The 72,089-nt window shown below is 43.7% G+C and overlaps 1 protein-coding gene across 2 annotated transcripts; it reads left to right on the plus strand.

Moving 5' to 3' along the window:
• Positions 1-2,574: 2,574 nt before the first annotated feature.
• On the plus strand, positions 2,575-49,032 carry znf366 (zinc finger protein 366). Of its 2 annotated transcripts, none has more exons than XM_067982739.1 (5): positions 2,575-2,741; positions 12,625-13,885; positions 28,749-28,940; positions 38,779-38,953; positions 46,691-49,032. In XM_067982739.1, exons 2-5 carry the CDS (start codon positions 12,647-12,649, stop codon positions 47,158-47,160), a joined length of 2,076 nt encoding a protein of 691 aa, XP_067838840.1. In that variant the 5' UTR covers positions 2,575-2,741; positions 12,625-12,646; the 3' UTR covers positions 47,161-49,032. The 2 variants fall into 2 exon arrangements, with proteins under 2 accessions (XP_067838840.1, XP_067838841.1); XM_067982740.1 differs by lacking the exon at positions 2,575-2,741 and adding an exon at positions 11,303-11,370.
• The last annotated feature ends 23,057 nt before the right edge of the window (positions 49,033-72,089 follow it).

The following is a 72,089-nucleotide window of genomic DNA, read 5'->3' on the forward strand; positions in this document are numbered from 1 at the left end:
TCAGGATCTGGATCGAGAGCCAGAAGAGGCCCAGGTAAGTGTAAATTTTTAATATTTTACATGTTTCCTTGTGGCCAGGTGGAACAGGAGTGCTTATCCGGACCCTACATGAAAACCTTGGGTCTCCCTTGGCCCGGATTCCCCCCTCCCAACCATGATTCCCGTTCCCGAGCTCTTGGATTGATTTACCTTGTGCCAAGGACTATTTCCCCAGGTCCTCAACGGCACCTACTGAGCTGCCCAACTTTAACGGCAGGGTAGGCGTTTCCAGGGACAGATGGCATTTATCCCTAGTCATCGGCGTTCCCCATGCACGGAAAATTCATGACGCAAAGTGGGTGGAGATCTGGCATGACAGAAATTTGCCCAATATTTCATTTGGGGTTGTTTGATTTACACGCATAAATCAGGTAAACCCAATAGGAGAATCTAGGCTTAAATGTGTTGAATAAAGTTCGTTACAGAGCAGATTGTATGTAGTCTGTTGAAGGAACTTCCTTCTAATCTTGTGTTAATGTTCTTACCTGTACTAACTCCACTGCACAAGACAAATGACTGTTAATAATATAGAATGAATGAATAGTATGATCAGAGCAAACACTGGGGCTATTGGTAAAAAGATAGAGGTGACAATCATTGTTAGCATCCTGGATGTAAAAAGTGGATCACATTAGACATTGATGTTCCAAATGCCGTGGTATGGGGTAGTGTGTGAGATCATTATAAGTTCCTGACCTTGCTGCACTATCTGGAGAGGACAGGGCAAAGGGCAAACAACCTCAGACACATCTCAGTTGTCATAGAGCAACAATGGCAGAGGTCATCGTCCACCTTGTTGGCTAAGGTATGTTGCCTAGTGTAGAGAGTCCAAGAAAATAACATTTAAAAAACAATGATATCAAGAACAATCAAAAGAACAAAAGGCTATTGAGAGTGAAAAGATCAAGGGGGGTCGTCAATAAATTATCTGATGCACATTGGGAGCTAAATACCCACATGACAGAGAGTTACCTGACAGTAGAACAACACCCAAAAACTGTCATGATCTGCCATTGGGGATGCAGTTTCAGTGCCTAATTCTAAACTGGAAATTAGTTGGAAAAGTCATTGAAAGTCTTTGGGAGAAACATACAGATCAGCCATGATCTAATTGAATGGCGGAACAGGCTCAAGGAGCTGAATGGCCTACTCCTGTTCCTATGTTCTTCCTATGTTTCTATATACCTATTTCAGTTAACAGTTCGATGCTGGGACTGCTGATTGGGCTGCTCAAGACCCAGAAATGGCAGTCGGAGCTTCGCATCGCAAGCTCCAATTGGGGCAGGCGAATTTAGGAGTCCAGGTCTGAAATGAGCACAATAGCCTCATTTCAGGCCCCAACCAATTCAGTCGGGGCTGAAGCTCCATGCAGATTGGGTACGGGTTTCTGCACAGCTAAATTAGTTATTGGTTTTAGGTCCATAAAATGAGCGCAATGGTATTAAATTTAAGCCCCTTCATTTCTTACTTGGGTCAAAAACCTCAGTTCCTTCTCCTTGAGGTGCTAAACTGTGATAATTGCTGCTTTGCTGTGATTGGTTCAAAACTATCACTAAACTTGAATAGTGGGCAGTATGGGACACTAAAGGAAAAGTGAGCTTTCTCACTTGTTTGCAAATTCTTTGCATTTGTCAGTAAATAGGTCTGTTGGTGGCCCAAACTTCTAAAGTGCAGAATTTCACTCAATTGTGATTTAATGGGACACATATCTAATGAATTCAAATTTAAAAAATCTGTGAATCTGCTGAACTATAATTACTAATTATGCACGATGACAAGCAGATTTTAGAAATAAACTGTCAAGTGACTTAAGGCAGTGTAACTTACAAGTGCTGCACATGTAAGTCAGTTATGTTGCGGATGTCCCAAGTGGTTTAGTTTTCAATAAGCCATTAATCTACCTGAGTTATCTTCATTCTGAGTTGCGGGTATAATATTTATTTCACAAGTTCCTGCCTAGTTAGCTGCTCTAAAATCAGCCAATAGCCCCTTTCACTCTGTTGCGACTCACGGCGAGAAGAGCAGCTTACTGTAAGCATAAATCGTTGATCACTGACAATCAGTAACACACAATAATATGCAGCATAAACGGGTCATGTCACTTTTACAACTTATATTCATGCTGTATGTGCAGCAATATTCCTAGTATATATGATTGAATTCAAATTATATGGTTCATCTTTAATGAGGGATTTATGCTGTTGATATAAAACTGAGTTTACAATGAATGCTTACTACTAATAACATGAGTATGAAAGGCAATACAAAATGTTTTCTGCTCACTGATAGATGGTAGATTGTGCTTGAATACTTATCTTTCTACAGAAATAACATACCCCTGTATGCAAGCAGTGCCCCAATCTAGGCTGGGAATGAAGGTTCAAACCTCTATCTAATTTCCTTTTTTGTTGTTTCCATATGAATCTTTTTTTTTTCTCAGAGAAAGATGACTATCTGGAGTTTCCTTATTTTTTTGCAGGAAGTCAAAGGGCTGTTGGCTTCCTCTCCCCTCCCTTCCTTCCTTTTTTCCGAAGGTACTCATCTGAAAAAAAAAGAGAACGAAGTAATTCTGTTCCTGTTCTCCTTCTTGGGTAGCTTCAAACACTGACTCGATTAGTTCCTTCTTTTAATCAAATCTATGTGTGGAGGCTGTGAGGAGCAGGTAGAGTCGTGAGCTCTATAGACACTAAGGAAACACACCCGTAAGTTTCACTGAGAAATGTGGATTTTGAACTGCTGACATGTAAATTGACTGAAAGGAAATCTCCTTGTGATTTTTAGTCTAAGACGAGGTATTACTTGAATGAATGTAATTAATTACAAATGTCTAAACTCGCATAGGATTCATACAATGTTGCAATTAGTTCACTGGTTTATTTATACTTTCTTCACTTGTAATCCAATGGTTTGTAAGATTACTATATTTTTAGAAGGGAGAAAAACAGAAAGTTGTTATGAATGCAAGTGCTGGGTGACCAATAATAGATATTCTGTTCTTTTATGAAACATGCATGTTTATCATTCTTTTGAAAAAGGCTGAGATCAAAGTGTACAAACGATCAACCTTTCAGCAAGAGCTTCCCTTCCCATTCAATCTCAGAGCTTTAAGTTAGTTCTTCAAAACTGTATTTTGCTCATATTCAGTAGTAAAACTGTGCCGATGGTTGTGTTCGGCTAGCTGAGTAATTTGTGTACTGCTCAAAATGTAGCAGAATTACATTTGCCCAAGAAACAAACATGTGATCAGATTTTATTGATATGTTACTTATTTTGAAAGTAAATCAGCAGAATAATATTTCTTAACATTTATTTATAGGCATTTGCACTGTTAAACTTATAATAGACTAACATTCAACTTGATAAATATTGTTAAAAGATTTGGGATTATCAGATTCTCCTCTCTTTGACATAGTGCTACAGCTAGTGTCAATACACGCAACATTACAGAGACCCATACAATACTGATATATTATGTGGTACATAACATTCATGAAATCAGATTGAAATTTACACATTGTACTGTGTGAATACATCACACTGAGTAAAAATGATATTAAATAAAATCAATGTTTAAGATCAAGAGAAAGAATGGATATTTCAACAGTTTTAATAATTCTTTTCAAAAGGCTGCTTTTTTTACTTTTAAAAGTTTAGCAATTCTGGAATCATTTTTCTAATCAAAGTTCAAAAATGGTCAGAAAATAATCACCTGTCAGGTGAAGTCAAACATGAATTTGCGGTGTAATACAGGCAATGTATGTCTTCAGCTTCAGGTACCAAACTGCATCAGACAATTTTTTACAAAAGAAAAAGTATGAGGTGTTTTAAACTAAATCACACACACACTTGTTATAATAAGGATATTCTCCAAGGTGCACGCAACAGAAAGAATTATTATGTGGGATAGCCATGCTTCAAATGCAGAAGGACAAACTGAAACTGAAAGTGTTAAAAACGGGAAGTGTTAATCCATCTATCAGCACATAAAGGTGAATTCCCAGGGAGAAATGAAAAAAAAACGGCAACAACAAAAACACAGTCCAGCCCCTTTGTTAGTGAAGAGTATCATGTTCGAACCAGCAGAGAAGCCTACTCGTTTTCACTTCTCTATTTCAGCAATCCATTTCAAAATTGTTCACAGATTTCCACTGAAATACCCACTGTCAACAATTCCAACTTTTTGAGGAGTTAGTCCATAAATTTCCACAGGAGATCCTGCACAGTACCAAAACAAGTAATAAATTTAATTAGGTAACAGTCAGTCACTCAGCTTTAATCAAGAATCTGAATAGGTGAGGTGCACGAGAACAATGTTTTCTAAGTGAATAAGCACACATACATAATTTTTTTTAAAAACAGCTCTAACTGCACAATGTACTTCGTTCTATGTGAAGCTCTTGGGACGATTCTCCGAGACATGATCAGGCCCTTTATAAATGCAAGTTCTTTATTTTCTTTCTTAGGCCCAGCTCTGATAATTTACTTGTGACAACAATGTTTGTGTGACAGGGAAAGAAAGGTTAGTATTTCCACGTATCAGCTATAATTAAAACCTTATGTTTTAAACACACTTCCACTGAATAGCACTTAAATAAAATAATGGCAAAATTACGTATTGCTAAGAAAGGGAGTTGTCTAGTGGGATAGCACACTGCCCTTTCACCTCAGGGACTTGAGTTCAAAGGTAGGGTAAAAGTTTTATCGCTCTGCTGAATGGAATGGTTGAAATTGCAATACGTTAGTAATGAATGTGTTAATATAGTCCTATTAAATTCTTTCGTCTGCTTATTTTAAATTAGTTTTAAAGTTCACAGTAGGCATGGACTATGCACAAAATTCAGCAAGGATTGGCAATCTTCTTTAAATAGATCAAAATAACGCCAGTTTAGGAAATGGAAACTTCACCCTGATGAAGTAAAGAATGTTTTTATGGGATAAAAGCAGAAAATGCTGAAATACATAGCATGTTGGTCAGCACCCGTAAAGAGAAAGGACAGGTTAACGTTTTGGGTGGAGAGTCTTCTACCCAAACTCTTCATCTATCTTGTTTATTTTCTCACAGACCTTCTGTACATTTCTAGTACTTTGTTTTTATTTCAGACTCCATTTAAATTTCAGTGATAGCACTCTTCCTTCTGGCTCAGAAGGTCATGGGTTCAACTACAAATCCAGAGACTTGAGCATATAATCTAGTGCTGCATTTAGAGGTGCTGCCTTTTGGATGAGACATTAAATTGAGGTCCCACCAGAACTCTGAGGTGAATGTAAAAGATCCCAATGGCACTATTTGAAGAAGTACTGGTGTCCTGGCTAACTTTCATCCTTCAACCAATATCACTAAAAAGCATTTTAATTGGTCTCAGTGATAGTTGTGGGATCTTGCTGTGGGCAAATTGGCTGCCACATTTTCCTACATTACAACAGTGACTATACATCAAAAGTACTTTGTTGGCTGTGAAATGCTTTGGGATGTCTTGAGATTGTGAAAGGTGCTATATAAATGCAAACAATTTCTTTCCAGCATTTTCAGTTTTTTTTTCTTTTGACACTCTTTGAGACTGAGACTTTGCTATAAATCTTTCTGTGTTCTACCTGACCTGGAAGAGTTGACATTGAGATTACTTTGTAATATGTGATAAAATATTTTATTCCTTTGCACTGATATCCCTCAGTTGAATGGGAATAAAAAAAATGCAAATATATGTTATAAGGAAAAAGTTATGCAAAACCATTGATACAATAATGCTGGCTGAGTAAAAGCAAGTTGATGTTTTTAATTTTCTACGTATTCTCTCAGAGTAAATAATAATAATATGGGAGATCAATGGTTTTAAGCTGACAGTGCAAAGAGAGTTGTATGAAGTTTCAGTGTCTTCTGGTTTATCTCAAAAAAATAACTCAGTAAGACAATATAAAAAGCTTGTGAGGGCATTTGTTAAGAAAATTAAACAGAATTTGAAACTATTAATAGCAGAATGGAGGTATTTTATGGATAGTTATTTTTAATTTAGCACAACAAGAATTGATAAATTTTACTGAGAAAGGGAGTGTTTTAAAAGTTGCACATTGTTTGTTGCTTACTGCAACATGCCAAAAGCTTTGCTCATCAAATAAAACTATGCTCTGGTGCCATTATTCATTTAAAAAAAAGTAAAGAACCCATAATAAAATAAAGTAAAAACTTGATGGGAAAAGAATCCTATAATGAAACTGGCAATTTTCCAAATTAAATGCTAGAAGGAATGGCCACAGATTTACCTCCGCTGTAGTGACGCGGGAAGGGATTTTCACATTAAAATGGCTGCGTTAATAGGGGGTAATAAAGCATACAAAATAACAACCTTGCTTGTGAGCACCACCACTAATTGCAAAATTAGGCCCATGCCCTTAGAGCTTTAGGAGACTGAACTAAGAGGGTCATCATTAGGCAGAGTTTTATCTGCAGGTCCACTCCATAATATCGTTTATCCCTTTAAGCTCTGAATTCCATGTACAGTTTTTGGCACACATAGTAAACCATTCCTTAGAATTTTTAAAAATGCTGACCTCTCCATTTTTGCCTTAGTATCATTGAACTAATTGTAGTGGATCCCAGAGCTCAGCCGATTTTGCCTTGAACCGACCACAAGGAGGCACACACGAGCAGGGAAAATTGCTCCAATTTTCCCTTCTCTCTTAAAGGAAACCATCAAACTATAGTTGTGCCACTCAGACTGACATGGTTGAATTTAGAACTATGAGGAAGCAAACCTTTAATTTAATGCCCTTGTAATAAGAAATCCTGCTGAATATTTCTCAAAATCCTGCTTTGTATTTCTCAAAAGTCTTACTGTCCATTTCAAAGCTCTGCTCTGTATTTCTCAAAGTGTCCTGCCCACCCCCACCCCCACCCCCTGCTTTTTACAAAGCTCTGCTTTCTCATTTTCAAAGGAAAAAGAAGGAAAAAGGGAAAAGTCTAAAGTAAGAGAAATAGAAGTTAGGGAGGGGAGAGAGAGATGCAAGTAAGGGAAGAGAGACAGAGAGATAACAGGGAGGGAGGAGAGAGGTGAAATTGAGAGAGATTGAGAAACAGGAGTGGTGGAAGAAGAGGTCAACATGGAATTGAAGGGAGAGAGATGAGAGTGAGGAAGGAGAGAGAGACAGCAGTGAGGGAGGAGAAAGATGAAAGTCAGAGAGAGATTGAGAAACAGAAGTGGTGGAGAGAGAGAGAAACAGGAATAAAGGGGGAGAGAGAGAAAAACAAGTGAAGGAGGAGAGCAAGAGAGAAACAGAAGTGAAAGAGGAGAGACTTTAAAGCAGTAAAGGAGTGAGAAAAAACAGAAGTGAAGGAGAGAAGCACATTGTTTTGCAGACTTAGCACTGCCAGTATCCTTAGCTAGAGGGCATGAGAGTTTTTGGTGTGGTACAAATGAATTAGATAACTTTGTTTAAATTAATCATCAAGAATGACAATTGGCTTGAGAGAGCCTTGAACAAAGGCATATAGGTGAAACATTGTGTGGGTAGGGTATGCGTGTGGGCAGGCCTTTGGTATCCCTACCATCATTTTGTTGATGGTTGCACCATCGCGAGTGAGGAACATTAGACATCGCTGCTTTACCTGCAGTGACTGGGTTATACAACCCAGTACTCAGCATTTCTCTCATTTTGTTCAAAACTTGGAGTTGCATTGCAATGATGTTCCAAGTTTCTTACAAAACTGAAATACTCAGGGCTGTTGCGCATGCTTCTTCTAGCTACACACACTTAAAATTTATTTCCCAGAACACGTCTGGCAGCCTGGGATGAGGGACAGACACTCACATGGTTAAGTAATTGGACAGCTTTCACAAAGGGTTGTCATGACATTGTGGCATCATGACATGCACTGGTTCAGGGGCACAGTGACAGCTTCCAGCTGTTACACAGGAGCCAGCACAGCACTGTCAGTTCTTAGCACTGAATGTTTTGCAGTAGATCAAAGCAACACACAATCGCATTACATTTCTTCTTATGAAACTGAAAACCTGCCATATTTTCTTATTCATTTTTCTACAAATATGTTACTAATGTTATTTCAGTGGTTAAAGGTAACGGGTAAAAATGAGGGAACTAGAAAATATGCAATTGCCACTGAAAGCTATTACATTTGAGTTTTGCAGCACATGTGTGCAATTTGTAGTGGCTTTTGGACACTGGTAACCCCCATCCAATTTTGGGGTTTTCTCTACCTTGTGAATTCTTTCATCCAGAATCAGATTAAATTCTGTCACAGTCAGGGACGGAAAGAACCTTCATACTGTAATTAACCTTATTAATAGCACTAAGTATGGAAAGTCCCTTTCCCAACAGCTTTCATATTCCCCTTTTTACTCTATTCTGTTCCTCCTATCTGCTTGCTGTCATGTATCCTCCTTCAGATGCAAGCAAGAGATCATCTGCATCTAGATTTCAGGGGTAACTTTTTGACTCTGTGTTTTCATCAGGGAGCCTTGCCTGCTGGTAGCACATAGTGAAAATTCGGGCATGGGCTGTGCGTAATTTCCTGACCGTTTAAATTAAAGATCAGAAAAGCATGTATTGCACTTGCTTGAGTTTCCAATATGTGCTACCAGGGTGAGGCTCCCCAACAGCAGCACAACGTCAGAAGATGACCCCTTTGCTGTCAATGACCTTGTGTGATTTGGTAACGGGAGAAGCAAGCAGGAACAAGACGGATTATGTCAGCTTTTCCTCCTCTTCCTCCATCCCTCCACTAAGCAGCCTGGCTGAAAACAGACAAAACTCACCCAAATAAAACAAGCAGATTCAACTGACCAGCTGCCTTGGGAGGCAGCCTTATGACCCTGTGGTTAGGAGGTCCACGTCTGAGGCTTACACTGCTGGGCAACTGGGGAAGTAAAATCATTTCTAGATACAGAATTACATAGAATCAAATAGAAACAGGCTATTTGGCCGAACCAGTCTGTGTTGGTGTTTATCCTTCACTTGAGCAGTATTCATAATCCCATATTCCTACTCTGTTCCCATCCATTTATTCCCCTTTCCTTCAACCACCTATCTAACCTATTCTTAAATGTTGACATGGTCTCTGTTTTAATCATTAACTTTGGTAGTGCATTCCACAGCCCTCTGTCCTAAATATCTAAAATTTAATCTTTTCTCTACGTCCTCTCATTCTAGACTGCTCAACCACTGGAAACAGTCGATTTCTATCTACTCTTTCCCATCACTTCATAATTTTAAACACCTCTATAAATTCCTGCTTCATCTTCTCTGTTCTTACAAAAACAGCCCCACTTTTTCAAGTCTTTCTTCATATTTGTATTTGCTCATATCAGATAGATTTTTAGTGAATCTGGGCTATAGCCTCAACATCTTTCCTATAGCGTGGAGCCCAAAGTTGCACACAATACTCCAACTGGGGTCTTATTAAGGTTTTATATAGATTCACGATTACATCTTGACTTTTATGTTCTATACTTCTTGCCATAAAACCCAGCATCCCATTAGGTTTTTTTATGGCTGCATCTACTTGAGGTGCTATAACACCTGATGGACACTGTGCAGTTATGTAGATTCTATTTCTATCACTTTATGTAATACTTAAAGCATGCCAATTCTCCATATAAATCTATCAAACAAGTCCCTATACAATTGGAGACAAGCACTATGAAATCACTACCATCTGATCTACACAGTACCTTATCATTTCAATTAAGAGCACATTGTTGATTGGCAAATCTGTTTTGTACAACCAAACATGGACATACTGTCATGTGCATAGCTCAGAGTTTCTTCATTCGATGAGTTTATATTTTCTAACTATATTATACAAAATAAAAATGTTTAGAGTGTATTTCAAGACACTTTCCTCAGATAATATTGATAAACTACTGTTTGTGGAGGGTGAAATTCAACTTCAGCGGGGTCGCAAAATGAGTGGTTGTTATACACCCCGCCAGATTTTCCTCTGTGGGAAGGATAATCAGGCAGGATGTATAATAGGCTGCAGATCTGCTTACCACCCGTTTTGCACGCCCGCCAAAGTTGAATTTTATCCGCAAAAGGTCTTCCTGGAAACATCTCTGACAATGGAGTGATACAGCCCTATTCCCAGATACCTAGGATACCTGCAGTTTGGAAATATAGTGGAGCTTTATTCAACTGGGCACAATCTACATCAGAACAAATGGATGTTGAACTTATCTGCAATTATGGGCAGCAGAGTTTTGGATGAGCTCAAGTTTATGGAGGGTGGAAGATGGGAAGCCACCCAGGAGACCATTGCAATAGTCCAGTCTGGAGGTAACAAAGGAACCTTATATTGGACTCACAGATGAAGAGTTGATAGACAGGATGATTTGTTCATGTTGAGATGTCAGCTTTAATCACATACACACTTCCTCCCATCAATCTGCTCCCCCTATAAGAGTTGTTAATGTGAAGTTAGGCTTTCATGTATTCACACAAGTTAAAGAAGAACAATCAGCCCTTAAATAAAATATGGCATTTTAAGTTACATTTATATATCTTCACATTTTCCCTTGGATATTTTTCAGGAGCTAATTAAATGGAATAATTAACCCCAAGGTACACAGCCACAGATCACATTTCAATGTTGCTGTGGAAACTCAAATCTCCACTTTTAAACCTCTAATGATGCTATTGTGTTTGACATATTGCAATCAATACAATAGTTACAAACACTACATAGGAGTATTCAGCTCTGTGCTTTAAAGAAAGAATGTCACAAAATATTAACTATTCTTCAGTAAAAATATATTGGGCCAGAACTTGCTCCGACTGGCGTAGCAAGGCTGTCCGCACATCCTGCAGACAAAGACTACGAAAATACTTATCTCATGGTCTCCGACGTCCATTTGCTCCATTGTAAATTTTTTCTCAGTTCAGCGCTGTGATATCAGCACACCTTCCTTCGTACCGATAGGTGCTGTGGGAATGGAAGCCACGCCCACAGAATCTGTCAAGAAGAGAAGTCATATCCACAAGTAGGCAAGTAAAACTCATTCATTTAAAGTGAACTTGTCTATATTCGTGTAAATAAAAATTTAACATACCTTATTATAAAAAGCCAAGCAAATGATTTACTTTAATGAAACTTACAAAAGTTAAAAGTTTTTTAAAAATTACATTTTTAATTTTAATTTTTTTTAATGATAAAAAAATATTAAAATAAGGGTAATTTGACAGTCCACATTTTTAAAATTTAATTTTTTGTTGTTTCGCAGACATTAACAGTCATCGCGCTTTTAAAAAGTAGAGTAGGGCTGGTATTTTCCAGCGAAACTTTTGGTGGCATAAGTATCTTCATTCCAGCTGGGCAGATGGGTAAGTTTATGAATGTTTCCTGATTTTATTGATTGTAGCGTAGGTGGCCCTTTAATTTGTACCTGTCAAACCGCTGGCGAACTAATGGGAGCAAGTTTGCGATTTCGGGGTTTTACTGCGCTTGTGCGCATTCGCAAACTTGCACATTCGATTCGCCGGTGGTTGGGGAGGACGCCACTATGGAGCGGTGTTCTCAGGTGAGTAATTTCTGGCCCATTATAAACATAAACTTCACTTAGTATTAATATTACCAGCTGCAGGTACAATTAAGTGCTCATATATATTCAAACATTAAATTTGGAATTGCACCACCTTGAAATTCAGATGGTTCAAGTCTCATTTTGAAAGTAAGGACAGCCTCACTAGAGGATTCCAGGCATATGTCTCTTCCATTGGCTCAACGCTCAAGTGTAGAATGGATAGAAATCAACTATCTGATGCAATGTGAGGCCTTACAGTGACAGGTCACCTGATTCGGAGTTACTGAATATCATTTGTTTTTTAAGTTAGGGTCACAGTTTATCTCTCACTGCTGATTATACTGATCGGGGTAAAGATGATGATATTTCTTTGTCTATTGCTAATCCTCAAAGCACCACTTGTAAGTTTTGTACAGTTGGAATTATTGTATCCAATTTTTGTGTCCGTTATACCCAGTGTGCACCAATTCAAGGAGCATCATGGTCTGGAAAAATGACCAAGAACAACATGATGCACATTTCCACTGCGGAAATGGGCTTTATAATAATATTCAAGTGACATGAAAGTGATGTCACAATGCCTTCACCATCTTTTTCCAGCTTCTTTATTCTTACAGTGCCAGGGTCAAATCATGCCCACATATAATGAGAATCCAGGGTTATTAGAGCATCAGCTGCAGTAAGAAATTCACATAAAAGGGCACAATAGGAAGGTAAAATGAAGAAGGTTAAGGCCAGTGCTTCCCCAGTTTTCTTTTTTCTGTTTTTTTTTACTGTTGCTACTTAGGCTTTCATGAGCCTTTCTGGTAATTTCTCTGCTGCTGTTTGTTTCTTCCAGCTCTATTAATGTCACGAATGGGTTTCCCATTGGGAATGCCCAGAAATGTGAGGTTTTTGGAAGAGGAAGATGAAGACTAAACAGGATAAGAACATCCATGGAAATCGGTCATGATGTAAAACAGGCTGTCAATTTTCTATCGCCTGTTTTGCGCTATCGCCGAAGAGCAATTTCACAACCAAGATTTTATTTTGATGTTGTCTCCTCTATTTTAAGGAAAGAAGCTGAGTCAACATTAATGGAGAACAGAGATTTGAAAGAAATACGGACTTCTCCACACTTCAGGATGCAGCCTCTCCCACTGACCATTAAACCAAACAAATTTACAATCTTTGGAGACTATGAATCAAGGATTGCATATTCTAGGAATGACATATCTACTGCAAATATAGAAAGATTCCCTGCAAACTCTGAAGGAGGATCTCGTAAGAGGAAAAGTACTCCCACAAAAGTAATTCATTCTACTCAGTTAGAAGACTTGTCAAAAGATATGGATGAACCAGAAGACATCAAAGTTGAATTGCCATCACCAAAACCCATAGCTCAAATGATAGACTTGAGTAATGTAGGGTTTCAGTTATTCAGAACTTTTGATCACTTAGGTACCATGGGCTTGAAGCACGAGTCTATCAAACATAACTTGATGTGGCCTACCAGTCCTCTGATGATGCATCCTTCTCGACCATATTTCACCAACGTCCCTCCAGACTTTATGTTCCCTTTTATTATGACACCATCAAATCTGCATTTTAGATATCCTCTTCATCAAAATGGTCCTCTAGGAAATCTTAATGGAGGTTTCTCTACTGCAGAAGAAAAGAGGAACAAGGTTGAGCGAGTCGATGTTAACATTCAAATTGATGACAGTTATTATGTTGATGTAGGTGGCAATCAGAAACGCTGGCAGTGCCGAATGTGTGAGAAGTCATACACTTCCAAGTACAACCTAGTGACACATATTTTGGGACACAGTGGTATCAAGCCTCATGCTTGTTCTCAATGTGGAAAACTCTTCAAGCAACTGAGCCATTTACACACTCATATGCTCACACATCAGGGTACCAGGCCTCACAAATGTCATGTTTGCCACAAAGCTTTCACCCAAACCAGCCACCTCAAGCGACATATGATGCAACACAGTGATGTGAAGCCGTACAATTGTGGCATTTGCGGTAGGGGTTTCGCTTATCCAAGTGAGCTAAAAGCCCATGAAACCAAGCATGAGAATGGCCGAGACAACATTTGTGTTGAATGTGGACTTGACTTCCCTACCCTAGCCCAGTTAAAGAGGCATCTGACATCTCACCGAGGTCCTACACTGTATCGCTGTGATGAATGTGACAAGACTTTTCAATACCCAAGTCAGTTGCAAAATCACATGATGAAGCACAAAGATATCCGTCCATATATCTGCACTGAATGTGGGATGGAATTCATTCAGCCCCACCACCTCAAGCAGCACTCCCTGACTCACAAGGTAAGGATTTTGTGTGACATACACCCTGCTGATTTTCTTTTCCGTTGAAGTCAATGGAGAAGAAAATCGAATGGGATGTAAAACGAGCTGCCGATTCACCAGCGCTGGTTTTGCACTAGCATCCAAGACCAATTTCATCCCCAAGGCAACATTAATCTTAATTATTTCCATTGGATATAGTGACTCGTACATAATATACAGAGTGAATATTGTACAAGGCTTTGTTCAGCTTTGGCATATAATAGGAGTTTTGACTATTTTTCCACAGAAAGGATTTGGAGGAAAAAATTACTTTTAAATATTTGCTTTTAAAGCAAAGTATATTCACTCAGGTTAAAAAAGGCATTGAGATGATGGGTGACTAATGAGCTAAGCTTTGATGTTATTTCCTCTTCGACTTTAAATAATAAGCAATTCTTTAGCTTGTCCTGACAATCGATAAACACCTCATACCCATTGTGTTGGGAAATATCTGTTCCTTTTTGGCTATGAACAGAGGGGATAAAAAATAGAGACAGAGACACGGGTAATCAATCAAGTCTAGTAAAGGCTGCAAAGTCAATCCAGCTCTAAACATAAAGCTTCGAAGGCCAGCTTTGGTGAAACTCAGAAGTTTATCATGCAGGAAGACAGTTCGAAGTTATTTTATTTATGTCAAGTACTGATGTGGGGAAGCATAGCATACTCATTATTTTGTATTATTATACAAAGACAAAACTGATTAAACTAAGTGAATCTATTCATAATTGTTGCTCTGTATGTTCACTCATTGTGAAATAATAATTTTTATTTGACCTGATCTCATATGTTGCTCTGACCACTTATAGATGTCACTAGCACCACTGTACCCAAGAGAATATCTAAGGCAAGGCCCTAAACTTATAACATTATACACTAAGAATGACCCTGATACTTACTGAATACAATTGGATTTGGACTATATGAAGTGGGGCAATATTCCATTTGAATAGTCTAATTTAAACTGCATTATTCTGCCACCAAGCCACTGAATACAAATTCCCACATAAAAGGTAACTACTGTGTAGAAATGTTTTAATAGCTAAAAGTCACATTATTCAATTGCAATATTATGTTATAAACACAATATACATTAGGAAACACATAATACACACAGACACATGCACAGACCTACACACATATCATTCATGGCCCAACCACCTCAGTTCAATTTATTCATGCCATGATCCAAGCGTGCTAACCTCCACACCTGATTCTCCATTCCACTCTCATTGAGTGAAACTCCATGCTGGGAGCCTCACCTTGCAATATTTACCGTAATTATGTAACCATATCCAACAAGCCACCAAACCCGGTTTTCAAACTCTCCAGTATTTAGACTCCTGTTTAGGGCTGATAATTGGACTTTGTCTGCACTGATTAAAGAAAATGGTCCTGAAAATCCACAGCCATTCAGGGTACTCCTGCTGCAACTTCAGCCGGAACTGCTGGAAACTAGGCCTAGACCAGATTACATTGGTCCTGGCTTCCACCACCCCCCCCACCCTCACACCAGGATTTCCTCTTTAGTCCGTTTGGGGCGGAGCCTCTGCCCTCCCCAAACACAGCCATTATCATAAGGAGTTAGAGGCAGGGTTGGGGGTTTGAGACTCCCCATGTCAGGGCCTTCCAGTGGGATCTGGGGTATGGTCAGCAGAGGTAGTCTGATCAGATGTGCCTTGGTGACAGTGGAAGTGGGGCCCACCTAGGGGCCAGGCCAGGATCGAGGCCTGGACTTGGAAAAGGATGCAAATGTTTTATAAAATTATTTTGTAATGGGGCCCTTTTGCCTAGGGGGCTGTTGGGGTCACCATTAAGTTATTTCCAGGAGGGACTCAACACCCTCTTCTGAACAGGCAACCTCCACCAGATTCTCCAGTATGGCAGGTACTCTAGATGTGTCCCATTTGCTTGGGCACCCTCTCATGGGAATTAAAGTAGGGAATCACCCAATGATCCCTGGAAGTTCACTAGGGTTAGTGGCAGAGGTTCCTGAGGGGCATGATCCCGGAATAGTTGCCCAGATCATTGGCTGGTGGATTTTAGGGGCCATCATGTTTACTAATGGTAATATTTTCAAATTTCAATAAAATTGAGCCATCACACCAGTTCATGAATTAGATTTTTATGAAATTTATACTTAATTTAAAAGTGTTAGAAGAATTACTGCAACAGCAACAGGAAGGTAATTGCTAGTAGTTGATAACAGTTTTTGTCTATTGGCCCTGAATAAATATGCAAGATAAATGTCTTTTTCAACTTTTGTTGCTGTGATTTGTTGCCCCATTCAATTCCCCCCACCTCCCCTGATTAGACCATATCTATGCAATTCTTCTCAGTTAGGGATCTGTGTATCCAGGGTTCAGGTATTTGTTTCTATGGGCACTCTCATTATCACTCCTTGATTGACCCACCATGAAGTGTACTTGAGCAGGAACAAAAGAGACCGTTCCAATCAGCTTTCTCTTCCTTCACCATGACTGGTAAAAGTTGATTCATCCAGGAGAAGCTCAAATGCCAAGTTCAGCTGACGTTCAGATTCAGATTGTACCTGCTGTGCTGGCCCATACAAGATTTTTTGAGCCTTTTTTCTTGTTCTGAAAATGTTTTACAATAACCATATGAGAATGGTGTGTTACACATTGTGAGGCATTATCAGTATTTTCTATGATGTGGAGATGCCGGTGATGGACTGGGGTGGACAAATGTAAGGAGTCTTACAACACCAGGTTATAGTCCAACAGCTTTATTTGAAATCACAAGCTTTCGGAGGCTTCCTCCTTCGTCAGGTGACGAAGGAGGAAGCCTCCGAAAGCTTGTGATTTCAAATAAAGCTGTTGGACTATAACCTGGTCCAGTATTTTCTAAAAAGTGACATACTGCATAGCAATGAGTGGGCTATAGACATCTTCAGCTAATTACTTGCGTTGGTCTTTCTTCTAATTTTCACAGTGACATTTTTCTGGGCTGGCTGGCCTTCCCTTCTGGCATTTTGTTATCTCTGTCAGTGGAGTGGCTTGTTTTATGCTTTTCTAGCATACTTTTTTAGTGATCTTTGTGAAGAGTATCACAGGAGAATAGTACTGGTCACAAAGAGCTAATTCCCAGAGACTGACTGTGATAAAGAGGAAAATGAAGGTACTGGGCCTGAAAATCCTCAGCAATGTTTGGGGCATATGGAGGTTCTGCCTGTCCCAGGCCCCATCGGGAATTGTCTCCTAGTGAAAATCCTCAGGCCCAATGGCTAGTCCCCAGTAAAAATCAGGTGCAGGAGGCCCAAAGGAGGCACAAACTCTGGCATGTCCCAGAAATGCCGGATCCTGCCATGAAGCCACTGGGAATCAATTCCCGACTGGCCCTGAGGCAGGCTGAACATTCATATGCCCCAATCATGGACCGTGACATTGAAGGGAGTGGAGCTGAGGGGAGGGATTTTCCATATCAGGAATTTCCTCAACCTCAGCCTCCTTACTACACAGCAACCTAGAAGCCAGGATGAACTCAGTATACAGGTCTGCGAAAGGGCGGAACTGGGGCCCACTGGGGTCTCCAGGCCAGAATCCTACTCTGAAAGACCACAAAAAATCTTAATTTGCCTATTCAGAATGGCTGTCTTATTAAGCACTCGAGGGGAGGGCCGGTCAATGATCCCCTAGTTGGCCATTTCCCACCTTCCTTTCCTGCAACACCTGCCCAAGATACACCCACATTAGCCAAAGTCTTGCAAATAAGTTGACCCTGCCTTGACCCCAGATACTATGGCGCCCACTCCACCGCATTTACACCAGCAGAGTGCGACCGAGGATCTTCAAGACCAATGACTCATGTCATACCTTTGTTTTCTCAATAGTAAAACTGGATAAGAAGAAAGAATTCAGGAGGTGTCAATCAGAATTTGAACATCTTTTCTGGATGAAAGCATCATTAGCATTAAGGCATTGTACGAAAGCATAAAATGAGAAAAAGAATTTGGCCATCAGACTGCACTTCATCCAAACTCCATCCTTGTACAATCTGTCCTACCCCAAACTCAATCCCACCCATTTACTCTTCTGAGCAAAAGATCTGCATAAATACTCCCTGATCCCCAAAAGTTTGCAAGCAAAAGCTCCATGATAGTCACCAATCCATATAATCGCCATTATTCTACTCTGGCCTTCTCCCTGCACAGGCAAACCCTACCCCTTCCCAGCAGTAAAGGACCATTAGGTCCTGAGGGGTATTGATCAGCTCAGTCCGCACCCACCTCTATAACCACCAGTCCCATTATCTACCAAATATTTATCCAGCTCCTTTTTAAAGGATTTGATCATCAGCCTCAACATTTGCTGTGAGTCTATAATGTTTTGTCCCATTAAATAAGGCAAACAAATCTTGATTCTGAAATCCAGACTTAGATTTGGAGAGAGACAGATCAATGACTATAAATCATACAATGTTATCTTTAATATTAAGATTCTCACTGTTCTTTTAACTTGAAAAGCAATTATGTAAAAAGAATGTTCTTTCCTTATGCGCCCTCCCCTGACTGATAACCTGCAACATTCACCATTTCCTCCCCATTTGAGAAGGCAGAACAGTGCAGCTCAAAGAGATCGCCAAAGATTGTTTTTTGCTCAGCCCACTACTAAACATTCTTGAACACAACAGGAAGGGGCCCCACCCCTTGTAGTTAACCCCTCGAGACTTGTGCAGCTTTCCCTCCAGAGGATTAAAGTTACCAGCAATATACAAAAGAAAAGTTGAGGAAGTTGACTGAAAGAGGACAGGATATAAACAAGCCTGCAAGCTTGGTAGATAGAAAGAACATTGCACCCCTGGTAAGTACGCAGCAGGAAGAGGAAAGCAGCTGGCGCTGAGATGTCTTAAAATTGTTTTGCTTTTTACTGTTTATTATAAATTCTTTAGAGGCCTCAGTTCCCATCATGATGTGTGCGTTTCTTTCATTTCTGGTGTAATTCTGCTCATAAAAATGGAACTAGTTAAATTAATTTTGTAGGATACTTACTCCTATTCTAAATATGGAACATCACACTATAACATTAAAAATACTGCTTCGAGAAATTGGGGGTGATTTTAAACCCCAAGAGTGGGCGGGTTGGGGCCGGGTGGAAGTTGAAAATAGTTGTTTTCTTGGGTCACAACTGCAACATTTTCGGACTTTGCATTCCCAGTGGGAAGCCTGTACTATTCCACGTCGACGTTAAACCCGGAAATAAAGCTGGGTTGCGGTCGCGACCCAAAAAAACAACTATTTTCAACTCCCACCCACCCCCAGCCCACCCGTTCTTAGGGATTAATATCACCCCCATTGTTTTCCTCTTCTCTCTTACTTTCCAAAGTGAATTGGATATATCCTTGAAAAGGAAAAATTTGCAGGGCCATGGGGAAAGAGCTGGAGAGTGGGACTAATTAAATAGCGCTTTCAAAGAGCCAGCACAGGCACAATGGGCTGAATGGGCTCCTTCTGTGCTGTATTAGTCAATGACTCTATGGGCTCTATTTTAGCACCCGCTATCGGGTGCGCTCCTAGCGGGGGGGCTCCGAAAATCGAGGAATCCCGGCGCGGGTCGGGAGCCCGGCTCCAACCCACCCACTTCCGGGTTCCCCACAGACGCGCTGACGTGCGCGCGCAGCCCCCGCATGTGGGACTCCCGCAGGCAATTATAGCCGGCGGGGTGCCACTTAACAGTATTTACTTAGGTATTTCAGGTCATTAACAGACCTGATTAAGGGAATATGTCAGGAGGGGTGGGATTTTAGAGACAACTGGGACTGTTTCCCACACTGGGGGAAACATTCCCAGTTGAAATGGATATGTTGCAGCTGTCAGCCTGTGGCAGCTGCAAAGGTCCATTTGACAGGTTGTGGGGGGGGGAGACCCTCACTCATTGCAGGAGGCCACTCTGTCACTTGGGACAAAGTTTGGCCTCCACCACCCTCCTCCTGACAAGAAAATTCACCAACTTGCACACTTACCCTGGGGTCCAGACACATGTACCTACCTTGCGGACCCCCTCAGATATACATCTTCCGGATGGGGGCCGCTGTAGCTATAGTCATGACCTCCTCGGAGGGCGAACAGCATCACCAGCCTCGCCATCCACGCCGTCCACCTCTGACACGTGGAGCTCCACAACAGAGTGCTGTGACACATCCACCTGCACAGCAGGAGGGAGGGCAACTACAGAGAGAGATGCGTCGCAGAGGGCACTACCCTCGCCACAGGGTCCACAGACCAAGGCTCAGTTTCCTGGACCTCTCTGAGCAGCAGTGCACACGGAGGCTTAGAGTCACTCGACATGTAGTCGTGGACATCTGCATCCTCCTTCATGCCGAGCTGCTCCCGGTTGGCCCGAGCACCATCTTCTTACCTGTCGCTGTCAAAGTCACCACTGCCCTCAACAACTTCTCCTCCACATCTTTCCAGGGTGCCACTGGGGACAGCACCGACGTCTCTCAGTCGTCTGCACAAAAGAGCCCTGCAAATACACCTGCACCCACTCTGCAGTGACACAATGGGTGGCATCAGTTGTGGGTCTTCGTTGTGATCCTCAGGAAAGGGCATTATTGCACAAACCAGACAAGATTCGCAAAGACGAAAGTAGTGGTGCCAATATAATATGTAATGTGAGTTGATCAGAAATTAAATATCAGTAAAAACCATGACAAACCCTCAAACACCCTTGTGCATCCCCTTCATGCTCACGACATGTTTGCCTTACGCTTCCTACTGCACATATGTGATGCATGCCCTGTGGCTGCAGCACAGGTAGTGGCAGGTTGGGTGAGGCTGACCGTGAAAGAGATGCATCAGAGGGTGAGTATGAGATAGAGCCATGAGATTGTATGAAGATTGGGTTGAGTGGTAGTGGCGGGATGAGTACTGGCGAGGTGAGTAAGTGCAGGTAAGATGAGGATGAGCTTTGAGTGGGTATGAGGGGTGATGTGACAGAGTAGTGTTGACAGTGCAGAAGGAGATGTGGGGTGGGGGTGGTGATGTGGCAGATGAAGTGTAGGGGAATTAGTAAGTGTACTCACTTTGGCTGACCTACTTAGGTCATTGCAGCGCCTCCTGCACTGTATGCAGGTGCGCGATATGTTGGTGGTGCTGGTGACCTCCTCTGCCACCTCGAGCCAGGCCTTCCTGGTGGCAGAGGCAGGCCGCTTTCTCCCGCCCGCCGGGGGGAAGATCTTTGTCCTCCCCCTCCTCCTCACCCCATCTAATGATACCTGGAGTGAGGCATCATTAAACTGGGAGCAGCCTTCCCCCTGGGCTACTCCATGCTGTAATTTTTCCTATGTCTTGCAGCATCTGTCAGTGGAGGACTGCCCCTTTAAATAGAGCTCTTCCAGCTGACAGACCTTACTGCGCATGCGCAGTCCGCCCGACTGGAACCCGGAAGACCAGGTAAGTGGATCCAATTAGACTGTGATCGCGCGGGCGGCAGACTGATTTCGCCGTGCGCGTTACCCCCGCGCCCAATAGCCCCCCCGCCGCGAACCCGCAGCCCTGGTAACATCGAGCCCAATGATTCATTTCCTCATATGTATGCAGAACTTCAGTATGGATCGAAATGACAGAGCAGATTATTCAGGCTTGGACTGGTAAATGGCAAGTAACATTCACCATGCAAGTGCCAGGCAATGACCATCTCCAATAAGAGAGAGTGTAACCACCTCCCCTTGACATTCAACGGCATTACCATCGCCGAATCCCCCACCATCAACATTTTGGGGGTCACCATTGACCAGAAACTCAACTGGACCAGCCACATAAATTCCTTGGCGACTAGAGCAGGTCAGAGTCTGGGTATTCTGCAGCGCGTACCTCCAGACTCCCCAAAGCCTCTCCACTACCGACAAGGCACAAGTCAGGATTGTGATGAAATACTCTCCGCTTGTCTGGATGGATGCAACTGCAACAAAACTCAAGAAGCTCGACACTATCTAGGACAAAGCAGTCTGCTTGCTTAGTAGACCATCCACCACCTTAAATATTCACTCTCTCCACCATAGATGCAGTGTGTACAGTCTACAGGATGCATTGCAGCAACTCGCCAAGGCTTCTCCAACAGCACCTCCCAAACTTGCGACTTCCACCACCTAGAAGGACAAGGGCAGCAGGTGCATAGGAACACCATCACCTACACGTTCCCCTCCAAGTCACACACCATTGCACGACTGGCTTGGATATCTATTGCCATTCCTTCATTGTCACCAGGTCAAAATCCTGAAACGCTCCATCTAACAGCACATAGGAATCGGATTGGGTGAGGAAAATATATCTGAATCTCCAGGGTCTGTAATAAAATTACCTCGGTTTCCACCTGTGAAACTTTTGAAAATATGTAGATCATATGGGCTGCAGCAGTTCAAGAAGGCGGCCCACCACCACCTTCTCAAGGGCAACTAGGGATGGGCAATAAATGCTAGCCTTGCCAGCGACATTCATTTTCCGAAAATTAATTTTACAAAAAGTTGGGTTCCATGGCATTTTCTCATTGTTCCTTTTGTGATCCATTCAAACTCCAACTGTAGTGTTGGTGCAAATTGGATTGGCCTAATAATAGAACTGCAGTTACAGTGTAACTGAAGCTTGAATCCAAAGTTAGTGACCTGACACTGGGATGAACCGGAGTGAGAATCCATGGAGGAGGGAGTCTGACTGCTTGCCTTTGTAATGAGTTCGAACTTTGACACCTGATTTACTCTCCACATGTTTATCATTGGTAGGAAGCTGAAACTGCTTTGCATCAAGACTAAACTTACAGTGTGAATACACTGTTAGTTCCTATACTTGGGAGTGGATGCTGAAAGGAGAAGCATTTCAAACAAGAGGAAAACATGCAAGATTGTTCGAGAGTCTGGCCACACAGGACTGCATGCATGCTAAACAGCATGCTATAGACAGAGCTAAGCGATTCCACAACCAACGGATCAGATCAAAACTCTGCATCCTGCCACATCCAGTCATGAATGGTGGTGGATAATTAAACAACTAACGGGAGGAGGAGGCTCCGTGAACATCCCCATCCTCAATGATGGCAGAGCCCAGCACATGAGTGCAAAAGACAAGACTGAAGCGTTTGCAACCATTTTCAGCCAGAAGTGCTGAGTGGATGATCCATCTCAGCCTCCTCCCGAGATCCCCACCATCACAGAAGCCAGTCTTCAGCCAATTCGATTCACTCCACATGATATCAAGAATCGGCTGAATGCACTGGATCCAGCAAAGGCTATGGGCCCCGACAACATCCCGGCTGTAGTGCTGAAGACTTGTGCTCCAGAACTAGCCGTGCCTCTAGCCAAACTGTTCCAGTACAGCTACTGGCATCTACCCGACAATGTGGAAAATTGCCCAGGCATGTCCTGTCCACAAAAAGCAGGACAAATCCAATCCAGCCAATTACCACCCCATCAGTCTACTCTCAATCATCAGCAAAGTGATGGAAGGTGTCATCGACAGTGCTATCAAGCGGCACTTACTCACCAATAACCTGCTCACCGATGCTCAGTTTGGGTTCAGCCAGGACTACTCGGCTCCAGACCTCATTACAGCCTTGGTCCAAACATGGACAAAAGAGCTGAATTCCAGAGGTGAGGTGAGAGTGACTGCCCTTGACATCAAGGCAGCATTTGACCGAGTGTGGCATCAAGGAGCCCTAGTAAAATTGAAGTCAATGGGAATCAGGGGGAAAACTCTCCAGTGGCTGGAGTCATACCTAGCTCAAAGGAAGAAGGTAGTGATTGTTGGAGGCCAATCATCTCAGCCCCAGGACATTGCTGCAGGAGTTTCTCAGGGCAGTGTCCGAGGCCCAACCATCTTCAGCTGCTTCATCAATGACCTTCCCTCCATCATAAGGTCAGAAATGGGGATATTTGTTGATGATTGCAGTGTTCAGTTCCATTTGCAATCCCTCAGATAATGAAGCAGTCTGTGCCCGCATGCAGCAAAATCTGGACAACATCCAAGTATGGGCTGATTAGTGGCAAGTAACATTCATGCCAGACAAGTGCCAGGCAATCACCATCTCCAACAACAGAGAATCTAACCACCTCCCCTTGACATTCAACAGCATTACCATCATTGAATCCCACACCATCAACATCCTGGGGGTCACCATTGACCAGAAACCTAACTGGATCAGCCACATAAATACTGTGGCTACAAGAGCAGGTCAGAGGCTGGGTATTCTGCAGTGAGTGACTCACCTTCTGATTCTCCAAAGTCAACAGTCAGGTAGCTCGACACCATCCAGGACAAAGCAGCCCACGTGATTGGCACCCCATCCACCACCTTAAACATTCACTCCCTCCAGCACCGGCACACCGTGGCTGCAGTATGTACCATCTACATGATGCACTGCAGCGATTTGCCAAGACTTCTTCAACAGCACCTCCCAAACCCATAACCTCTAGAAGGACAAGGGCAGCAGGCACATGGGAACACCACCACCTGCACGTTCCCCTCCAAGTCACACACCATCCTGACTTGGAAATATATCGCCGTTCCTTCATCGTCGTTGGGTCAAAATCCTGGAACTCCCTTCCTAACAGCACTGTGGGAGAACCTTCACCACACGGACTGCAGCGGTTCAAAAAGGTGGCTCACCACCACCTTCTCAAGGGCAATTAGGGATGGGCAATAAATGCTGGCTTTGCCAGCAATGCCCACATCCCAAGATTGAATAAAAAGAAAAATTACTTTCTAAAGTGCCAAAATCCATGTCTGGACAGAGTTATGGAGAAGACAAACCATTGCCTTAATTATGATGCAATGCACAATCAGCATTTACCAAATGTTCTTGGATGTGACATTAAAATGATACCAGAGTCTCTGCTCCATGCAATATTTTTATACCGTAGAAATTGAGGACACAGCTGGGTAATGATGTGCAAAATCACTGTATTGTATACAGCATTTGAATTATTAAATAGTGCAAGGTCAAGGATGCTCATTGTTGCTATAAAAATGCTTCTAACAGCATTTGGAGACGACTGAATTGGATTTTGCTTGAGTGCTTTCACATAATAGAATAGTCATAACCTTGGCAAAAGAATAACATCTAACCTCAATTGTCAATGGTCATATTTTGTCCCTTGACTGTTTCAGAGTTGATGAGATTTGTGCAGGGAAATATTGGAGATAGTTTTTAGGCCTATTGTAGCACCAGTTTTCTGATGTACCATTAAACATTCATTATGATGTATTGCCCTGGGTGGGACTGAGCATGCCATCTAGGGAAGCCCTGAGTTCAATCACTAGTCAATGTTGCGTTCCCTAATCTCAGCTGGTATTGCCATTTTAATTGACTCGGCAGGAGAATAAAATTACCAGTGATATGCCATCCAGCGATAGTGTGGATGTGTGGAAATCAGGTGAAGACCAAATCAGGCTGTTATAACACTTGCCACAGTGCCTGCTGACACTCGGGCTAAAAAATCTGGGAGCCCTGCTCCACTGCCAAAAGGTGCAGGACATCCAGCTGTGGATGCTGACCCTGCCCCAAGTTGAAGAGTGAAGATCATTCGCGTGTTTGGGGTGGATACGTCAGTGGTGCCCACTCTGACAGAGGCCCAGGATGCCAAAGTGGATCCATGCCAATTGAACACACCAGAGCTGCTCTGGGAAGGGCCTGACATTAGAGCAGCCGAAACATTCTTCAGCTCCCAAAGGAGCAATTGTGCCATTCTGAAAAGTAATTGATTCCTTTAAGCATTTTAAAGAAAGAACTTGTATTTATATAGCCCCTTTCATCACCTCAGGACATCCCAAAGCGCTTTACAGCAAATGAAAGATTTTTTGAAGTGTAGTCACTGTTATAATGTAGGGAAACATCGCAGCCAAATTGTGCACAGCAGCGTCCCACAAACAGCAATGATATTTATGACCAGATAATCTGTTTCAGTGATGTTGATTGAGGGATAAATATTGGCCAGGACACCAGGAGAACTTTCCTATTCTTCTTCATATAGTGCCATGAGATCTTTTACAACAACCTGTGAGGGCAGACGGGGCTTCTATTTAACATCTCACCTGAAAGATGGCACCCCTGATAGTGCAGCACTCCTTCAGTACTGCAACCGGAGTGTCAGCAAAGCGTATGTGTTCAAGTCAGACTTGAACCCACAATCTTCTGACAGAGGCGAGAGTGATACCACTGAGCCACAGCTGGCAGTGAGTTTGGGGTGTTTGGAAAGTCCATAATGGAACCGACACCTGCCCTCAGCAGGCGAGGGTTCTGCTGGGCCTTTCAGATGTCAGACTGAGCAGAATTTTTCGGGGAAGCCCAGAAACACACCAAATGTGCCTCCTTGGCATAAAGGGCTCGATTTTAGCGTCGGGTTTCCTGCGGGTTTCCAGCGGGGGGGCCCCGAAAATCCCGATATTTGGTCACGTGACCGGATCGCGCCGCGATCCCGACCACTTCCGGGTTCCCCGATGACGTGCGGGGCTGCGTGCGTGGCCCCCGCTGGTGGGAATCCCGCAGGCAATTAAAGCCAGCGGGGTTCCACTTGAGAGTACTTACCTTGCTTGTTGAGGTCATTTAATGAGCTGAATCAGCTGTCAAAAGAGGAAGTGTGGGATTTTACCTTCATCGCAGACTGTTTCACACACTGGGGGAAACAGTCTCTCTCCAACCAGGCGTGTTGCAGCCAGCAGCCTGTGGCAGGTGACAAGGTGCACTCCACGGGGGAGAGCCCTCACCCACGCAGGAGGCCACCGCGTCACAAAGGGCAACCCCTGCCCCCCACCACCCCCCGCCAAGCCAGAGGACAGACCGACACGAAACCGCAGCCCCAGTCCGAGGAACCACACACCTACCCTGCACAACCCCTCAGACCAACACCTGCCAGATGGGTGGTGCGTGGACACCCTCGGAGGACGAACTGCATGACCAGCCCCAGCAGCCTCGCAGTCCACGCCGTCCGCCGCAGAGACGTGGAGCCCCCCAACACGGTGTTGTTGCACGCCCACCTGCACAGCAGGAGGGAGGGCTACCGCAGAGAGAGACGCATCGCAGAGGGCACTACCCTCGCCACAGGGTCCACAGACCGAGGCGCAGCTCCCCGGACCTCTCCGAGTAGCAGTGCACACGGAGGCGCAGATTCGCTCGACATGTAGTCGTGGAGATCTGCAGGCTCTTTCATGCCGAGCTACTCCTGGCTGGCCCCAGCACCAACTGCCTGCCTGTCGCTGTCAAAGTCACCACTGCCCTCCACAACCTCTCCTCCGCATCCTTCCAGGGTGCAGCCGGCTACACCGCCGATGTCTCTCAGTCGTCTGCGCGGAAGAGCCCTGCAAATACACCTGCACCTACTCTGCAGTAACACGATGGGTGGCATCAGTGGTGGGTCCTCATAGTGATACCCAGGAGCGGGCATTATTGGACACAACGGACAGGATTCGCGGAGACATGGCAGTGGTGGTGCCAATATAATGTGTGATGTTTGTTGCTCTGAAATTCAATATAGGTAACACCCATGGCAAACCCTCAGACACCCTTGTGCACCCCCTTCATGCTGACAACACGTTTGCCTTACGCTGCCTACTGCACCTATGTGATGCATGCCCTGTGGCTGCAGCACAGGTGGTGGCAGGTTGAGTGAGGCTGGCCGTGAGGGAGATGCACGAGAGGGTGAGTATGGGATAGAGCCATGAGATTGTATGAGGATTGGGTTGCGTGTTAGTGGCAGGATGAGTACTGGCGAGGTGAGTAGGTGGAGGTAAGATGAGGATGGGGTTTGAGTGGGTATGAAGGGTGATGTGACAGTAGTGTTGGCGGTGCCGAAGGAGATGTGGGGTGGGGGCAGTGTTGTGGCAGACGGAGTGTCGGGGAAAGACTTCGTGTTCTCACTGTGGCTGACCTACTGCGGTCATTGCAGCGCCTCCTGCACTGTATGCAGGTGGGCGATATGTTGGTTGCGCAGGTGACCCCCTCTGCCACCTTGAGCCAGGCCTTCTTGGTGGCAGAGGCAGGCCGCTTCCTCCTGCCCGCCAGGGGGAAGATCTCTGTCCTCCCCCTCCTCCTCACCCCATCTGATGATACCTGGGGTGAGGCATCATTAAACCTGGGAGCAGCCTTCCCCCTGGGCTGCTCCATGCTGTAATTTGTTCCATTGGTTGCAGCATCTGTTAGTGGAGGACTGCCCCTTTAACTAGAGAGCCTCCAGCTGACAGATCGTACTGCGCATGCGCAGACCGACCGACGCGCAGGCCAGCGCCGCGGACCCCGGAGGAGCAGGTAATTGATTCCTATTAGTGTGTTGCCTGCTACGATCGCGCGGGCAACCCACTAATTTCGCCGAGGGTGTTGACCACGCTCCCGAAACCCAACCCGCCAGAAACCCGCAGGCCTGGTAAAATCGAGCCCAAAGGGCCAGGTGAAAGATCTGCCCTACTCTCCCCCGCCCCCACTGGAATTTCCCAGCCACTTGTCCACAGGCTTTATTCTAGGCAGATTTGGGTTCAACCCAATTTTCTGTCCCCCTCCAGCAGTTACACTGGTGATACAGCCTGGGCCAGGGCAGAATATCGGGCCTTCATGGCTAGGCTCACACATGAAGAATAACCATTTGGGAGAGGTATGGGAAAGCACTCATGCGACTGTGCTGCTGCATGAGTCAGTGGTTTCAGAAAAGGAGAGGAGAAAAAGAACTAAACAGAAACATTTGTTATATCTGGCTTTCACTTCTTCTTTGTGGTCTAGATTTCAAATCAATTTTGCAGAGTCCAAAGAGATTGGAAAATTATGCAGTATCCATGCATTTGAAAGCACAAACAGATCCATCAGGGGAACTCCTGTACTAAAATGTTTCCCCTTTTTGTTTCTTGTTTCAGGGTGTGAAGGAACATAAATGTGGAATCTGTGGACGTGAGTTTACATTGCTGGCAAACATGAAGCGCCATGTCCTTATTCACACCAACATCCGGGCCTACCAGTGCCACCTTTGTTTCAAGAGCTTTGTGCAGAAACAAACATTGAAGGCACATATGATTGTCCACTCTGACATCAAACCTTTCAAATGCAAGGTTCGTATTTATTGGTTGTGCAGGCTAAAAAATAAACTGTTTCCTCCTAATGATGCACTGGCTATAATTGTGAAGTTGCAGTAATTTAATGTGTATGATCCAATTTTCATGTGAGCAGATTTGTCAAGTTACACACAGGCCTCACATTATTAGATTTGATTGCCAGCAATAACTTTGCCAAATATTTTGCACAAAGCCCAACAGCACAAAAATAGAGCTTATAGTGTAATAGGTTAAAGGTGGCCAGTATGATGGGCTGTTATTAGAACCATAGAGTCATAGAATGGTTACAGCACGGAAGGAGGCCATTCGGCCCATCGAGTCTGTGCTAGCACTCTGCAAGAGCAATCCAGCTAGTCCCACTCCCCCGCCCAATCCCCTGTAAATGTTTTCCCTTCAAGTACTTATCCAATTTCCTGTTGAAAGCCACGATTGAATCTGCCTCCAACACCCCCTCTGGCAGTGAATTCCAGATCACAACCACTCGCTGTGTAAAAATTTTTTTTCTCACGTCGCCTTTGGTTCTTTGCCAATCACCTTAAATCTATGTCCTCTGGTTCTTGACCTCTCCGCCAATGGGAACAGTTTCTCTCTATCTACTTTGTTCAGACCCATCATGATTCTGAATACCTCGATCAAATCTCCTCTCAACCTTCTTTGCTCTAAGCTTCTCCAGTCTATGCACATAACTGAAGTCCCTCATCCCTGGAATCATTCTAGTAAATCTCTTCTGTACCCTCTCTAAGGCCTTCACATCCTCCCTAAAGTGCGGTGCCCAGAACTGGACACAATACTCCAGTTGTGGCCGAACCAGTGTTTTATGAAGGGTGCATTGGGGGCGGGAGGGCTCCTAAAATGGCGGAATCCCGGAGCAGGTTCGGAGCCTGTCTCCAACCCGCTCACTTCTGGGTTCCCCAATGACGCTTTCGGGTGCGCGCGCATCTCCCGCATGCGGGACTCCCACCGGCAGTTAAAGCCGGCAGGATGATAATTTACATACTTATATAGCTAGTTGAGGTACTTGACCGACCTCATTGACTGGAGATTTTAGCAGGGGTGCAATTTTGAAGGAACCTCAGCGTGTTTCCTGTGCTGTGGGAAACACTCCCTGTTGGAGCAGATGTGTTTCAGCCAGCAGCCAGTGGGAGATGCAAAGGATTATTTGACAGTTGGGGGAATACCTCATTTATTGCAGCAGGGCACTCTGTCACTTCAGACAAAGTTTTGGCTGCAACACTTTTGTCTTTCCACTCAAAATTATTACTTTATACCCTAAACTCTGCTGTGCAAACACATTTACCTACTTTGCGGACCCCCTCAAACTCACACCGTCAGGATGGGGGGCACCATAACTGCATTCATCACTTCATCCGAGGACGAGCAACATCACCAGCCTCGCCAGGCACGCCGTCCACCTCCGCCACGTGGAGCTCCACAACACAGTGCTGCGCCACAGGCACCTGCACAAAATAGTCGTACAACTACACATACACCCACTGTAGGGTGACCCAATGGGTGGCATCAATTGTGGGTGTTCATGGTGAACCTCATGAGAGGGACTTATTACATAAGCCAGTCAAGAACGGTCAAGGCGTGGCAGTAGTGGTGATAATATAATATTTAATGTGAGTTGAACAAAAATCAAATATAAATAAAAAACATGACAGAGCATCAAACACCCTTGTGCATCCCCTTTGTGCTCACAAAATCTTTGCCTTAGGTTTCCTACTACTGCTACGTGGTGCTTCCCCTGTGGCTGCAGCAGATGTAGTGGCAGGTTGCTCTGTTCATGCCCTGACAGATTAGATGCTTTGGGCCTACGCCCTCTGGGTTATGGTGCCCGTGAGGGCCCCTCCAAAGACTGCTCCACTTGCACCTGTGCAGGGGCAGACTCGACCACCTGGAGAGGAGGCAGCATTGCGGGTACTGGTTGAGAGGGGGACAACGGGTGAGACGTGGGGGCGCTTTGAGTGGCATCCCCACTTCCATGCCCCTTTTCGCCATCATCCCTCTCCTGGGCCAGGCCCACATCACTCCTACCACCCTGCTGGATGACAGTTTGGAGGACATGTGTGAAGCCTTTTAAGGCCAGTGCTAGTGTATCTGCCTGCCTGTTCAAGGCGGCAGAAAGTTGCTCACCCTGAGTCCGAAGGGCCATTGTCGGGGCCTCAATGGACTCATTGGTGAACCGTGCTTGAAGCTCGATGGAGGCTAGCCTTCTCTCCATCGCAGACATTCCCACACTTACCCGTGACACTATCTCAGAGGTGCCCTCACATCCCTGCGACAGTATCTCAGAGATTCCCTCCTGTACCTGTGCCACCATTCCACTCATGCAGGAGTTGGACTCCTCCATCCTCTGCGCGATTGTGGAGAGTGCGCGTGGCACCTGTTCCAGCACCTCGCAAATGTGCTGCTGCCCCTCGATCATTCTCCTTTTAAAGGATGGCCCCCAGGGTTCAGCATCTGTGTCCAGCTGAGCAGAGTCAGGAGAAGAATGCTCCTACCGAGGCGGACTCTCCACAGCTGGCCCTGCCACCAGTGTCTGCTCGTGCTCACATGTGTGTGGTGACTCACCATGTGCAACCCCAACCAACTGAGGACGGGGACCCACCGAGGTGTGTGTATCTGTGCTGGTAGATGGCTGGCTCAGATGTGACGGTGCCCCCTTAGATGCCGGCAGGTCCTCTGAGGAATCGCCCTCCGCCGTCACAGCCGTCGCTGAAGGCCCTGTAAGAGAACAGAAGGCAATATTAAGCATGATGACAGATGTTGAGGTGCTGAAGATGGCAAGGCATGTTAACACCATTTGCTGTTGTGAGTGCTGAATGGTAAAGTTCTGTCACCAGCCATTTGTCGGGTGGCAGTCTCGGCGTCCCCGGCGGACAGGGACTCGAGGGTGCGGCTCAATTCAAGAGCCTCCTGCTCCGCGTCCGTGAGGACGACCTGATGTTGCGGCCCCTCTCCGGTCTTCGCCCTCTCCCATGCATTCTGGGCTCTCTTCTCCTATAAGGGGAGAAAGTAGAGAGGCGTGAGTGAGGGATGGTGACGTGGCCAACCGCTGAATGCATTGGTTTGGGTGAGGCTGACCATGAAAGAGATGCATCAGAGGGTGAGTATGAGACAGAGCCATGAGATTGTATGAGGATTGGGTTGAGTAGTAGTGGTGGGATGAGTACAGGGGAGGTGAGTAAGTGCAGGTAAGTTGAGGATGAGGTTTGAATGGGTGTGAGGAGTGATGTGATAGAGTAGTGTTGGCAGTGCAGAAGGAGTTGTGGGGTGGGGGCGGTGATGTGGAAGACGGAGTGTAGGAGAATGAGTAAGTGTTCTCACTTTGGCTGACCTAGTTAGGTCATTGAAGCGCTTCCTGCACTGTATTCATGTGCGGGAGACGTTGCTGCTGCTGCTGACCTCCTCTGCCACCTCAAGCCACGCCTTCTTGGTGGCAGATATGGGCCACTTCCTCCCGTCTGCCGGGTAGAAGATCTCCCTCCTCCTCCTCACCCCATTCAGTAAGACCTGGAGTGAGGCATCGTTAAACCTGGGGGCAGCCTTTCCCCTGGGCTGCTCCATGGTCCTGTGTCGTTGTTTGCTGCAGGATCAGTCATTGGAGGAGTGCCCCTTTAAATAGGGCTCCTCCAGCTGACAGCCTGTGATGCGGGTGCGCAGTCCGTCCACTGCGCAGGTTTCCGACGGGAAACCCGGAAGCCAAAGTAAGTGGCTTCAATTTACCCGCGATCGGGTGGGGAACGGACGGACTTTACTGGGCGGGTTACCCACACGCCCAGTCACCCACCCCCTCCCCCCACCCCGCCCCGCTGCCAACCCGCCTCCCTGGTAATATCGGGGCTGCCTCTATTTATAAAGCCCAGAATCCCATATGCTTTTTTAACCACTTTCTCAACCTACCCTGCCACCTTCAACGATTTGCGCACATATACCCCCAGACTCTCTGTTCCTGTACCCCTTTTAGAATTGTACCATTTAGTTTATATTGCCTCTCCTCATTCTTCCTACCACACTTCACACTTTTCTGTGTTGAATTTCATCTGCCACGTGTCCGCCCATTCCACCAGCCTGTCTATGTCCTCTTGAAGTCTATCACTATCCTCCTCACAGTTCACTACCCTTCCAAGTTTTGTGTCATCTGCAAATTTTGCAATTGTGCCCTGTATACCCAAGTTCAAGTCATTAATATAGATCAAAAAAAGCAATGGTCCTAGTACCAACCCCTGGGGAACACCACTGTATACCTTCCTCCAGTCTGAAATACAACCATTCACCACTTCTTTCTGTTTCCTGTCACTTAGCCAATTTCGTATCCATGCTTCTGTTGTCTCTTTTATTCCATGGGCTTCAACTTTGATGACAAGCCTCTTATGTAGCACTTTATCAAAGGCCTTTTGGAAGTCCACATACACCACATCAACGACATTGCCCTCATCGACCCTCTCTGTTATCTCATCAAAAAATTCAATCAAGTTGGTTAAACACGATTTGCCTTTAACAAATCTATGCTGGCTTTCCTTAATTAAACCATTCTTGTTCAAGTGACTGTTAATTTTGTCCCTGATTATCGTTTCTAAGTTTCCCCAGCGCCGAGGTTAAACTGACTGGCCTATAGTTGCTGGGTTTATCCTTACACTCTTTTTTGAACAAGGGTGTAACATTTGCAATTCCAGTCCTCTCACACCACTCCAGTATCTAAGGACAATTGGAAAATTATGGCCAGTACCTCTGCAATTTCCACCCTTGCTTCCCTCAGCAACCTAGGAAGCAAGGGTGGAAATTGCAGAGGTACTGGCCATAATTTTCCAATTGTCCTTAGATACTGGAGTGGTGTGAGGGTTCCTGCCTCCAGCTATGAGCTATGAATCAGCTATGAAGAGAGACTGGGAAGATTGGGTTTGTTTTCCTTGGAGCAGAGGAGGCTGAGGGGGGACATGATTGAGGTGTACAAAATTATGAGGGGCACAGATAGGATGGATACTAAGGAGCTTTTTCCCTTCGTTGAGGGTTCTATAACAAGGGGACATAGATTCAAGGTAAAAGGCGGGAGGTTTAGAGGGGATTTGAGAAAGAACTTTTTCACCCAGAGGGTGGTTGGAGTCTGGAACTCACTGCCTGAAAGGGTTGTGGAGGCAGGAACCCTCACAACATTCAAGAAGCATTTGGATGAGCACTTGAAATGCCATAGCATACAAGGCTACGGACCAAATGCTGGAATATGGGATTAGAGTAGACAGGGCTGATGGCCGGCGCGGACACGATGGGCCGAAGGGCCTCTATCCGTGCTGTATAACTCTATGACTCTATGACTCTATGATGCATCCCTCTGGACCGGGTGACTTATCTACTTTAAGTACAGCTAGACTTTCAACTACCTCCTCTTTAACAATTTTTAGCTCATCCAGTATCTCAACTACCTCTTCACTTACTGTGATTACCACACATAGTTAACAAAATATGATCCAAAGTGATTCGCTGCACTAAGCAGAGTCATAAAATTAAACAGTAAAAGATAATTGTGCCAAGAGTGAGGCAAATTATAAAAAACAGCGAGGTAAAGTAGTGTGACCCCCTTTTGAAACATCAATCTGAAGTGTCATGGAGTGGTGTGGTCCAGGTATGATTCCCCACTCTGCTGAATTACTGATTTCAATCTCTTGTTTTAGGGAGGGATCATGTGGATGGAAGGATGATAATCAGAGGGATATGTCAGAATTGGACTGCACCTGTGCATCTCCTAGTAACTGGTTCAGGAGCACAAGGAGAGCCAGAGGCTTGGGAACAAGTCAAATGCCTCAAGTGGTGCAAGGCTTAAGGAGTTGAGAAAGAGGAAACAGGAAAGTTGTGCCCAAAGTTGAATTCAAGTTAGTTGTGGCAATTGAGGGCCCTGATTTTAACTCCAGGCGGGTTCTGGGCAAATGGGTGGCAAGGTGAGTTGGATACTTAACCGCTGCTGCAGAAATTGGACCCAAGCTATTTTAACTCCTGGGCTATTAACATGCCACCAGTCCACTTCCCGCCGGAGTGGGGGGTAAAATAGGATGGGAAGCAGTTGCTCCGGTCTACGGAAAATTGGGCGGCCCATGGCCACCCTCTGGCATTCAGATAAGTATGGAAAAGAGGATTCTGGGAGGGTCTTGTGGAGGGAAGGGGGTAAGTCTGAGGCAGGGGAAGCCTAAACTTCCCTTTGTGGGACCCAGAGGAGCACTCCTGAGGGATCCAGGTGACTCAAGGGTGGGTAAGTCACCTGGTTTCCACTGGGTGGGTAGGATTAAAATTGCCACTGAGGTATTTTAACTTAGAACTAGCAGGGAAGCGCTATATAATGCACGTTATTGCCCTGTTCAACATAATTTAAAGCTCAATAAAAATCCAGCGTCACAATTAAGTGAATATTATATAAGTACGTATGATGATAAAGAAAGTTTACTATACTTAATGTTCAATAACTTCATAATTAGCGTTAATCAAATGTCTTGAATTTGCATGTCTACATAAGTCACTGTGCCGTTTTAAGTTTACATGTGTGCTTTTCAAAATTAACAAGTTAACCTTATGGAAACTCAGGCATCTGAATAACACAAATAAGCACCAACATGTCATTTAGTATCTAAACACATAACAGTTTCTAAATACACTTTCTCAAAGTAGATTTATTTTCTGTATGGGGGAGTTCTGGAAAGATTATCTGGTGACCCGAGCATGCTGATGACATGAAGCATTTAAAATACAGATACAAATCAGAAGTCCAATGGACTTGATGTTCATATGTGCCAAGCTTCTGAGGTCTCAACTCAATAAGATTGTTACTTATTGCAGATAGTTTTTTTTTACATTCATTCAAATCTTTTATAGGACTGCTTTTCACATACTTTTAAAAATTCTGAGCCAGACAAGTTTACATTCCAAACCTTTGCTTCTTGCACTCAAATGGATCACACGGTCCATTAAACTCAAAGTGCCTTTCAACTATATATAAACTAAACAAATCATTATCACAATCTCACCTTGAGAGAAAGATTTTTTAACTGAAAAACAGCTTTATTGAATTATAAACATTTACAATGGATTACAAAAAAGGCAGTAACTGTGTAAAACAACAATAGGTGCCCTGAGGGTATTATAGCAGCCTATGATATAAAATGGAGAGTCCAAGTAAAATCACAAGGCAAGCATTACAGTTCTAATTACTCAGTAAAGAAAGAACTGCCAGAACAAGTTGGGAATTTATTAATGATCAACCAACTACCAACTACCCAATGTGGCACCTTTACACAAGCAGAGAACTGACCAGCGCCCAACTGATGGGGTGAAACCAAGCTGTGCAATATTAACATATAAGTCCATTAAACCATTCATGTCGGTATGCTAATATATCACAGGTCATTTTCATTCCAAAACAGGCCTGACAAAATAATATGCGTGTTACAGTCCCAGCATACAAAGAATTGGATTTAAAGGAACATTTAGGCCAGAGCATGAAAAAATTACCTCACCCTTCCAACAGTCACTTGGGGGAAGATCAGAAAGATGTACCATCACCTTTCCCATTTCAGTGAAAGAATCCCATTCTTCTCAACCAGTTTGAGGATATAAATATCCTTTTTAAAAAGAAGCTTGGGAATAGGGATAGTGCTTATATTTGACTTGCATAGAGATAAAAGGAGATTATAATTTCTCTCTAACCTACAATATTCATGTGGTGAAACAGAAACTAAAAGGGACTAACAAAACATACTTTTTATATCCTTACCTCTACAACAAGTTCTGTACTCAAATGGTTAACAATATCCTGAGCACTCTTAAATGTACACATATAAGTTTGACAATTATCATATTATTTTAGTACCTAGACAAAAAAGGAAACATTATCAGCTGATTAAATAACCAAAGAAGACAAACTAATATTTGTGTCTGACCCTGGCTGGTAGAGGGTTAATACAGTGACCAGATAGATGCCTTTTGGCATGAAGCTCCTCTTCAGCAGAAGGAAGGATATCGCTACACTGACTGCCTGCTTAACAATAGTTTCATGTCCCCGGGGAACTTTCTGCAAATAGATTTCATCTCGCTTTCTCTTGTACTCCTTAAAACTTCCTGTTTTCTCACGGTCCTTTTGGACAGTGTTCAGACCTGCTCCCTCTCTCTTTGAGAACTCGGAAACCTCTCCAAAAGAATTCATAGTGTGCAAGCAACATTTTTTCATAACCTCCTATTCCCAGAAATTTTTAATGTTGCGATTTAGGGCTATATTTAGTGGTGTGATGGCTACCTGTTACTATGAATTGTAAAGTCAAACAAATTCAAACTGGATTACTGACTGCAGGTGGTTGAAATGGTACCTAAATGATTGATAATTATATTTATTGAGGTAATTACACTATTTCAATAGATATTTTCAAAACAAGTTTATTAATGTCTGAGATTATAGTCATCGAGACAACACAGTTCCTCAGTAATAAATTTGTACTTTCTCCCCTTTGAGTTCTTTCTCTCGCTATGCATCATTTCCTGGGCAGGTCACTGTCAATGCTACTCTGTAACCAACCACTAGGAGGTGGTTAAGTGCAGTATGTGGTGACTTGTCCTCTGATTCTCTCTCCCTCTATATGGAATAGTTCTTGATTTCTACTCAGTGCCTCTTCTTGAAGACCTGGCTGAGATTGGGAGCTTGACATGGAGTTTCAATCATTTTTAAAGCAACAAGTTGTAGCAGCAAATACAAATTAAATGGCAGTTAGTAATATTTCAGCTTATTTGTGCTTCAAATTTCAAACAATAGGGTCTAAAACTATCCAATCTTCCCTTATTACTCAACGACTAGGACAATGATACTCACAATGTAGCTCAGAGACCACCTGCGAGCCACTTCCCTCTCACCTGAGTCCATCAGCTGATTTATTGCCCCATGTCTCTCTATTTACAACACAAACTCTCAGATGTTGTTGGAGCCAATGGGCTGGGCTTTCCTCTGGGGCAAGTTTCCTGCTGGAGGTGGGGTGGCCAGGACTTCTGCCTGCTGGCCCATCTCGCTAAGGTCCATTTTCCAGGGTCACGGCTCGTTAAAAACGCAGGGCAGGCTCCCGGTAAGATCTCTGGCAAAAAGAAGGAGCCTGCTAAAGCCATCCAGGGAAATCACAACTGCTGGAGTCGCATTAAAGGGGGTGGCTGGGCCTCCACACTGCCATTAAAGGGGGGAGAAGGGCCCTGATGGTCTTCACTGAAATGTAATTTAAGGCCTCGGACTCAGCCAAGGCTTTTAAGGGAAGAGTAATTGGGGCAGAAGAGAGGCAAAGATGCTCACTATTAGGCTCATTCCCTTCGATAGTACCAGTATCAGGCTGTCTGTCACCATCCCAGGATGTAGTGCCACACCTCATCTGCCGGTAGCTGGGTCGGTGATACTTAAGGTAGGAGGCAAGAAATCGAATGGTTTGCCAGGCCCTGCCTCTACCCCCCAATGTCCTTTACATGTGCTGGAGTGGTCAAGGGTTGGGTGGCCAAGATCCTTCCTAAATTTCTGTGTACATAGTTCAGAATACTAAGCAAAACAACCATCTGCGAGGGAATTCCACAGGCAGGGTGTAAAACTTTGCCGCAGGCAGTATGCAGATTCTTTTGAATTAATACAAAATATTGAGGTGCAGCTGCAGCAACACTTGTAGCTGGCAAAAAATCTTGGAGGTCTAACTTAAGCCGTAGCAACTTTTTTTGTGGCACTCTGTAGTCCTAAATCTATCTTGTGGCGTTTAACATCTCAACAAATGCTGCCTTCTTAGAAATTAATGAACACATCTAATTGAATTTATTTATTCATTTTTATTGACAGTTATGTGGAAAGGAGTTTAACCGGATGCACAATTTGATGGGACACATGCACCTGCACTCTGACAGCAAGCCATTCAAATGTTTGTATTGCCCCAGCAAATTTACCCTGAAGGGAAATCTTACCCGTCATATGAAGGTTAAACATGGAGTGATGGATGGAGGGCCTGATTCACAAAGTAAGAACATAGATTTTAATGAAATATGAGAGATTTTTTCAGAATATGGTAAATTCATATGACAGAAACAAACTTTGACCTTACTGATTCACTGCATTGAATGCTTTAAAGGTTCTCTCTTCCTTCCCACTATTTCCCTTTTTTTCTCTCTTCCCCTCTTCCCTTCTGCCTTTTCTTTCCTCTCTTATTCCCTATTTCTCCCTTCTTTACCCTTACTCCTCTTTCCCCTTTCTCATGCATTGTTTCTCTTCCCTTTCTTTCTCTCTCTCTGTATCCCCTCTTTGTTTCTCTCTTTCCCCGTCTCCCCCTCTTTCACCTCTTCCCTTCTTCTCTCGCCTGTTCTCTGAAGATTCCATAATGAACTGAAGGGTTGGCTCACTACTTAATGTGGTCTTTCACACAGATGCAGTTGGAAAGATCTTTTTATCTTGCTTTCTATAAGCCAGGGAGGTAAAGGAAGCAGATCCATTCATACAAGATAAGCTTTCTAATGAGATAGTCTGGCTGGAAATGTAATGTGATGTGTGCAAACATAATTCTAGGATTATGCTATAAACTACCACTGAAAACAAAAAGGAGGTTACTCTATGAAAATATAAGAAATGCATTAACAGAAATATAATCATAATGGGATTTTATTTAACCTAATATAACTGGGAATGCCGAAGAGATGTAGACTCTGAACTAACAAATGTAATGGATGCTCTCAAGGCCCAGAACTGCTCGAGGTCGCTCACCATGGCCATCTGAAGTGTCCTCAATGGAAGCTCAGCATCCTTCCAGCTCTGAAGCTGTAACCACTGGGGAAACACTTCCTAGGAGCACTAGGATAGGTAAACAAGCACAGAAGACAGGCACTAAGAGGTTGCACAAGGGTGATTCTTAATTATTTCTGTTAACTATTAGACACAGATGGAATTGAGTTGTTGGATGAATTTGTTTTTTGTTCTGGATTTGGTGTTGCTGTTTATATTTGTAGTGAAGTGAGGGCAAGATCCTTAAGGCTGAAGTGAAGGAAGGCAATTGGATGGTGATTGTAAGGACGGTGGTGATAAGGATAGTGGGACCGTTGGTGTATTAGGGATGGAAGGGATGTTTTACATGAAGTGCCCCTGGATGTGCTTCTTTCTGAGAGCTCTGGGAGCTAGCGGCACTGGTGATCACTGTTGCTTCTGCTCATCCTCCTCTTTGCGCTGCTATTCCTCCTTCTCCTTATCTTCCACCTCCTGCTCCTGCTCCTACTCCTCCTTCTGCTGCACTTCTTGCTGCCCAGGTGGTGGTAAGGGCTGGTCCCTCATGATGGCAAAGCTATGCAACTTGCAGCAGATGACCACGAATCTGGGTACCCACCCAAGGCTCTACTGCAAAGCTCCTCCTGAACGGTCCAGGCAGCTGAAGCGGTGTTTGTTGATGCCTGTCTGCTCAATGATGTTTCTGGTGGCAGCATGGCTCTCATTGTAGGTCAGCTCTGCAGCTGTGCCCGAGTTCCTGACAGGTTCAAATTCAAATTGGAGCGTATGACACGATAGCTATTACTGAGACATGGCTGCAGGATGGTCAGGATTGGTAACTAAATATACTGGGTTATAAGGTCTACAGGAGAGATAGGGAATATGGAAGAGGGGGAGGAGTAGCCTTAGTGATTAGAGATGAAATCACTTCAATGATAAAGGAGGATATAACGAGAGGTAAGCAGCCAACAGAGACCTTATGGGTTGAATTGAGAAATAGGAAAGGATCTAAGACTATAGTGGGAATTGTGTATAGGACCCCTGGCAGCAGCTCTGAAGTGCTAGATTGTATAAATGCAGAGATTAGACAAGCGTGTAACAAAGGCATAGTGGACTTAATGGGGGACTTTAACCTTCACATAGATTGGGAAAAGCAGACTAGCAACTGTCAGAAAGGCAGTGAATTTCTTGAGTGTGTCCGGGATAGTTTTCTACAGCAGTATGTCTGAGAGGCAACAAAGGGGCAAGCCATACTAGATTTAGTATTGAGTAATGAACCAGATTTAGTTAACAGCTTAACTGTGCGTGAACATCTATCCAATAGTGATCATAACATGATCGAGTTCAATGTAGTGTTTGAAAGGGAAAAAAGTGAATCAGCTGCTAAGATTCTAGACTTGGATAAGGCCGACTTCAATGGGATGAGACAGAGACTGTCCATAGTAAACTGGGCAAATCTGTTAATGGGTAAAATGACTGATGAACAGTGGGAAATGTTTAAAGAAACATTTAACGAGACACAGAACCGGTTTATACCCCTGAGGGGCAAGAACTCCACTTGCCAAATAAACAGCCATGGACAACTAAAGAGGTAAGGGACAGTATAAGACATAAGGAAAGGGCATACAAAAAGGCAAAAAATGGCACAGATCCTGGCGAATGGGAAAGATACAAAGATCAACAAAGGGTCACAAAACAAATAGTAAAAGCTACAAAAAGAGAGTATGAAAAGAAACTTGCAAGGGATATCAAAACCAATACGAAGAACTTTTATAGTTATATTAGGAAAAAGAGGGTGGTCAGGAGCAGTGTTGGCTCCTTAAAAACTGAAAGTGGGGATATTGTCATTGACAATGGGGAAATGGCGGACATGTTGAATAATTACTTTGCGTCAGTATTTACAGTAGAAAAAGAGGACAGCATGCCGGAAATCCCAAGAAAACTAATACTGAATCGGGGACAGGGACTCAATAAAATTAACATAAGAAAAGCAACGGTAATGAAGAAAATAATAGCACTAAAGAGTGACAAATCCCCAGGACCAGATGGTTTCCATCCCAAGGTTTTAAAGGAAGTAGGTGAGCAGATTGCAGATGCCCTAACTATAATCTTTCAAAGTTCTCTAGATTCAGGAACTGTCCCTATAGATTGGGAAATTGCTCATGTCACTCCGCTTTTTAAGAAAGGAAAGAGAGGGAAACCGGGGAATTATAGACCAGTTAGCCTAACATCTGTTGTGGGGAAATTGCTGTAGTCTATAATTAAGGATGGGGTGACTGAACACCTCGAGAATTTTCAGTTAATCAGAGAGAGCCAGCATGGATTTGTGAAAGGTCGGTCGTGCCTGACAAACCTGATTGAATTTTTTGAAGAGGTGACTAAAGTAATGGACAGGGGAATGTCAATGGATGTTATTTATATGGACTTCCAGAAGGCATTTGATAAGGTCCCACATAAGAGACTGTTAGCTAAGATAGAAGCCCATGGAATCGAGGGAAAAGTACAGACTTGGTTGGGAAATTGGCTGAGCAAAAGGCGACAGAGAGTAGGGATAATGGGTAAGTATTCACATTGGCAGGATGTGACAAGTGGAGTCCCGCAGGGATCTGTCTTGGGGTCTCAATTATTCACAATATTTATTAACGACTTAGATGAAGGCATAGAAAGTCTCATATCTAAGTTTGCTGATGACACAAAGATTGGTGGCATTGTAAGCAGTGTAGATGAAAACATAAAATTACAAAGGGATATTGATAGATTAGTTGAATGGGCAAAACTGTGGCAAATGGAATTCAATGTAGACAAATGTGAGGTCATCCACTTTGGATCAAAAAAGGATAGAACAGGGTACTTTCTAAATGGTAAAAAGTTAAAAACTGTGGATGTCCAAAGGGACTTAGGGGTTCAGGTACATAGATTATTGAAGTGTCATGAACAGGTGCAGAAAATAATCAATAAGGCTAATGGAATGCTGGCCTTTATATCTCGAGGACTGGAGTACAAGGGGGCAGAAGTTATGCTGCAGCTATACAAACCCTGGTTAGACCGCACCTGGAGTACTGTGAGCAGTTCTGGGCACCGCACCTTCGGAAGGACATATTGGCTTTGGAGGGAGTGCAGCGTAGGTTTACTAGAATGATGCCCTGACTTCAAGGGTTAAGTTACGAGGAGAGATTACACAAATTGGGGTTGTATTCTCTAGAGTTTAGAAGGTTAATGGGTGATCTGATCGAAGTTTATAAGATATTAAGGGGAACGGATAGGGTGGATAGAGAGAAACTATTTCTGCTGGTTGGGGATTCTAGGAGAAGGGGGCACAGTCTAAAAATTAGAGCCAGACCTTTCAGGAGTGAGATTAGAAAACACTTCTACACACAAAGGGTGGTAGAAGTTTGGAACTTTCTTCCGCAAATGGCAATTGATACTAGCTCAATTGCTAAATTTAAATGTGAGATAGATAGCTTTTTGGCAACCAAAGGTATTAAGGGATATGGGCCAAAGGCAGGTATATGGAGTTAGATCACAGATCAGCCATGATCTTATCAAATGGCGGAGCAGGCACGAGGGGTTGAATGGCCTACTCCTGTTCCTATGTTCCTAAGTCTGAAGTCGTCCAGTAGCCAGCCTGTAACCTGACAACCTGGTTGGAATAAAGGTGGCGCAGAAAATTGGAGCAGGATGAATGAATCATGATTGCTGCCAGGAAACTGGGCACAGACCTGCCTGATGCACTGCCTGTGGTTGCAAACAAGCTGAACATTGAGAGAGTGGAATCTTTTTCTATTCAGAAAGATGCCAGGATGGTGATAGGGAGCATACAAGGCAATGTGGGTGCAGTGATTGGCAACTTTCACCGTGGGGAAATCTGCAATGCGGACAAAGCCTGGTGGTTTCTCATCCTACGTCGCTCCCCGAAAGAGATGTAGGTGTTCCTTCTGGCATAGAGAGCCTTGGTGGCCTACCTGACACAACAGTGGACTGCAAACTGGGAGGTGTCACTGATGTCACTTGCTACAGCCTGGAAGGAGCCTGTTGTATAAAAGTTATGGACCACGGTGACCTTCACAGCCAGAGACAGTGCTATCCATGCCCTGGTTTGAGGCTCAAGTTATGGCTTCAGCAGGTGACATCGCTCAGTAATATTCTCCTTGGTGAAACAAAAGTACCTGAGACATTGCTGCTCAGTGAAGTTCAGGTAGCAGAAGTGATCCCTGAAGACTCACTGTGGGTATGGCCTCCTACGCAGTGCCCTCCTCCTCCCTCTTGTCTCAGTTGCTCATGTTCTCTCTTGTCTTCTTGGCTGATCCCCCTCGTTCTCCAGCCTCAAGGGTAGCCCTACCAGACCACTATTGACTGCAGTAAAACTGATTTGAAAGCAGCCAAAAGCATAAGTCAGAAATCAGTTGTAGAAGTGAAAGAATAGGCTAAAAAACATCCAAAATTAACCAGCAGCCTAAAAGTACAAATCTTCCTGCGAGCAGGAGAAACAGTTGACAAGACACCACATTTAGGTGACAACAGAATGAAGCTTGAGACTGATGAAGCATAGCAAGAAACCTGAATGGGAAAAGACACCAGTGAAATCTAGATAACATGTGGAAAAAAGGTTATATTAAGAAAATATAGAATGAAAAAATCCTATTCAAACCATAAAGCCCAATCCTTTCATAATATACAAACTACCCTATGATGTACTCTATCCCACCCATTTATTCTCCTGAGGGAATTTTCTGTGTAAATATTTTCGAATGCTCAAAGGTTATCCTGTAATACGTATCCTTGCATCTTTGCTATTCATTCCTGCCCTACTTCCTGCCACGGATTGCATCCCCCTGCCATCCCTGCTACAGAGGGCAGTGTGATGTTGAATATTTGGTCTACTCGGTGCATATCCCTCCAGGAATGGATAAAGCATAGAGCTGCTTTCATGGTAACACCGCTAAGGTTTAGAAAAAGGAGGAATGGAGACCTACACAAAGTGGAAAGTCAGAAACAGGAAAGATGAAGAGCAAGGACAGACATCAAGGACATGGGGAAAGGCTGAAATAAAGGGGCAGGTAGTCGAGATATGGAATAGTGGCATGTGTTGGCTGCAGTTATAGATTTCTCATCAAAATTTTGTGTCAGCAACTTCATAAAATTTGTTGTTCACAATTAAATTGAAAATGTTTAAAATGAATTAATGATTGGTTAGTTAAATAATGAATTAATATTTATGTCCAAAATATTACCAACTATTTGCCTTTTTCTTTCTTATTCTCTAAACCTCCTGGCTACCTAACAGCATCTATGCTGTGAATTGAGAGGTTATGATAACTATTATCGTCCCTGGCAGTACAAACCAAGTACTGACCTTGACCAGAACGAGTTGGCTGTTCTTTTCTATCAATAATCTGTTGGCATCTTCTGTAACAAAACACTGTAAAATACAATTAGCCTGGCCAGCTAATAAATCAAAATTGCATTCTAATCAGCATATAGACCAGAGGAGATGAAATAATTTGACAGGTTAAGCTATTTCCAGCAGGCATGTGGTATCATGACAGGGAGGGATTAACATCAAACATTCAAGCTGATGTGCCATTTATAGTACTTTATTCTCTTTTGTTCCAGTTGTGAATGAATACACTTGTACTTACTGTGACCCTGCGATAGCTAAATAAAACAATCAAATCTTGTACTCAAAGAGTAGGTCACAAGGGCAAAAACTTTTTGAAACAGTGGCCATAAATAAAAAAGCACTTCTAACTTTCAATCAGAATCTGCTAAGTGCAGTGTTATTTGCTTTTGATATGCTTCTCTGCTTTGCCTCTCCACATAGTAAGTGACGAGTAGAGAACAGAAATTTGAACTAGGTTAATATCTTTTCCATTAACATTTCAGATGATGAAGGGTCTGTATCTGAAGCATTAACCTAACTTTCTCTTTCAGATGGTGACTGACCTATAACTTTAGCATTTTCTGTTTTTAATTCAGATTTCCAGTGTCCATGGTTTATAAATCTCTAATATTTTTATTTTTACTATAGCTTTGGGGAGCCATTTTGCGTTCTTAATTTCTTCAGAAGTGAACACTTAAGGGGGTAATTTTAAGCTAACCCGCCTGGCAGGAAACTGATGGGATGGGATCGACCGTCCATATTACACACCGCCCGATTTTACTTTCCATTTACTTGAAGTTCCCATGAGTCGTTGGTTGAGGCCTCCTATAGCCGAATTGCCACTCCTGTCCATTGGCCAGGTAGTGGATCTGGCCGGGTTCAGGCCAGACTCAGGGAACATTTATGTAAATGAGGCCCAGTCGGGCCTCCACGTCCCCAGACTCCCCCGGTCCGCCACATGCTTCAGGGCTCGGGTGCAGCGTACCTGCCTCCCCTCTCTTTAAAATCGAGGCCATAGAGACCAAGAGCATCCCAGGCTTGATCACTGGCCTATACTGGGTTAGCTGATCCCAGCTAGGGCAGTGATTACAATTAACCTCAGTTAGGGATAGACAATTGGTAGTATTCCCACTCCCGATCACTATCCAGTGACCTTTACTGGAAGTACTCATGTGTAGTCTTGGGTGAGGACAAGGTCAGCCTTGGCTGTGATGTCCCGTGATTGAATCTCCTGCTAGTGCTTACTGTCAGGGCTCACACATGAGCAGTGTCTACTTGGCATGAGGTAGCAGAGGGTGCTCAGTGCCCATTGAACCATATCTCAAATATGAATAGGGATGTTCAGGTTCAGGGATGGAGGGAAAGGAAGAAAAATAGATATAAAAATATATAGTCAGTGAAGATTGTCCCAATAATACACTTGTCTAAGTTATTTTGTGTTTCAAAACTTTATTAACAACTGGCAATCTGAAGCATCTTAAGTGTATTAATGTTAAATATTTTAAAAACTTAAATATTTAATTCAATATTAGATTATAATTATTGTCTCCCAGCTTTCATAGAACCATGTGAAAATATTTATGTGATCTCTTGACTGATGATCCTGTTGCTCTACCTTAATTATAGGCTTCAGGAGGAGAGGGAGAATTGGATTTGCACAGAACAATCTAATGAGCAATTTTGAGCAGGAGGAACCTTTTGACCTTTCCCAAAAGAGCAGAATTAAAAATTCATCCCAGTCTGATGGTGAGAGTGCCAAGGGGAGCTCTTGTCAAGAAGAAGAAGAAGAAGACAACTACTATACAATGGAACAATACAGTCCTGATGAGTATTGCAGAGCGGACAAAATATATATGCCAGAAGATCTATCCCAGAAACCAGGAAGACTGATTCAAGATTTCAGAGACTCAGACAATGAAGAGCAGGACAAAAAGGGAATGATAAATGAGGAAGAGGAAGACCTGATGGCTCATGGAAAATTTCTGCAGAATGGAACTGAAAGTGACGAAAACAGCACTGCTGCTGTGCACTATCTATTTGGTATCAATGAAAGCTACAAAGATTTTTGTCTTGATAGAAGGTGCAGTCCAGTGTGAAAAACCCAAAGATGATAAAATGTAACCACTATATTGATTTAAAAATCTGAAAGAAATAGGAATGCTGTAAACAGAATATGGAATGCTGATTAGACAGCAGAGATATGAGGTGCACAGTAGATTTTGCTTACAATGTTAATGTTTATTTAGATTGACTTGAACACTGTCTGATCATAGGGCCACATCTACACAACTTGCCCTTCTGTCACTGACAACTTATATAAAGCCCTCGTAACTACACAAAGCTGCAAATTTTGGCCTATCATCAATAGCCAAACTTGTCGCTTGGCAGGCATAAGGAAGGAGATGCCATCCTCAATTAACAGAGGACTTCTTGACCATGCAATTGGCTAAGACATGAACTGTGCAAGTGACCCTCAAGTCTTCACAAGGACCAAGTAAAAAGAAAAACCACAAGACACTCATGTATCTCACAAAGTATTGACTCTATTCACTGTGCGTTTATCAGCAGATTATATGTGTCACCTCAGTGCTATGAAGAGAGCACTTTGTTTGCCATGTTAATAAGGAAAGAGAATGTGCAGGGTCACTGCAAGTTTGTCAAACCTTCAATATGCAAATTAATATTGATATTTCTCCATATATCATTCAGAGTGCTTATTTTAAATGTACCTGTATTGTAATTAGTAATCAGATATTAGCCAGTCACATTTTGGTGTATTCTCTGGTATATTTTAAGGATTTGAAATATAACTTTAAATGATGTCCTTCTTGAGAACCTTCCTTGGTCTTTATCCAATGCTTGCAAAGTTTTTTAAAGTAATAAAATACATTAGCTGAAGTATGAGGCAATGCCGGAACTATTACAAACCAACTGCAAATGGAGAAAATATGTAACAATAAAATAATTATGGGTTTTCAATGAAATGGAGAATCTCATATGCTTGTCATCTGTGTTTGATCTGAAGTAAGATAAAGAAACAAAAGAATGCTCTTTTGTGAGATACATGAGTGCCTTGTGGTTTTTCTTTTTATTTGGTCCTTGTGAAGAATTGAGGACCACTTGTTTAAACTCCTACACAATTCATGTCATTCTGGAGTAAATATTGACTTAGATGCTCAGGAATGACAGCCCCACATTATGGCTGAGGATTGGAGTCCCGCTGCTGGCTCCTGCTTCAAATCTGCCATTTATATATGAAATTAAATTAGTCGCATTTCAGCTCGGCCTCATAACACTGAAGAGATCCATTTTGGAAGAGGCGGGGAAATGTGTGTATTTCTGTACCCGAAGCACATCTATTGGTTGAGAACATTGGTGCAGGAGATTGCGCGGAAGTCCGTTGATATGAATTCAGAGCTGACAAAGGATGGCTCAAAGCGAGCAATCATGATTGAGATGGTAGAAAAGGGTGAGTAAAATTAGGTAGGAATGTAAATATAAAATATTTGCTCAGAGAATATTACCACAGTATTCCATCATTTATTCATACACTCATTTATAAAATTCTTTTAAAAAGTACTGGTTATATGTGTTGGAAATCATTGTTTTCCAGTAATAAGTTTAAAGTACATGTAGCAAACGACCAATATGGAATACGTGTAGTGTTGTGTTGACCAAACTGCTTGTATTTATTCTTCATCAACAATAGAAATATACCACTTTCCTCTTCACCTCTTATTTCTGTTACATTGTCAAGGGAGCAGATGCTGTGTTTATCAGAATCACAAATTGTACCCTCCCTTTACAGGTTACTTTCTTCACTCATTTCTCAATATTGACAAAGCTATCATTTCCAGCATGTTTTCAAGATTAATGATATAATTATGATTTGCATTCCTAATTGTTACATATATTCTGTTAATGATATTCGTAATAGTTTTCTCAATAAAAATATACTAAGTACATCATTTGTGCCTGAATATCTTGCTGAACAGAAAGTTATGTGCTGCATTGTGCAATAAAGGAGCAGCAATTCATTAAATTTGTTCAATAACTTTAATCACTCCCATTTCAAATTTTCTTTCTAGAATGTAGGAACATAGGAACAGGAGTAGGCCATTCAGCCCCTCAAGCCAGTTCCACTATTCAATTAGATCATGGCTGATCTATACTTCGACTTTTTTTTTTATTCATTCATGGGAAGTGGACATCAATGGCAAGGCCAGCATTTATTGCCCATCCCTAATTGCCCTCGAGAAGGTGGTGATGAGCCGCCTTCTTGAACCGCTGCAGTCCTTGTGATAAAGGCTCTCTCACGGTGCTGTTAGGTAGGAAGTTCCAGGATTTATACCCAGCGACGATGAAAGAACAGCGATATATTTCCAAGTCAGGATGGTGTGTGACTTGGAGGGGAACGTGCAGGTGGTGATGTTCCAATGTGCCTGCTGCCCTTGTCCTTCTAGGTGGTAGAGGTCGTGGGTTTGGAAGGTGCTGTCGAAGAAGCCTTGGCAAGTTGCTGCAGCGCATCCTGTGGATGGTACACGCTGCAGCCACAGTGCACCGGTGGTGAAGGGAGTGAATGTTTAAGGTGGTGGATGGGGTGCCAATCAAGCGGGCTGCTTTGTCCTGGATGGTATCAAGCTACCTGAGTGTTGTTGGAGCTGCACTCTTCCAGGCATGAGAGTATTCCATCACACTTCTGACTTGTGCCTTGTAGATGGTGAAAAGGCTTTGGGGAGTCAGGAGGTGAGTCACTCACCGCAGAATACCCAGCCTCTGATCTGCTCTTGTAGCCACAGTATTTATGTGGCTGGTCCAGTTGAGTTTCTGGTCAATGGTGACCCCCAGGATGTTGATGGTGGGGGATTTGGCGATGGTAATGCCATTGAATGTCAAGGGAAGGTGGTTAGACTCTCTCTTGTTGGAGATGGTGATTGCCTGGCACTTGTCTGGTGCGAATGTTACTTATGAGCCCAAGCCTGGATGTTGTCCAGGTCTTGCTGCATGCGGGCGCGGACTGCTTCATTATCTGAGGGGTTGCGAATGGAACTGAACACTGTGCGAATATCCCACTTCTGACCTTATGATGGAGGGAAGGTCATTGATGAAGTAGCTGAAGATAGCTGTGCCTAGGACACTGCCCTGAGGAACTCCTGCAGCAATGTTCTGGGGCTGAGATTATTGGTCTCCAACAATCACGACCATCTTCCTTTGTGCTAGGTTTGACTCCAGCCACTGGAGAGTTTTCCCCCTGATTCCCATTGACTTCAATTTTACTAGGGCTCCTTGGTGCCACACTCGGTCAAATGCTCCCTTGATGTCAAGGGCAGTCACTCTCACCTCACCTCTGGAATTCAGCTCTTTTGTCCATGTTTGGACCAAGGCTGTAATGAGGTCTGGAGCCGAGTGGTCCTGGCGGAACCCAAACTGAGCATCGGTGAGCAGGTTATTGGTGATTAACTGCTGCTTGATAGCACTGTCGACGACACCTTCCATAATTTTGCTGATTGTTGAGAGTAGACTGATAAGCCAGGTCTCATATTTGTTGTGTAGAGTAAACCAGTTAAGTTCCACATTATATGTAAACCGCACTCCAAACCTGTTGGTAAATCCATTCGTGTTCTGGTGTGTACAGTTCCATCGATTTTATTCTAGTCAGTTCAGCAGAATCTTATATCTATCCCTGGTTAGCATGTGATGTTAAACAGTCTAAGACCAGTGGCCTTCCTCATAAAGTGACTAGCTCAGCACACCAAGGTTCAAACCACCAACCACGAGATTGTGTGAGAAGGTATTTTACCACTCTGGTTGCCACATTAACACTGAGATTGAATGTGTTCTGATTTTGTAGATTGGGAACTTGGTTACTGAGATGCTGCAATGGGGATATTTAATAATAGAATTCACTGATGAATTATTTCAGTACTAAATTTCACTTCTTTCTTGCATTCCTTGTTTTTTTTCCTTTCCCACTAACTTTCTCCGAACGTTTCCTCACATCTTGTGGGGTACAGTTCAGAGGTGCTGGGAACCTTCAGAACCTCATCCCAGCACCCATTATCCAAATGCGAGCCTTGATATTTGGTGTCAGCAATCTATTTGACCATGGAGGCATCACAGGGAAATTAGATCTTGCCCTCGAATGTCAACATGCACTTTCAGTAGGGGCTGCTGGATAATGATTAGGATTAGAACTCTGGCTAATTTTACCCTCCCCAGCCCAGGGCACTGAGGCCAATTGTGATGTCCCTCATGCCATTCTGGCTGAAATCAGTTAATCAGTACAGACTGAGGATTGAATCAGAGTCCTTTTCTTTCACTTTTCCCTGGACATACAACTTACCAGCAGTATAAACTAATCCGCCACTTCTACCTCCCCACCATCGATGTCCACTTTTGTCAATCTTCCTTCAGCATTCTGTTCTCTTCCTTCTACTATAGCTATAGAGGATGAATTTCCACAAGGGTTCTTCCGATTGTCCACTATAACTGGTGGAAGATCTGCAGAAACCCCAAAAAGGCAGCCGTTTTCCCAGGGTTTCTACGGCTCTTCTGCCAAAGTTGTGTTGGATGATCGGGAGAATCCCTGTGGAAATTTATCTCCTATGCCTATAGGACAATTGAGAGAATCCTCTTGGTAATTCACCCTCATAATCTTCATTTTTGGCAAGCTAATGTTAAGCCCATTCCTTTAATTTATCATACAGTTCTGCTTCTGGACCTTCAGTGATTTATTTACCATGACTCCGAGGTCCCTCTCCTGCTCTTTAATTTTTAGCAGTGCCCCCACATTTTATACATGTTCCTGGAATTTCCCAGACCTGAAAGCATCACATTTCATTTATCCAAGTTGAAGGACATCTACTCAACATGGGTCCATTCTACTAACTGACCTTTGATTAAAAATTCCCAACTTTCATGCATATTTTTGTTTCCTCTGCAAACTTGTGACTGGTCCTATGGTGGCACTGACATAAATCATTCATGAAGATGATGAACAGCAATGGTTCCAACACAGAACCCTACTATTTGCCACCACTGGCATCTTGGTGTCACCTTTAACTGTGAAAACAGATGCAAACATCAGGAATTTCCTTGGGAGTTCTCCGATTGGCAGCAGTAATTGCAAGGTAATCGGGGTTTCTGCTGATCTTACGCTGAAGTTACAGCAGCCGATCGGGAAAACCTCCAAGGAAGTTCCCGGCAAAAGTATCTATTAAGTATTTCAGTGATATCCTGGTCCTAACCTGCCCTGTTGAATCTCTCTATGTGACCTTTAATCAGTTTCTGGCTTCTAATTGAAAAAAGCTTTACCATTGCTACTATACCACTCTGCAATCCTTTTTGTAATGTCCCTTTGACATTTCTAATGGTGGCTATTTTTAATGGACCTATTTTTGTTTAAGTGGCATTTTTAAAAATGGACTGAGGAATTTCATACCCATATGTTATGGGACAGTGTGACTACACCCTATTTATAACATGTTTTAAAGTACTTCATAAATTCTATCAGGCTACTCAACAAAATATCAGTTCTTTAGAATTTATAAAACCAAAATACTGTGCAATATCCATCTCAGCACTCTGATTTATAATAAATGTGCACTGTAGAACACTAAAGTTCCTCATTCATTATTAATAAAATACAGCTGCACATGAAAAGCTTGTGGACAGTTGGCAGAAACTTATTGCACAATCTGTACCAAATCCAGCATGACTCTCCACACTCCTCCCCCGCAACCTCCTCCCACACCAGACAAACTCCCTTGCCCCACAAAGGGTCTAATGAGAGTGAGGAACTTAAAGTAATTAATACTAGTAAAGAAAAAGTACTGGAGAAATTAATGGAACTAAAAGCTGACAAATCCCCATGCCCTAATGCTTAAATCCAAGGGTTCTAAAAGAGGTGGCTGCAGAGATAGTGGATGCATTGGTTGTGATCTTCCAAAATTCCCTAGATTCTAGAACGGTCCCAGTGGATTGGAAGGTAGCAAATGTAACTCCACTATTCAAGAAAGGAGAGAGAAAATAGGGAACTACAGGCCAGTTAGCCTGACATCAGTCATCCAGAAAATGCTGGACTCCATTATTAAGGAAGTAGTAACAGGGCACTTAGAAAATCATAATATGATTAGGCAGAGTCAACATGGTTTTATGAAAGGGAAATCGTGTTTGACAAATCTATTAGAGTTTTTTGAGGATGTAACAAGCAGGATAGATAAAGGGACCCAGTGGATGTAGTATATTTGGATGTTCAAAAGCCATTCGCTAAGGTGCCACACGAAAGGTTGTTACACAAGGTAAGAGCTCATGGGGATGGAGGTATGATATTAGCATGGATAGAGGATTGGTTAATGGCAGAAAACAGAGAGTAGGAATAAACGGGTCATTTTCAGGTTGACAGGCTGTAACTAGTGGGGTGCTGCAAGGATCGGTGCTGGGGCCTCAGCTATTTACAATTTATATTAATGACTTAGATGAAGGGACTGAGTGTAATGTATCCAAGTTTGCTGACGATACAAAGCTAGGTGGCAAAGTAAACTGTGAGGAGGACACAAATGGCTCAATTTTGAAATAGTGGCGGGTTGGCAGTGGGCGGGGTGGGGGGGGGGGTGGTGAAGGTGCGCGTGGCAAACTCAAATTTAAAAAAGTACCTTTTCCGACGCGATTGCGATGTAATTGATGGTGATTAATGTTGTTTCCGGGTTTCATGCCCGGCAGCCAGTGTAATTGACAGACTAACTGCTGACAGGAGCTGCAACGCTGAGGGGGTGGGGGGAGAGAAAGAGAGAGAGAGAGAGAAACGTCATCCGGCGCTGGAACAATGAGTGGAGGGCAGTGAAGATCGGGGTGAGGAGAGGGGAAAATAGTGGGGGAGAGGGGGAGATCAGGAGGGGAAGAGGTGGAGATCGGAGAGGGAGACATTGGGGGCTGAGAGAGACCATAAGACCATAAGAGTAAGGAGCAGGAGTAGGCCATTCGGCCCCTCGAGCCTGCTCCGCCATTCAATGAGATCATGGCTAATCTGATTTTTAACTCAACTCCACTTTCCTGCCCTTTCCCCATATCCTTTGACTCCCTTGCTGATCAAAAATTTGTCTAACTCAGCCTTGAATGTATTCAATGACAGCCTCCACAGCTTTTTGGGGTAAAAAATTCCAAAGATTCACGACCCTCTGGGAGAAGAAATTCCTCCTCATTTCCATCTTAAACAGGCGACCCCTTATTCTAAGACTATGCCCCCGAGTTTTAGATTCCCCCACGAGGGGTAACATCCTCTCAGCATCTACCCTATCGAGTCCCCTCCGAATCTTATATGTTTCAATAAGATCTCCTCTCATTCTTCTAAACTCCAATGAGTATAGACCCAACCTGTTCAATCTTTCTTCATAAGACAACCCTTCCATACCCGGAATCAACCTAGTGAACCTTCTCTGAACTGCCTCCAATGCAAGTATGTCCTTCCTTAAATAATTGTAAACAATTTTACAACACCAAGTTATAGTCCAACAATTTTTATTTGAAATCTACAAGCTTTCAGAGGCTTCCTCCTTCGTCAGGTAAATGTTTACCTGACGAAGGAGGAAGCCTCCGAAAGCTTGTAGATTTCAAATAAAAATTGTTGGACTATAACTTGGTGTTGTAAAATTGTTTACAATTGTCAACCCCAGTCCATCACCGGCATCTCCACATCATCACTTCCTTAAATAAGGGCACCAGAACTGTACGCAGTACTCCAGGTGTGGTCTCACCAGCACCCTGCACAGTTGTAGCATGACTTCCCTGCTTTTATACTCCATCCCCCTAGAAATAAAGGCCAATATTCCGTTTGCCTTCCGGATTACGTGCTGCACTTGTATGTTGACTTTTTGTGTTTCATGTACGAGGACACCCAGATCCCGCTGTACCGCAGTATTTTGTAGTATTTCTCCATTCAAATAATATTTTGCTTTTTTATTTTTCCTCCCAAAGTGGACGACTTCACATTTTCCCACATTATATTCCATCTGCCAAATTTTTGCCCATTCACTTAACCTGTCAATATCCCTTTGCAGACACTTTGGGCCCGATATTACCAGGGCGGCGGGTTCGCGGCGGGGGGGTCGATTGGGCGCGTGGGTAACGCGCCCGGTGAAATCAGTCTGCTCCGCGCGCAATCACAGGATAATTGGATCCACTTACCTGGTCTTCCGGGTTCCCCACTGCTGAGCTGCGCGTCGGGCGGACTGCTGGAGGAGCTCTATTTAAAGGGGCAGTCCTCCACTGACTGATGCTGCAAGAAATAGGAAAAATTACAGCATGGAGCTTCCCAGGGGGAAGGCTGCTCCCAGGTTTAATGATGCCTCACTCCAGCTCTTATTGGATGGGGTGTGGAGGAGGGGGAGGAGAGATCTTCCTCCCGGCGGGCGGGAGGAAGCAGCCTGCCTCTGCCACCAAGAAGGCCTGGCTCGAGGTGGCAGAGGAGGTCACCTGCACCACCAACATATCGCGCACCTGCATACAGAGCAGGAGGCGCTGCAATAACCCTAACTAGGTCAGCCAAAGTGAGTACACTTACTCATTCCCCTTCACTCCGTCTGCCACATCACCGCCCCCATCCCACATCTCCTTCTGCACAGCCAACACTACTCTGTCACATCCCTCATCACACCCACTCAAACCTCATCCTCATCTTACTCACCTCGCCAGTACTCATCCCACCACTACCACTCAACCCAATCCTCATACAATCTCATGGCTCTATCTCATACTCACTCTCTCATGCATCTCTTTCACAGTCAGCCTCACTCAACCTGCCACTACCTGTGCTGCAGCCACAGGACATGCATCACATATGTGCAGTAGGAAGCGTAAGGCAAATGTGTCGTGAGCATGAAAGGGATGCACAAGGGTGTTTGAGGGTTTGTCATGGTTTTCAGTTATATTGAATTTCTGACCAACTCACATTACATATTATATTGTCACCACTACTGCCACGTCTTTGCGAATCTTGTCTGGTTTATGCAATAATGTCCTTTCCTGAGGATCACAACGAAGACCCACAACTGATGCCACCCATTGTGTCACTGCAGAGTGGGTGTAGGTGTATTTGCAGGGCTCTTTTGTGCAGACGACTGAGAGACGTCGGCGATGTCCCCGGTGGCACCCTGGAAGGATGCGGAGGAGAAGTTGTTGAGGGCAGTGGTGACTTTGACAGCGACAGGTAAGAAGATGGTGCTCGGGCCAGCCGGGAGCAGCTCGGCATGAAGGAGGCTGCAGATGTCCATGACTACATGTCGAGTGACTCTGAGCCTCCGTGTGCACTGCTGCTCAGAGAGGTCCAGGAAGCTGAGCCTCGGTCTGTGGACCCTGTGGCGAGGGTAGTGCCCTCTGCGACGCATCTCTCTCTGCGGTAGCCCTCCCTCCTGCTGTACAGGTGGATGTGTCACAGCACTGTGTTGTGGAGCTCCATGTATCAGAGGTGGACAGCGTGGCCGGCGAGGCTGGTGATGCTGTTTGCCCTCCGAGGAGGTCATGACTGCAGCTATGGCGGCCCCCATCCGGAAGATGTACATCTGAGGGGGTCCGCAAGGTAGGTAAATGTGTCTGCACACCGGGGTAAGTGTGCAAGTTGGTGACTTTGATTATTAGGAGGAGGGTGGTGGAGGCCAAACTTTGTCCAAAGTGACAGAGTGGCCTCCTGCAATGAGTGAGGGTCTCCCTCCCCCACCTGTCAAATGGACCTTTGCAGCTGCCACAGGCTGATGGCAGCAACACGTCCATTTGAACTGGGAGTGTTTCCCCCATTACGGGAAACAGTCCCAGTCAGTTGCAAAATCCTATCCCTGCTAAAATAAGAGGTCAATCCGGTCTGTGAACAACCTGAAGTACCTGTTCAATTACTTTAAGTGGCACCCCACCGGCTTTAATTGCCGGCGGGAGTCCCACATGCGGGGGCTACGCGCGCATTTGAGCGTGTCAGTGGGGAACCCGGAAATGGGGCGGGTTGGAGCCGGGCTCCGGACCCACCCCAGGAATCCCCGATTTTCGCAACCCCCCTGCCACGAACGCACCGGATCGCGGGGGCGAAAATCGAGCAATTTGTGTCCTCATCACAACTTGCTTTTCCACCTATCTTTGTATCATCAGCAAATTTGGCCACAAGACACTCTGTTCCTTCATCCAAGTCATTGATATATATTGTAAATAGTTGAGGCCCCAGCACTGAGCCCTGCGGCACCCCACTAGTTACAGAATGCCATTTAGAAAATGACCCTTTTATCCCGACTCTTTGTTTTCTGTTAGTTAGTCAATCCTCTATCCATGCCAGTATATTATCCCCAACACCATGAGCTCTTATCTTGTGCAGTAATCTTTTATGTGGCACCTTATCGAATGCCTTTTGGAAATTCAAATATACTGCATCCATTGGTTCCCCTTTCACCACCCTGCCCGTTACTTCCTCAAAGAACTCTAATAAATTTGTCAGACACGATTTCTCCTTCATAAAACCATGTTGACTCTCCTTGATTGTATTATGAGTCTCCAAATGTCCTGCTACTACTTCCTTAATAATGGATTCTAGCATTTTCCCAATGACAGATGTTAGGCTAACTGGTCTATAGTTACCTGCTTTCTGTCTCAATCCCTTCTTGAATAGGGGTGTTACGTTTGCGGTTTTCCAATCCGCTGGGACCTTTCCAGAAGCTAGTGAATTCTGGAAGATTACAACCAATGCATCCACTATCTCTGTAGCCACTTCCTTAAGACCCTCGGATGCAAGCCATCAGGTCCAGGGGACTTGTCAGCCTTTAGACCCATTAGTTTACCTAGGATTTTTTCTCTAGAGACATCAGAGAGGGAGACATCAGGGTGAGAGGGGAACATCGGAGCAGGGGGGTGCAGGTGACATCGGTGGAAAGGTAGGTTTATTTTGTTTGTTAACTTTGTGCGATAGTTTTTTATTTAATTTGTTTCATTTATTTTTGCCTGATTTCACCAGGCGTGAATCGGAAGCCTTGGGAAAGCCACCCAGGTAAGCTTAAAATCATTTTAACTATCTACTATGTCAGAAATAAAGTATCTTAAGTACCTCAATGTGGTATATTTGGTTCTTTAACTATCACCCCGCCGGCTTTAATTGCCGGCGGGACTTCCGCATTCGGGAAGCGCGCACGTACACAGGCGCGTCTGTGGGAAACCCGGAAGGTGATGGGTTGGGGCCAGCTTCCTCACCCGCTCGGAATTTTCCCGATTTTCTCAGCCCCCCCACCCCCCAACGCATCTGCAATTTCATCTGAAAATCAGGGCCAAAGAGTCTGCAAAGGGATATAGACAGGTTAATTGAATGGGCAGGAAGGTGGCAGATGGAGTATAATGTGGGGAAATGTGAGGTGATTCACTTTGGTAGGAAGAATAGAAAAACAGAATATTTTTTAAATGGTGAGAAACTACTAAATGTTGGTGTTGAGAGGGATTTGATTGTCCTTGTACACGAACCACGGAAAATCAACAGGCAGGTACAGCAAGCAATTAGGAAAGCAAATGGAATGCTGGCCTTTATTGCAAGGGGGTTGGAGTACAAGAGTAAGGAATTCTTGCTGCAATTGTACAGGGCTTTGGTGAGACCACACCTGGAGTACTGTGTACAGTTTTGGTCTCCTTATCTAAGGAAGGATATACTTGCCTTAGAGGCGGTGCAACGAAAGTTCACTGAATTGATTTCCTGGGAAGAGAGGATTGTCCTATAAGGAGAGATTGAGAAGAATAGGCCTATACTCTCTGGAGTTTAGAAGAATGAGAGGTGATCTCATTGAAACATATAAGATTCTGAGGGGGCTTGACAGGGTAGATGCTGAGAGGCTGTTTCCCCTAGCTGGAGAGTCTAGAACTAGGGGGCATATTCGCAGGATAAGGGGTCGTCCATTTAGGACTGCGGTGAGGAGAAATTTCTTCACTCAGAGGGTTGTGAATCTTTGGAATTCTCTACCCCAGAGATGCTCAGTCGTTGAGTATATTCAAGGCTGAGATTAATAGATTTTGGACTCTAGGGGAATCAAGGGATATGGGGATAGGGCAGGAAAGTGGAGTTGAGTTCGAAGATCAGCCATGATCGTATCGAATGGCGGAGCAGGCTCGAGGGGCCATATGGCCTACTCCTGCTCCTATTCCTTATATTTTTATGTTCTTATAAAGGGAGACGGGGAGGGAAAAGAATATTTCAAAGGGCGACCTACTCAAACTTTTTTCATTTTTGTTCACTGATTTCCAGGTTATTTCCCAATATTATACAAACCAGGTTTTTAAAATGGGGTGCCCGTCCACAGGTTCATTGGATTTCTGTCCATCTTTCATCAATTTTATTTGCATGTTATTTCTGTTGGTATATACGAATGATAGAAATTTTAGAAACGATAATCCGGGATAAAATTCCGACAAGTGTGAATTAATAAAGCAAAGTCAGCACGGATTTTTAAAAGGCAAATAATGTTTAACTAACTTGATTGAGTTTTTTGATGAGGTAACGGAGAGGGTTGATGAGGGCAATACAATTGATGTTGTGTATATGGACTTTCAAAAGGCGTTTGATAAAGTTCCACATAATAGGCTTGTCAGCAAAATTGAAGCCCATGGAATAAAAGGGGCAGTGGCAGCATGGATACGAAATTGGCTAAGTGACAGGAAACAGAGAGTAGTGGTGAACGGTTGTTTTTCGGACTGGAGGGAGGTATACAGTGATGTTCCCCAGAGGTCGGTGCTGGGACCACTGCTTTTCTTGATATATATTAATGACTTGGACTTGGGTGTACAGGGCACAATTTCAAAATTTGCAGATGACACAAATCTTGGAAGTGTAGTAAACAGTGAGGAGGATAGTAATAGACTTCAAGAGGATAGAGACAGGTTGGTGGACACATGGCAGATGAAATTTTACACAGAGAAGTGCGAAATGACACATTTTGGAAGGGAGAATGAGGGCAGGCAATATAAACTAAATGGTACAATCCTAAACAGGGTGCAGGAACAGAGAAACCTGGGGGTATATGTGCATAAATCTTTGAAGGTGGTAGGACAGGTTGAGAAAACGATTAAAAAAGCATCCGGGATCCTGGGCTTTATAAATAGAGGCATAGAGTACAAAAGCAAGGAGGTTATGTTGAAGCTTTATAAAACACTGGTTCGGCCACAGCTGGAGTATTGTGCCCAATTCTGGGCACCGCACTTTAGGAAGGACGTGAAGGCCTTAGAGAGGATGCAGAAAAGGTTTACTAGAATGGTTTCAGGGGTGAGGGACTTCAGTTACGTAGATAGACTGGAGAAGCTGGGGTGTTCAAACATAAAAGTTTGATAATTATCCTTCTACAGTACTCTTTTAGGGTCCCCAGGCTCCCAATGAAGAGAACAGCATACACTCTTGTTCACCCCACTGCTAGATGTACCCGAAGCAAATGTAATATTTCTATAACATAGAACCATAGAACCATAGAAAAGATACAGCACAGAAGGGGGCCATTCAGCCCATCGTGTCCGCATCGGCTCGAAGAACAACCGGGTGCCCATTCTAATCCCACCTTCCAGCCACCGGTCCGTAGCCCTGCAGGTTACAGCACTTTAGGTGCAGGTCCAGGTACTTTTTAAAAGAGTTGAGGGTCCCTGCCTCTACCACCAATTCAGGCAGCGAATTCCATACACCCACCACCCTCTGGGTAAAAAGGTTTTTCCTCATGTCCCCTCTAATCCTTCCGCCAATCAACTTAAATCTATGTCTTCTAGTTCTTAAACTCTCTGCTAGGGGAAACAGGTACTTCCTGTCTACTCTATCTAGGCCCCTCATAATTTTGTACACCTCAATCAAGTCTCCCTTCAGCCTCCTTTGCTCCAAGGAAAACAACCCCAGCCTATCCAATCTCTCCCCATAGCTGCAATTTTCAAGCCCTGGCAACATTCTTGTAAATCTTCTCTGCACTCTCTCCAGAGCAATTACGTCCTTCCTGTAATGTGGTGACCAGAACTGCGCACAATACTCCAGCTGTGGCCTTACCAGCATTTTATACAGTTCCATCATTACATCCCTGCTTTTGTATTCTCTACCTCGGCTAATAACAGAGAGCATTCCGTATGCCTTCTTCACAACCTTATCTACCTGTACTGTCACCTTCAGGGACCTATGCACGTGCACTCCAAGGTCTCTCACTTCCTCTACCCCTCTCAATATATTCCCGTTTACTGCATATTCCCTTTTATTGTTTGCCCTCCGTAAGTGTATTACCTCACACTTCTCCGGATTGAACTGAATTTGCCACTTTTCTGCCCACTCCACCAACCCATTGATATCTTCTTGGAGTCTGCAGCTATCCTCGTCACTATCAACTACATGGCCAATTCTTGTGTTGTCTGCAAATTTGCCATTCATGCCCCCTACATTCAAGTCCAAATCATTAATATATACCACAAACAGCAAGGGACCCAACACTGAGCCCTGTGGCACACCACTGGAAACGGATTTCCATTCGCAAAGACATCCATTCACCCTTTGTTTCCTGTTACTGAGCCAATTTTGGATCCAATTTGCCACATTTCCCTGTATCCCATGGGCTTTTACCTTTCTGACCAGTCTGCCATGTGGGACCTTGTCAACTGCCTTACTAAAATCCATGTAGACAACATCCACTGCACTACCCTCATCAATGCTCCTTGTCACTTCCTCAAAGAATTTAATCAGATTTGTACCGCATGACTTTCCCTGAACAAATCCATGCTGACAATCCCTGATTAAACCATGCCTTTCCAAGTGACAGTTTATCCTATCTCTCAGTATTGATTCTAATAGTTTGCCCACCACCGAGGTAAGACTGACCGGCCTATAATTGTTCGGCCTTTCCCTCATACCCTTTTTAAACATTGGCACTATGTTCGCAGTCTTCCAGTCCTCCGATACCTCCCCTGTATCGAGTGAGGATTGGAAAATGATCCTCAGAACATCCATTATTTCCTCCCTGGCTTCCTTCCAGAGCCTAGGAAACAATCCATCCGGCCCTGGTGACTTATCAACTTTCAAGGATTCCAGTCCCTCTAGTACTTCCTCTCTTGTTATGTTTACCTTATCCAATATTTCACACCTCTCCTCTTTAACTACTACGTCCAGATCATCTCTTTCCTTTGTGAATACGGAGACAAAATATTCATTTAAAACCCTACCCACATCCTCTGCTTCTACATACAAGTTACCCTTATCATCCCTAATAACAACACCACCTGCACTTTCCCCTCCAAGTCACACACCATCCCGACTTGGAAATATATCGCCGTTCCTTCATCGTCGCTGGGTCAAAATCCTGGAATGCCCTTCCTAACAGCATTGTGGGAGAACCTTCACCACATGGACGGCAGCAGTTCAAGGAGGCGGCTCACCACCACCTTCTCAAGGGCAATTAGGGATGGGCAATAAATGCTGGCCTCGCCAACGACACCCACATCCCATGAATGAATAAAAAAAAGGTCCCACCTTTTCCTTAGCAATCCTCTTGTTCTTAATGTACTGATAAAACATCTTTGGGTTTTCTTTAATCTTACTAGCTAATATTTTTTCATGTCCTCTCTTTGCTTTCCTTATTTCCTTTTTTACGTCATCCCTGTACTTTCTATACTCCTCTAGGCTTTCTGCAGTATTTAGTTTTCTGTGACAGTCATAAGCTTTCTTTTTCTGCTTTATCTTGCCCCGTATACTTCTAGACAACCAGGGGGCTCTAAATTTGGCAGTGCCACCCTTTTTCTTTGAGGGGACGTGTCTGCATTGTACCCATAGAATTTGACTTTTTAGTGCCTCCCACTGGCTTGCCACTGATTTGTCCTCAAGTAGTTGTGTCCAGTCCACTTCTGCCAAATCACCTAACTTTTTAATTTTGTTTTTTATCCAATTTCTTTCCCCTTTTTTCTCCTCTTCTCTTGAACATATTTACTATTGTTTGTGTACGATGTTATAAATTGAGCTTTCTTTACTACCTTTATGCTATGGGGACAGCCTGACAATAGTTACTGTAAGCAGATCGTGGCCAGGATTTACCTTTGTTTATAATGCCCGAAATTGGGCACTAAAGAGGCAGCAAATGAAGGAATATGAGCGGGGAGGCCTACTACCAGATTCCTGCCCCTCAAGGCACCACTGGGAATTTTCCTCTCCCTCCCAGCAGGGAAATTGGCTGTCCATGCCTTAACCACCCCACCATAATTAAATGATGGTGGCATGGGAACTTGGACAAATTCCCTGCCTTCCACTTCAACTACGACCAACTCCAGGGACCTCCAAAAGAGGGGTGGTGGTATACCCTGGTGTAGTGGTGGAAAGTTAGCTATTGTTACTGCTGGAGGGAGAGTGCCAAGTAATGGACACCTCTCCCTCGCTTCAGCCCCCTTGCCCGTTGCTGGAGGCCGTGGCTCAAGGGGAGTCCCTTATTTAAAGTTGAATAAAGTTTTCAAGGGCACATTTGCCCCTTTAATGCTGGCTCCTTCATCTTCTGAATGTCCCACTGCAGCATTGGCTGCACTTTCTTTGTTGGCAAGAGGGGAGTCCCTTTTTTTTTACTCATAGAGTGGACCCACCGCTGGAAGACCACACTGAATGAGAAATGAGTCCCAACCCAAGAAAATTGGTCAGGTTCACAGTGCAGTTGGAGAAGCAGGCGGAAGTCCTGCCCTGACCCTCCTCCAGTGGTGAAACTAGTCTGAAGGAAAATCCAGCCCTGCATCTCTTTTAAGCCAAATCCGCCATCCTGCGTTAGCAAACCCAGATGTAATAATTAACAACAATTGTAATACATTGCTTACTGGAGAATGCATAAGATGCCCACTGCATCGCCCGTTAACTCAGAAAATGGAAAATATCACATCATTAGAATATTTTATACAGGCTAGAATACTGTTGGATTTATTTACAAACAAATTGATTCACACAAGCAAAAATATGGACAAGATACAATGCAGCTCAATCAGTAATATGCACGACATACAACTGTGTTGACTGTTTAAAAGAGTCTATTGTTCATCCAGCCCCTTCTGGCAAATTCTTGGAAGGACACAGCCTCTAGTAGTACATACATAAGCACTGTTTGCACTGTTCTATCCGCTTCCTGTACATTCAACAGCAACAATGAACAGAAACCAAAGACCATTGGAACATTCTTGTGTTATGAGGATGTTTTCCCTTGCTGAAGTTGAAGCAATTTATTTGAAAGTGGTATTGCCCACCCAAGCTTGATTAGATTGAGTGTCAAAGCAAAAAACCTTGTGAGGATAATACCAATTCTAAACCACAGTTTACAATGGAGCCTCACTTGTTCATTTAATTGAAACTCTGCACTGTGAGTGTTAAAGATGAAAATTTATCCCATCTTTTTTCTTCCTATCAGCTTCCACAGGCACCGTCAACCCTCTGGTAGCTCGTCCAAGTAGCCAGTAAGTTTCGAAGCAAGCATCATTACAGAGAGCGTTACAGATGAGCCTGATCTGGTTCTTACCCAAAGGCTACACATTCACACTTCCAACAAGGGTCACTGGATAATGTTCAGGAACGGTAACCCTGGTTGATCTTTCCTGTCCCGAAGACAGTGGGGTAGATTTTAACACTAAGAAAACTGGTGGTAGCAGGTTGGTTGCCTGTTATACACCTGGCTGGATTTTCCTTTCAAAGGAAAGTCGGCCGGGGTGTATAACGAGCCGTTTGCAGTGTTTCTTATCCTCTGTATTCCTTGCCTGAGTGTCTCACAGAATACACTTTAAAGTTCTTAAGTTTCAGCTGTGGCTCTCTCGCTCTGAGTCAGAAGGTTGTGGGTTCAATCCCCACTCCAGAGACTTGAGTGCAAAATCTAGGCTGGCACTCCAATGCAGTACTGAGGGAGTGCTGCACTGTCAGAGGTGCCGTCTTTCAGATGAGACTTTAAACCGAGGCCCTCTTGGGCGGATGTAAAAGATCCCATAGCACTATTTGAAGAAGAGTCTCCCCAGTGTCCTGGCCAATATTTATCCCTCAACCAACATCACCAAAAACAGATTATCCGGTCATTTATCTCATTGCTGTTTGTGGGAGCTTGCTGTGTGCAAATTGGCTACTGTGTTTCCTAAATTACAACAGTAACTACACTTCAAAAGTACTTTGAAGCACTTTGGGACGCCCTGAGGTTGTGAGAGGCGCTGTATAAAGGCAAGTTTTTCTTTCTTTCTTTCTTCTAGCATGTTGTTGCACTGCAGCCTCAGCATTGAAAAGATTTTCCATAAGTTGTTCTGTTGATGGAAACAAGTTTTAATTGTCATAAAGACGTTCTTGTTTCAACATTCTTCTGCTCTTATTGCTGCAGAGGAAGGAGGGAGATAAAAAGTGGTCAGTTCGTCTCCTGAAAGAATGGCAGGGTAAGCTGGCTGGGTTGAAATGTCTTTTCCCAATCTTACATTCTTCTCTTATAAATCAGTGATAAGGTCCATTGTTAATTAAATTGTAAATATGTCCTGTATTTGCTCATTTAAGGTGAAGGATTATGTAATACCAGTGAAACAATTTTGCAGCAACATTTTGTGGTATATAGGAATTAAAAGGGAACTGCTCTCTGTTTAAAAGGGGAAGTATATTCTACTGAATTTGCCCACAATAATAAATGTTACAAATGGAGATATCTTGATAGTATCTCTCAGCCACTTTGTGCTACCATGTTTTATGCTTTAAAGCTGCTGGTTTTGGGCAGTCTGGGAAGAGACATTTCCCCATCATTTGAAATCAGGAGTTCAACACAAAGGGGTAGATTTGAATTTCCAATGCCGTGCGGAAAACTAGTGTTAATGGATCATCCGCACATTATACAGCCCGTCTGATCTCCCTTTCTATTGAAATCAAATGGAATGGAAAATCCAGTGGGGTATATAATGGGGGTCAATCCGCTACTGCCAGTTTTCCGCTCAACGGTGAAGATTAAAACCTAGCCCAAAATCTGTCATTTTAAATCATAAACAGGAGCACCGGAAAGACACTGGTACATGTACAGAACTCTCCCTTTGTATAATGGGGTGAACTGCCAGTATATGGAGACCAGAGGGCAGTGAGCTATAGGCAGCGAACAATGGGCACACACTTCAGACTTGCCACTGGGCTAGAATTTTGTAACAAGCTGTTGAAGATTTCGACGCACAATGGCTATTCGCAGGTTGACTCTAGCTATCAATTTAAAGCATATAAGTTAATAATTGAGACCAGTAACTGTATAGACATCCATCATTGGAAACTACAGAATCTGGGGGAGAAAGCAGCAGTGAAGAGAACGGCTGGAGATGTAAATGAGGTGCAACCGTGGTTTCCACTTAAGAATTTGTCTGTTTTAACACTGAAACAATAGGCAGTGGTTTTGATTTCTAGATTTTGTTCATTAAGTGCAATTGCCCATCGATTATAACTGGAGTCAACTGTACACAGCAAGTCACTGAGTGCAAATCTCCTTTAAACACAAAAATAAAAAGGAAAGGCATGACTATGAAAATATGAAATAAAAACAGACAGCTGGTCGATCAGCATCTGAAAGAAAGATAGGTTAATGCTCCGTATGTGGCCCTTCGGTAGAACTAATGAAGGGTCATACTCAAAACGGTCACCTATCTTTCTGTTTTTAGATCTTTCCCTTTAATTACCATTCTTCATGTATTTACACTTTTTAAAGTATTTTCAGAGAACATTTATACAGACTTGCTGCTGATAAAACTATTTCTATTGCAGCATTGCGAAGCTAACAACAATATAGAAGAATCACTGCTGTAAGAAAAAATAGCAGAAACAGTTTCATCAGCAAATAATAGACATAGCAGAATTTGTAATCAGACAAAGAGAAGATTGGAGCTTGTGAGGAGGAAGATACGCCTCTTTGTTAACTGGGAGTGACCGGATTCAATCCCACGAGGCCCTGTATCAGTGCTCCTCACTATTTCCTCTTTGCTGCATGCACAATGTGAAACAAGGAGATTGGCCATTTTCTGGACTTTTTTAAATTCCTTTTTTTCTGCGTAACTTGCAGCTGAGTTCCCTTATTTTTTCAAACAAAGGAAAGGAAGCGGAAGTGAAAACTCTACCCTCGTTTCCCTGAGGGACTGAGTTCACACAAGAATGACCGATATGGGAAAAGAGGGATTACAAGAATACAATGGGACATGGCACAGCAATCACTCAAATCACAGATACAAGCTGGAAACATCGGATTTTTCAGTTCTGGTGACCTGCTCACAGCTATTTTTTGTACAAACTGATTTTTGAATTACATATTTCCAGAATTAACGTTCACACAAACCAGGCACATGCAATCAGAGACACAAACATGCAGTCACACACTCACATACGCGCACACACACACACCACACGCACACACACACCACACGCACACACACACACCACACGCACACACACACCACACGCACACACACACCACACGCACACACACGCGCGCAGACATTGGGTCAATTTTCCTGGCCTGTCCAAATCTCAACATGTCCAAATTTGGTAAGTCCAGTCATTTGAATGGTGCGGTCATACCTCTGGTGTAGGCCCGTTCCCTAGCAGGGCCACGTACTTGAAAGTGGGGAGGCAACTCGGCCACTATTGTAGTAGCATTGGCTTCCGGCTACTGTCCAAAAACAGTAGTCAGAGGCCTCAAGCTGATCCCTGGCCCAATTTCCCTAAATCAGAAAATGGGCTTACCTGGAGGGTCACAGCCTGTCCTTTTCTGATCCTCTGATCGGAGAGGGATTGGACACAAGGCCCTAAGGCATGTTTTTTGTGAATGCTCATCTAAATGGGTGCTGCCCCCCGCCCCACACACACAAACGCCCAAATGTACTCTCACACATACACTCACAGGCAGACGCATTCTTATGCAGACACATTTGCAGATGCACACACTCACAGTCACACTCACAGTCACACTCAGGTACACACACAGACACATTAATGTGTTTGTATCAAATTCTATTTTAAAAAGGGTGTTAACTGGTTTATTTTAAATTACAATTTATTTTAAATGGGTTTGTTTCTCCAATCGAATAGTGGACACAGGGATGTCATATGAACTCATTTGTTGCTAATATAACACAGCACAATTTCAAAAGTATGTTTCTCGTAATTCACAAACTACTAATATTTAACAATGAAAATAAAAGATCCTACAATATCCGTATAATTTATCAATGGGAGGCATTTTTGACTTCCATTTAAAACGGGTCTGCTGTCAGCGGAGCGGCCGTGTTGTCTGCCTGAAGCTGGCATCAGAAGGCTTGAACTATTTTTAGGTGAGGACCTCATTTGAACGTAGCCAGAAAGCTGCCTGGGCCAAATGAGCACTCCGCTGCAACTCGCCGTTTGTGGGACAGCAAGAAATCGGCTGGTTTCTATGCTGAGCCGGCCGGAAGGCCAGCCTGGGAGGGGGAAGGGAGCCGATCCCGGAGGGGAGTCAAGAGTGGGCCGACAGGGGGCTGCAGTACTTTTACGGAGCCATCCTTTACAGGCCTGCCTGAAAATTGTACCAGGCAGGCCTTTGGTATCAAACGGGAAGCCAAAGTGTCCCCACGATTTTCAACAGCCGCTGCATGTTTTTCAGATAAGAAGCGATCGGCCAGCAGTTGAAAATGGACCCCGATATGCTGGCATTATAAATTACCAGCAGATCTGGGCAGGCAGGCATTCTTCTTGACACCCTACCTTGCTGTGCACACCCCCTGCCCCCCATTTCCCACTCTCTGGTCCTAGTAGAGGACAATTTTCCTGCCCATAGGAACCATGTTAACATTAAATGTAAATGAGATAAACGCGTCCTCCTGTGCTCAACACTAGGGATGCCTGTTGGCCTCTGCTGTCCAGTGTACCAATGGCAGCAGAAAATGGCCAATGAATTTCTTATTGCTGCATGGCGGGTGCAATTGCACTCAGAACGATGGAATGCACAGGCCCGAAGGGAAAGTTAAATATTTTTCATAAAATATTGCTTGTTTCACCTACACCCTGATACTGCGACAGCTTCCAAGGCCTGTTGCGGGGTGGGTGGGGGGAGCTGCCTCCAATATTCAATTGATCCCGAAGCTGGAAGATCATCAGTGATGCATCTCTGAGGTGGTGGGGGTGGGCAAGAAGTCCCAACTCGCCAGAGATAAGCCCCAGTTCAGCTGAAACAGTTTATGAGAACATTTACTCTACAACAAGATAAGCACCAAAACTGTACAGTGCTCTGGTCAGACCGCCCGTTGAGTACTGTATCCAGTCCTGGGCGCTGAGAATCAAAGAAGACATTCAAATGCTGGAGGCAGTGCAGGGAAGAGCCACAAGGCTGATCCCTAGTTTCAGGCATCTGAGTTATGAGGAAAGATAGGAGAGGCCTCGAACTTTGGCAGGGGTGTAAAACTAGTAGTAGCAGATCGGCTGCTCATTATACACCTTGCCCAATTTTCCTTTCCATTGAGGGGAAGTTTAACTCTCCCCACTGGGCTGCAATGGAGGGGGCCAGCAGTTAAAATGAAACAGCTCCATTTCCAGCTCCGTTTCTTAAAATTTCCGATTATAACGCCATTGGTTTTGATGGCGGATGAGACACCCTCCGGGGTCCCATGACGTCAATAGGACCCCAAATCATTTTAACCAGGGCCTGAGTGGGGAACCCACCCTGGCTTTCTACCAGGCTGAAGCAGGTCGACAGTTGGTGGAAAAGATGAAGAGGTCCTCAAGGTAGGTCAAAAAACGTCTTTTGTGGGGCCTGGAGGAGCAGGGGAGCTTTTTGTGCTGCACAAGCAAGGTTGTGGCCTCCTCTGCCCCAGACTCCCCCCTACCTTCCTCCAAGACCCTCCCAAAGCCCCTTCCCCGCAACTTACCTATAAGCCAGTGGGTGGCCAAGTCTCTGCCGGCCAGCAGCCACTGTGCCAGATGGGAAGTGGATCGGTAGCATTTAAATGACACCTGGCATCTAAAATACCCTGGACCTGAAACTTAGGCCAGCAAGTGCATTTTGCACTCGCTCCACAACGCCCCCCCCACCCCCCACTCTCCTCACCCGCCCAAAACCTATTAAATTCAACCCTGTAGACTTCAATGGAAAGTAAAATCTGGTGGGCTATATGATGGGCAGCTGATCCAATACAGTCAATTTTACAACCCCATGAAAGTTACCCCCTGGGCTTTTCAGCTAGGACAGGAGGTATCAGAGAGGTGATCTTATAGAGGTATGTAAGATTTATAAAACTCCTTGTGACAGTACAGGAAGCTGAAATGAAACAATGTAAAGAAGATGCTGTTTCACTGATTATTTTTATTGTCCTCAGCAGTGAAGATAGATACAGAAGTGGTTCAATGCCAGAGGCAGTCCAACTGAAGTGGTTTGAAGGGACAGTTTTTCTTTATGTAAAAAAAAAGTGCTAGATAAAAAATTAGAATTTCTCAAGTTGACATTCTGATCTAAGTCACTTTTATAATTTCCCTGGGGATAGACAACAAGGAAAGTAAATTACCAGCTCTTATGAGCGAGGACTTGAGCCTGAAACTGGGCTGAGTGATAGCCAAAAGCGGCAATTAACCAAAGCTAGTTTATGAGAACATTTACTGTAAATCAATAAGATAAGCACCAAAACTTAGATTCTTGGAGGACAATTCATAAGAAAATAAAAAATATATGCATTAAGAAAAGATCATTTGGCCCATTAAATCCATTCTTTCTGTGGACTTTCTATAATTGGCCCAATCATGGACCCTACCGTACTTAATTAACATCTTGAAGGAAAGTTCCAATAAAATTTCTCCCTGAACTCCAAAGATAATCGAGTGAAACCCTAGAATATTTAATGAAACTTACAACCTCTGTTATCTAACCCTCTCCAGCTGTTTTTCACCGATGACATTTCTCCAGTTGAAGCATTGCAGGAACCATCTTCTTTTATGGAGTGTTCGATTGAATCTGATTTATTCATATAACCTTTAATCCTGTTCTAACCAAATATTTATCCAATTCCTTTTTTAAAAAGCTAACCAACATTCTATTAACTGGCAGTCTGTTGCATATATCCATTATTCTGGAAAAAAATCTTCCAATCTCTTGTGTCACTGCAACCTTATTAATTTTGTATTTGGACCCATTAGTTCTGTGCTAACAATCTAAGTTGAATAGCCTGGCTATTTCTATACCAAGAGAGTCAAAGCTTTTTCTCATTGTCAGTCTCCAGGGCGCACACCATGGGCTAAATACAATGTTTAATCAATGTTCCTATTAATTTGCATATATCTCAAACTGCAAATAGTGACAAATCTGGTTGTTCTAATTTAGGGTTTATCCACCAATGAAGCAATAACACGAGGAACAGTCCTTTGCAAAACTTCCAAATTCAACCAGTTCCAACCAGCAAATAAGAAATATGAGTACAAAAGAAGATTAGTTACTTAGGCTTCATAAGCCAGACTGCCAGAGTTTGAGGCGGTGTAAATGGCAACAGCAGAACCATTACCAGCACCTGCTGTCCGAAAAAATGGAAGCAGTGGTTATGGTCTGGATTTACTGCTCTTCGAGACTCATCTTTTGTTTCTTTACTTGTCCCATTACCACCCTCCTTGCCTTGCACCATCATCCCTTTTTGTCATTTAATCACTCCTGCCCTCCATCCTATTACAGGCTTTTGTTCTTTCCTCCCCTCCCCTACCCCCCCCCCCCCGCTTTGCCTGGTTCTGTAATTACTTAAAAACTGTTTAACCTTCAACTTCTCCCAGTTCTGACGAAGACTTAGCGACCTGAAATGTTAATTCTGTTGCTTTCTCCACAGATGTTGCCTGACTTGCTGAGTATTTCCAGCATTTTCTGTTTTTATTTCTGATTTTATAATGTTTGGGCTTAGATATATGTCTATGCAATTCTATAACTTCAAGTCCTCAGGCAGTGGATGGAGGAGATGTTATAGTTTTACTGACAAAATATATTGCATTCAACAAAAATTCTCAACAAATGAAGCAGAAGAATTCAGCTATTTGTTATCTTTTTACAAATGGGGATGTGGACAT

The sequence above is a fragment of the Heptranchias perlo genome, chromosome 4, assembly GCF_035084215.1.
Source record: "Heptranchias perlo isolate sHepPer1 chromosome 4, sHepPer1.hap1, whole genome shotgun sequence".
NCBI lineage: Eukaryota > Metazoa > Chordata > Chondrichthyes > Hexanchiformes > Hexanchidae > Heptranchias > Heptranchias perlo.

Coding starts and splice junctions, on each gene's coding strand:
- znf366 (XM_067982739.1), top strand. CDS start 12,647: ATGGAGAACAGAGATTTGAAAGAAATACGGACTTCTCCACACTTCAGG. Junction 13,886..28,748: donor AGCACTCCCTGACTCACAAG/GTAAGGATTTTG, acceptor TTCTTGTTTCAG/GGTGTGAAGGAACATAAATG. Junction 28,941..38,778: donor TCAAACCTTTCAAATGCAAG/GTTCGTATTTAT, acceptor TTTTATTGACAG/TTATGTGGAAAGGAGTTTAA.